Raw genomic sequence first — 61,320 nt, 5'->3', positions numbered from 1 at the left:
TATTGATGCAATATTATAGTACAATCTACTTATTAATATAAATAACTACAATAATTTATTTTGCCTAACGTTCCCAAGTGGGTTGCTTTAAAAATATACCATAAGTACTTTTAAATTACATAGGAAGCATTAATATCGTTCACAAAGTCTTATTAATATCAAAACTAGTATTACGTATTGATACCTCAATACTTTAATTGATATATAACACATATATATACATTTATATTCAAATATAAAAAAAAAATGTGTCTAATGTACTTCTATTAACTATTTGACCAGCCAAAGTTTGTTCTTCCAAAAAATTTTTTTCATAAGTATTTTCTTCGGATTTACCTGAATTAAAGAAAATTTTCTTGTATGTCTGCTATAGATTCAAAATCTACAAAAATTATCAATCTAGAGTATATAAATCTGTAGGGTATATATGGTATATCTAAACTCCTCCTGAGAGAGTCGATGATTTTATAACCTTTTCTACGGTGATAGTAAATCCATTTCCTTTGTAGCTTTTTTCTTTGATGATAGAAATATATAACTATCATTAACAGATTTTTCAACCACTCTCTTATTGGACTAAAGAGGTCTCTTTGGCTTTACTTGTTTTCATCGATGTTTTCATTGATGTTTTCATCTCAACCCAAAATTGTGGCTCTTGTTCTTGATCGCAGCTGATATACTCCAATCATGCCACTATGTTATACGATTGGTTGAAAGTTCGCAATAATACATTGTAAGCTCTCGAATGAGGAATAAACAAATCCTGCTTACATACAAAGTAACAGAAAAAAGTCTTAACTACTTATCATCGCATGTTGACCATTTTAATTTATAAAATTAAATACTTCTTATTAAATGATGAAGTATCAGTTTCTGTCTTAGCAATATCTCATTACGTGCCATACAGAGAGATATTTCAATGTCATTATGATTAGTAGAGTCTTTTTTCTATATTGCATAAATCGATCGCTTTTTCTTTGTATTATGAATACATCGACTACACTTTATAACGAATCACAGTCTAAAGATTTCAACATTTCAATATTATAGATACAAAACGCACGATTGTCCGCACTGATATGAGAAATAGAAAAATATGTATTATTTTTTTTAAATAAAATCAAGATTTTATTTGATATTCTCAACAAATAACTATTTTAAATATTTTCATTAATTAAAGAAAACCAATAAAACAAGAAAATTAATAATAAAAATAAGAATAATAAAGAATACTGAACATTGCAATTATCACAAGAAATGTATTCCCAGGTAGACGAAATGGATATGATAGTGATCCATTGCGTTCGTGCAAGCGCTTATCTAATTTTATCGCCAGATCAGATGGTAGATCTATATACACACGTGATACACCAATGGTACATATTAATTCCCATAATTTTTCAACATCGACGCGGTCATCTGGCGAAGACCAAATTGTAAGCGTAACCTTGTGAGTTACAGACGAAGATATCAACAGTTCAAGCAACTGAGTTTGACTATTTGCAGCAAAAACAGCTCTTACAGGGAATGTCAACTTTTGGCCATAATTATAAATGTCAAATTTCTAAAGTACAAAATTTATTATGTTTTTGTTTTAATGGATACAAATAAATTATCACCTTTATAACATCCAGCATTTGTTGGACTTGGTCTGTAGTATAAAAAGGATTAGTAATTTCTTCACGCCAAAATGTAGTCCATCCAATGGAAATTACGGCATCCTTAAATTTTCTACATCCCATAAAAAAACGCTGTGGATCGACTGGTATCGTTTCATTTTCATCAACTGGACCTTTAAGAATGTCAGCATTCAACCAAATAGGACATTTCATCTATGGATATATACATATTTTTTTTAAAAAATATTTTAATCTAAATTAAATAAAATTAATGTGTCCCAGAGACTGTAATGAGTACTCAACACTCAAATCATACTCGAATCATTAATTGTGCTTCATTTATATGCATTCTGATTCTTTTTTTCGTATATTCGACTCCACCTGATTCACAGACACAGCTGACAGCACTTATAATGATTTATATTCTACTCATATGATACTCATAAACAGCACCATTCGACATAAAAGTGATGCAAATGATTTATGAATCATTCATGAGTCGGTTAAAATTCGCTTGTTATTGTTTACTGTGCATATAACTTCCTACTAAAACAACCCTTAATCTACACATAATATTTAAGAACACATGCATTTACCATCCTAAACAACAACAACAACACATACCAAATGTTGTTTTTGCTTAGCAAACAACAGCGCTCACACAAATTTTTAGGATTGATATAATTCAATCCAGTCATTTATATTCGATAAGGATATTCATACTCACCTGAGTATATGCTATCATTCATGAATCATTTGCCATTTAAGCTACTCTACTTAGAAATATGTACTCATTCTTCTGAAGCTGATTCATTAGCACCAGTATTCGTTAACGAAAACACTTGTGAATCATTTCTGTGGTGAATGTGAATGCATATAAGCAGTATGTGAGAAAAACGCTTATACACATTTATATTTGGTTTTTTATGAGTGTACTTTGAGTGTTAAAGATTCATTGCAATTCTTCCATGTGTACACAAGTTTTAAAAAACTTAGGTCCATTAATAAAATAAAGAAATAGATATATATTTCAATAAAATTTTTACCATTTGTTCATAATAATAGGTTTGTTATAATAAGATAAAAGAAAATATATATAAATGAATCTTACTTTAGGTAGCATAAGATGTAATACGTTTAGAGATGCCTCGAATACCTCAATAGACTTAAAATCCAACTTAACACCTTTTTTATTATTTTCTTTAGCAACATTATTATGTTTCATTATTTGATCTAAAAACATTTTTAATGAAATGTCAGAAATGGTGTTCGGTGGGTGAGCCATTATAGGTATCTTAGTAACCGATCTGGTTTCATACAGTGCACCTAACATTACATCTGCTTCGATCATGTCGATTTTTGTATCTTAAAAAACATAATAATATAACACTTTAAAAAAGGATTATTTATTAATATTTAAGTAACGTGTTCTTAAGATCACATTCTTTTAATTGATGATTCAGAACATATTTGTTCTAGTACTCACCATTCAAAACATGATCGAGGTATTTTTGACTGTTGACTGCATGCGCCCACTTAATGAGATACGAAAGTTTCTTGTTTTTCATTGCGTTCATATTGGAGCTGTTAACTGTGCTACTCTGATTTTCTTGTTTATATGGACAGGAATTGGAGTTTGAAATTAAATCGCTATCAAAAATTTCATCTGATTGAGCTGTCATAAAAAAATATTTATAAAATAATATTTTTTTTTAATTAATTGAAAAAAATTGATATTAGTAGGTTGCTTTGTTTTTTTTTGCATATTAATAACATAAATGTATTTCTATATCAATTATTATTATGTTGAGGCTAGTAGAGTCAGTGCACCTGAGCACTTTTACTCTCTGTTAACTGCGAGGTTTCTTCATAACCAGTCTCTAAGCCTTCACTGGACTATTGTTTATTACTTCATCAGACTAAGTAATAACTGAATTCAGATCTGCATATCTCCCCGAAGAGCCTCTATGTTACATATTTTAACTGTTATGAATAAAATTATATTATTAGCGAATATGTTATTAATAAGGGACAAATATATAACTATCATATTACTCGGTACAAAAACATATATTTAAATAGGTTCAAATTGGGAATATCTAATGTAAAAGCAATAAATCCGTAAATAGCAATAAAGCAATAAATAAAAGAATTCTTAACGAAGAATTCCATCTGTCTTGGTCGCCAGCGAGTGTTCTAAGTTGTAGCCATAATCATTGAGATACATTTGGAATCGTTGTTTGCTATATTAATTTTGAATTTTGTAACAATTCTCCTGCGTCTTCTACGATTTTAATGTTATCGTCTTGAAGCACATGCTCAATCTATAGATGCTTTCCTATTGTCAATTTGTATTTGGCTTAGCTTACTTCGGTAAAATATGCCGCATATACTTGTCAAACAATGGATGACAAAGTCGCGAAGTTTCGTGATAATATATTAGTTCCGAAGTTCCGTCATAATATATTGCGTCCCTAAAACTGCTTTTACACTGGTGTTAAATATTCATAATTTTGTATGGCGAAAAATATACATATGTATTAAGTTTATAGAAAGTTTGCCACGTCTATAATATTTTTTTAAAATAAGTGCATCAGATCCACAATCATTTCATATAATACCATCTGGGCAGCTAACCTGCTAAACGTATTCTCTAAAATTCTGCCTTTATTTTGTATTACTGAAAGTATTTAAGCTTGGTTTTCAAAATGTCCTAGAATCCCATATAAATCAAATTAAATTTATTTTAGAGAGTCCGAATTTTTTTCAGAACTATATCTAGCATAACAAGGACAGTCACAACCTTCTTGGCTTTTTTTGTTAATTATAAAGGCATGATTCTCTGAATACCGACATGAAAAGGGCTTTCATTAGTAAAGCTATATGTGCGATGACTCCAATGCCTATTGATGCGTCCTATATCGCCTTTCAATTTATGATGTCGAAAGCACTTTCAAAGTCTATATTAAAGAGTAAAAGAGATTTTCTGTGATAGAACCAATGCGTATTAATACGCTTTATATCGCCTCTTAATTAATGATGTTAAAACCACGTTAAAAGTCTATATTGAGGAGTAAAGTGATCTTCGATGACCCCAATGCATATTAATACGTTCTATCTCAATTTTTAGTAAGTAATTTTTCAATAGTAAGTTTTCACAACTTAACACGTTCAGTGGTTGTTAAACGATCCATATTGTAAAGTACTGCCAAATCAGGATCACGGCATGGATCATCCTTTAGTATATAATTCGTTTTATACTATCTGTTATCGTACCAGATATTGTATCAAAAATGGCAAAATTTTCAATTCAACACAATATTTGTTAAGTTTTTAAAACTTTTTTTGAAAACTTTTTTTTATATATTATATTTATCTTATAATTAATTTTTTTTACATTATCCAAATTCCATGAATGCAACCGAATTTTAGACGAAATGAAAACGATAACAAAAATCGGTTTAAACGTTGATTTTTCATTATTGAATTTCGGTTTTTGATACAAAATGGTTAGAAACTAACGTGAAAATTAAATAATATTTTGAATAATTAAAAAAAAAATACTACCTAGGGCACCTAAAAAAATAAAAACAATATAAAATATTCCTAAAATTGCCATTTTATAATATTTGTGCATATATATTTAATATTTCACACTGTTCAAAATCAATAAAAGATGAAACAATAACTTTCTAGAACGACACAAAATACATTAAAACAAAACGTAATTTATGAAAAACTAAACAATGACAACAAATTGCAAATAAATAAAATACTCAAATATTTAATTAATTAATTAATTAACTATCTCAACTTCCCGGCCAACTATTCTTGTACTCAAACACTATAAAAATTAATTATTTGAATGTCATCATTTGAAATGCATTCTAATCACGTTAACGTGAACTCACATTAACGTGAACATCTAATTAACATAAATACAAATTGTATTATTATATTCATAATCCACAAACAAACAAAATTTGCATTTAACGGTTTCCACCTCTTTTAATGGTACTCAAATCGAAAACACTACAATAGAAAACTGCAACTACTTTGCTGACTCGAATAATATGATATATACATTTTCAACTTGTTTCCACTGCTCTTTAACACTTATCAATAATAGCTGTTCACACCAATACTTTTCTTTCATTAAGATTTCAAAACAAAAATCATGCAACAAATAACGTCTCTACAAACAGAATAGTATTGATATTTAACATTTAAAAATAAAAAATATGATTAATTAATTCAATTATTCTACAGCTGGTTTATGATTTCGTTCTAATGTAAACACAAGTTAATTTTACAAATTAACAAAATTCCACAAAAATGTGCAAACATAAAAGTCAAGTACGGTTTTAGGACAGTTGGAGCGCTGACTCTGAGCTTCAAATTTTGCAGGATTCTTAGTCTCAAATAATTATTTACGAATAATTAAATAAAAGAATTATTTCCAAGACCACTGATGATGGGTATTTGGCAATACTCGAAACAGCTGTATGGTTAGCCAAAAATTCAATTAATTAAAATAGTATAAAATTAATTTTTGTTGTTATAGTTCTTTACTTTTCAAAAAAAATCTCTTCATAAAACAATGTTTGTATATGTTGGTGGCAATCTACTCTACTCTATCAACCAAAAAAAAAACTATTAAGACTAAACAGGCCTAAAATGCGCTAGGGACAGATTTTGATATAAATTGAAATTGTTAAACAGCATCTGCGTAACATCTGAAAGCACGAAAGCTTTTTATATGGCTGGAGAAGTTTACTTAGTAAGTTAAACTTGCTTAACAAGCGCGTTCGTAAAAATGTAATATCTGCCTTGAAAAAGGTAACATAATTTATATACCGCAGCTTAATGCCTTAGCTTGAAGTTATAAAGTTTGCAAGGATATTGTACAGTTAAATGCAAACAAGTTTGTTAACGAAAACATAGATAAAAAATATTTTCTAGATAGAATTTCAATTGACATATTTTAGAAAAAAAATTTAATAATACGAAAACATTATTAATATATTAAATGGTTCTGAGATAGAACTGTTCGAAGAAACAAATTATATAAAGACCTGTATAATACATCGAAACTATATACTTTTGGAATATAACAACTTATGAAACGTATTATATAGTTATAATCAAAATATCACCATTATAAAAATATATGATATATGATACAATATATATATAAGTCGACAGATAACATCTTCTCACGGTCGCTATTTTATTAGTTTTTTTTAGAATATGGGAATAGAAGACTATAATTCGGTAAAATCGAAAAATTGTTGTTTTTTATACTGAAACCCCATTTTCCATTATAATTCCATAGAAATGTAGTAAAGTCATTAAAGGAATTGTTAATGACATACTACTTGTAGGTGCTTTCACAATGTCATTTTGAATTTTGCCCTAAATAAATTAAGTCATTTTAATGTCCATTAATTCAAGTAACAATTTCAATGAATTAGAAATAGTTCTCTGTTATCAACTTCTATAATTATTTTTAAACTTAATTGATTAAAAATTAATTAAAAATTTGAAAAAAAAAATTATAATTACCTTAATGTACTTAAGTACTTAAGTATTTTTTAAATGCGATGAATGAATTCAGAAATAAAAAAAATGCAATTGCCCTCGTTCACGTTATCGGTTTAGCACTGTAGTCTTAATTCGAACAGTCGTAGTTGAAAATTAGTTTTCTACTTAATTTTTAGATACATTAATTTAACTCGACAGACATATATATGTACCGCTCCCCTCCAAACGTGGACTACAACTGTTGAGAGAAATTATTGCCGGTAAACCACTTCCCTGTTTTCTCACTCAAAATGAAACTCAAAACAAATTCGCAATGCGCAAAAACATTTCAAATAGTTTTATGAACTGAGAGATTTTTAAAAATTCTACTAGCCTGTTTGATGTGAGGGGTTCGGTAATGTTTAATAATTACCCACAGCATAATATAATCTCAGATATACATATACGTATGTACACACATATATACGTGTATGCACTTTAATAGTCACAAGTTTAAGGTCTTCATAGCTATAACTTGATACTATAGTCACTAATTTTAAGTTTAAGTGCTATATTAATAAATAAACATATACGAGTATATTATTATATTAATTATTTATATACACATACATATATGTATTAAGTTTTGTTTTTTTTTTGTTTGTTATCGAATCTCAGATTAGTTACAGGCTCCTCGGGGAGGTATACAAATCTGAGGTTAATTATTGCGTAGTCTGACGAAGTGATATACAATAATCCAGTCAAGGCTTAGAGAGGGATTATGAAGAAACCTCGTGGTAAATAGAATGTAAAAGTGCTCAAGTGCACTGACTCAACTAGTCTTAACATAACAATAATTATTATATATAATAGACATATAACTTTCTTACTATTATTTTTTATAATTAAAAATAGTCATTTTCTATGGTGAAGATACAATTTCAAATAGAAAATGGGATAATAGTGATAAAATTTTCTTAATTAATTTCCAATTAAGTGAATTCTTGAGCTAACCAAACACCTGTTTCGGAATACACGTGGAAATGCTGACAACTGTTAGCACGCGCTTTCTGAACATAAACTAAACAAATTAGAAATGTCAAAAATGAAGGAGTGTCCTTTGTTGAAAGAGAGCATTTTTACAACTATTAGTTTATCTGCATTTAAGACATTCACCAGTTTATTATTATTCACGTTGTCACAAAATGCGAGCAGTCCATCTAACCAAAGATCCACTTGAGCCTCTATTTTTATTTGTAAGAATCCAATATTTTCACTTGTAATTATGTGTGAAAAAAATATTGGAAAAAAAATATTTACAAAATATTATCGCGGGTTATTATAACAATAACCACAACAATATAAAAATCAATTCTGAGTATTGAATTATCTATATAGGTGCTTCAAAAGGTTCGATCATCAAACTGCTACAATAGTTTGCTAGAAGACTGTGTGTTTATTTTTATTTTTAGTAAACCGAAGATATATCAATATAAATGAAAATATAAATACATATATATATAATCACATATGTAATAATCAATGCCCAAATACAAATACAAATTATCTAGAAAAGCAGAGAATTTATTTTTAATAAATTATTTGATTATAAAAATCGTCAATATTTAGTTATTAAATTAAATTATTTATTACAAAATTGTAGTGATATGAATGTCATTATTAGGTTTGCAAATAATGAAATCATATGCGTACTAACTTAGCAATAATGAGCTTAATGGAATATTTATTTTCTTTATTAGAAAATTAAGTAAGTTTCAATTACATAATTTAAAAATATTTGAATTTTTTTTTAAATAATTTTATTTTAACTTTTACACATATTTTTTTTCTTTAAGCTTACATATGAAAAACTATTATTTGTTTATAATTATTTTAAAAGTGATTAATTTATTATTAATTTGATTTGCATAAAACATATTTTTATGTTATGATATATATGCACATATCTACTTAAAAAATAAAATATGAAAGATAATTTTGTTTTTAAATTTTATTTAATAATTTTTTTTTTTGTGTATTCGAATAAATTTTACATAAATTAAATATAAAAATTTTTTACAAAATAGAAAATAACAAAGTAATGCGCTTTTTTAAAATAATTTACGGATCTTAAATATATATTTAAAAAATTGTATATATAATGTTACTACTAAAATCGTATTGAAATGTTTCGATTCAATAACTACAAAATAAAAACTAATTCTTTACAAACAATATTATTAAAATAAATTTAATGCAAAGTAATTATTTGGAAAACATGTGAAAATAGTACTTAAATAATATTATGTTTATATAAATAAATATATATATAATTCAAAATTGAAAAAAAATCTTTAGATAATTATACCCTTTACAATTTGTATTACATAAAATAGTAAAAGTTTTGTTTTGTTTACTTAATTTTGTATATTTGTAAAAAAAAGTACTTAGATGGGCTAATGACAGAGTTTTAATAAAATATATTTGCGTTACAGCTAATTAATTAAAAAACAATAACAATATTAATAATAACATAAAATATATCAAAAAAAAATGTAGTAAATATAAATATAAATTAACAAATTGTTTAAAATATGATTGGTAGTGATTGTGGAGAAAATGATTAATCTAATAACAAATTTAGAGATAAGATATAGAATTGTTGGTATGGACAGAAATAGCATCAAAAATATAATTTTTATTTACAGTTTTAAATCAATCAGTTAGAAAAAAAATCTAAACAGAAAAAGCGCAAAACTTAATTTTTAAAAATGTTCATAAAAAAAAATTATTTAACAATACTAAATATATAATATAAACTGAGTTCAATCAACTTTCCATTACATACTAAAATAAAATAATATAAAATATATAATATATGATAGCAATTAAATTAATAATATAATATAATTTGAAATAAATTTGCGTTTTTTTAACTGGTCTTATTATTAAGCTGTAAGTTTTGATCCTGTTGCCTCTTGGTGCGCTGCTCTTTGCGCCATTCCTCTATACGCTGCTTCAATTCAACGTTTGGCACGAGCATATCTTCAGTAAGTAGTTGCCGATTAAATGGATCAGTACTGCTATTAAGCAAATGTCGTGTTATAATGGAACGATCCATAATAGTACCAGAGGGTAGAATAACTGGATCAGTCATTAAAGTATCCATTAAAGGATCCCTAAATTCATCGGGCGCTTCAGCACATTCATCTTCTGCCTTTTGATTTGCTACTACAAAACAAAATTTTTTATTTAATTTATTTTTTAAATATATATTAAAAATTTTTTGCGAATTACCATAGATATCATGTGCCTTATTAATAAGTGTTCGAAATTTCTCAACTTCAACAGCTGAACGTATTCGTAAACGTTCGATACGATTGGCGGCATCATCAAATAAGTGTTTTTGAAAGGATCGTTCGTCTGCGGCTAATGATTCAGCAAATCTATCACAATGTAGATGTATATATATATCGAATATTTGTCCAAGCAAACGTCGAGGCTCCCACCCATATTTTATGGGATTTCTAACCTTTAAATCATTACACTTCGGGCCGCACAACTGTTGCAGATTGAAATTCAGCATAGAACTTAAACGGTCAACAAGTTCATTACGCATAAATGGCTCCTTTATATCATGCTAGAAGAGATAATACGGAAACATGAACACATGGCGAATACATATACAGTACTTTCCGCTTAAACTGACTTCAAAGCGTTGGAAAAAATGATTCCTTATTAGTGAAGTTCGTTTTAAGTGAATCCTATATATGTAAATCAATTATAGGCCCTATGCTCAATAAGGAAAAGGGGACTAGAGTAAATTAATAATGCTGTTACATTTTAATTATTTTTAGTAACTACATATATGTTATTGACGAAGAGAACGGCAAGTTCATACATGGCGCAGGCAACTTGGTCTTGAACTTGGTTACATTCAACAGAACGGAATGGAAGAATCTAATTCTGGCATTCTGCTTCTCATAGGATCTATGTGAACTAATATATATGTATATATATATAGCCGAAGGTTCGTTATAAACAGTATAATTTTAAGCGAAAAGTATTTTATTTTTCTACGTAGTTTAGAGAGAACACATGTATTGATTTTACCACAAAATTTGTAATCAGTGTATACATTTTGTTTTGACTTTCATTTTAGTGTATCCATTTTTGTTAAGTATAAAGGTAAACTTCTTTCAATAGAAAAGACATGATATATAATATCTTTACCGTTCTATAATTTATTATATATTTTTGTTATAATAATCAAATTCATAATTTTGACTACATTTCGGGGCATCACTGTTATACCAGTTTTGCAGATATATAAAGCAGAAAAATGAATTTGGTACGCGATTGCGCCAGTAAGAATAATTTCATGCCAGGGAAACAGAAAAATGCTGAATTCTTTTTTACCAACCTAATATGCATATACAGTGTTGTGCATAACAAAAGCAACCAAAATTGGCCCATCAAATAAATAAGTTTTTTGTCTACTTTTTACTTTTCATTCAAAAATCTAAATACACAGTTTTATTTGTTATTGTATTAGCTATTATAAAAAAACAACAAAATCTACAATTCTTTATAACGGGTTAATTAATTCACACAAATAATAAAATATTGCGAAATGCGGCTGTGCAAAACAATAGCAACTGAGACAAGATCAATGATAGATCTATGACCAAAGTACATTCTAGCAAGATATTTTTTTGATTTTTTACATTTTTATGCTGTGATTTATGTTTTTAAGCAAATTAGAACATAAACACAGAATAGTTCAATATTAAATCAGGTAATGGAAGTACGTTTTTATCATGGCTCGTGACACGTATACTTTGAAGTTTAAAGATGCAAGAATTGAAAAATATTTAAATGGCAGTGCTCAAATGAAATAGCCAAAATATTTAAAATTAATTAGTTTATTGTTTCGCAGCTTATAAAAAAATATAATTTGACAAAATACCGTTAAAACTGTTTATTTGGGTGAAGCCTCTCTTAAGATTACTTGTAGAATTGATCGAAACATCATAAGAATTACAAAAAAACAACCATTCGTGTCGTTGAAAAAGGTTGTAGCCGAGCTTAAACAAGGTGTTGACTCTAGTACTGTACGCAGGCTTACTCTCGAAGCCGGTTTCAAAAGTTACAGACCAGTCAAAAAACCAATGTTGACTAAAAAGCATTAGCAAAAGAGGTAGATTTTTGTTTTTCTTTTTAATTAATATTAATATACTTCAGTTAGATCAAATTTCGCGTGGAATCGCTTAAATTAGACTCTTACTAAATGGAAAATAATTTTTTTCAGCAATAAATCAAAATTTAACATCTTTAATTCTGATGGGATGTGCACAGTGCGTCGCGAAAAAGAAAAACGTTTGTATTCGCGTAACTGCCAAGCGACTGTGAAGCATGGGCGTGGGTCAGTAATAATTTGAGTGTTCTTTTCAGGATTTAGACTAAGATCTTTTCATGAAATTCATCAAATAATAGCCCAACATGTGTACAAAAAAATTTTAGAAAGCCATATGGTACCCCATGGCGGATGAGAAATGTCACTCCGACGGGTATATCAGTACGATAACGACCCAAAACACACCTTAAAGCTGATAAGAGAATGGATTTTGAAAAATGGAATTCCAATTTTAGATTAGCCAGCCCAAACACCTGATTTTAATTCAATTGAGAACATTTTGGTATTCTCAAACGTCGCTTTGGGGGTCGAAAAGTTTCCAAATGTTTGAGGTCATGAAAGATGAATGGTGTAAAATTCCAAATAGTTTTATTAACAATTTAATATCACCTATGACCCGTAGAAGTGCCCAAGTAATAAAAAGCAAAGGACTTTATACAAAATTTAGAAAAATAACACAAAAATTTAATATAATAAATAAAGTTGCTATTGTTCTGCACAGCCGCATTTCGCAATATCTCATTATTTTTGTGAATTATTTAACCCGTTATGAAGAATTGTAGATTTTGTTGTTTTTTTATAATAGCTAATACAATAACAAATAAAACTGTGTATTTAGATTTTTGAATGAAAAGTAAAAAGTAGACAAAAAACTTATTTATTTGATGGGCAAATTTTGGTTGCTTTTGTTATGCACAACACTGTATATGAATTAGTTCATTGTTTACAAATATTCAACTCATCAGTATAAGGAGCGGTACACCACTCAAACTGAGAAAGGATACATCTTTTTCTAAACATATAAATTATAATGAAATTACCGTCAAATAATGAAACATTTCAACTGTTTCACGTCCAAGAGTTAAATAAGATCGACATTGACGTTCATCAGTTGCCAATTGTGAGAGACGATTTTGTTGTCGTTCTGGTTCTAATTTTGCCCAAACTTCTTCATTTTGCATTAAAACCTATTAGTAGAAACATAAATTTTTAAACATAAATAAAATATTTGATAAACACTAATATAAATATATACTTGAGTTTGATGTATTCGCTTAAGATTTTCGAGACACTCATCCAAAAGGAATGTTGTGTCATTCATAAGCATATTGATGAATTTTACAAATTGATTGCCAGATTTTGATTCAGTTATCATAACTTGACGATGTATCGGATTATCCCACATTGCTTTAAATAAGTGACTGATATGATATCTATAAATTTAAATAATATAATTTTTTAATAAGAAATCAAATAATTATTTAAATTTTGAATTAATAATAATGGTGCATTACCTTATAGTAAATTTATCGTAGAATTCAGTGCTCTGTCCAGTGGTTTCAATGTCAACATAAAACTTCATAAGTGAACTACATAAAACAGTTTGGGACAGCTCATGGTACCACATCTACAAGTAATAATATCCTTATATTAATATCGCTACGTAACTAACATTCTAAAAGTATTATTTATGCTTACCGATGTGTACAGTACGTTTGGCGAACCTAATGAAAATACGAATAGTACCTCAATTAGTTTGGCAGTGACATATGGATTTTTGATAAGATGCTGCGCACAAACAGTTGTAAGCAGCCATGTTAAAATTGAATGGTCAATATAATGACGCATTTCAGTCGAGACATGCTGCATAGCAAATAATATAAACTCAGCAATATCATCAGCATACCATTCAGGCAGTGCACAAAATTCATCGTTTGGCTTCAATAGTTGCGGGTTCGTTTCCGATACAAAAGAACCTGTAATCTTTCTTCCTTCCATTTGGTGCAGCAAATATTCACAAACAGTCGAATAAAATGTCATGCACGTACCCAAGAGTTTTGAATCCAATAAACATACTTCACTACACAGTTTTGAACTAAAATAAAAATATTTAATATATTATATATTTTCTTAAAATACATTTAGAAAATAAAAATTTATTTTGTATCTGCTGAAGTTTTACATCCCACAGTTAATTAATTACGATTAATTAATCTGATTATAAATATAGTTAATTATTCTCAATATGTATTTTATAATAAAAGGAAGACTGCACGTTAATTCATACACGGCTTCGCTGGTTGGATACTATCATGAAAATGAACGACGATATTCCAGTGAAAAAGAAATTTGAAGTGATAGTTGGAGGAAGACCGTGTCTACTTTTGGAGCGGAGTGATCAAGTTTAGAGAGCCCTAACCGCAATTGATGTACGAGACTGGAGATGGAGGAGTATTGCGTCATTTCAAAACCCGGTAACTGAGGCTTATTGTCATTTAATTAAGTAAGTAAGTAAATATGAAAAGTATAAAAACTAAATACAAACACATTGCCGATTAGGAAAGAATTAAATAAAGAAATAACAAAATTTTACAACAAATAACTATGCAAGTGACTTGAAGATTACGATTTAAAAAATAATTCAATATCAAAGATTTATTATGAATACAACTAACCAACTTGCTCAATGATATACTAGAGCATAAACCCTATATAATTAATACAATGAATAGTCTACACCTCTCAACTCTTCTTCCATGTGACTTAATTTATATTTAACAATATTACGATTCGACATTCTGTAAGTGCACCCTATTTAGCTCTATTTACATCTCCGTATTCATTACGTAGCCATAATTAAGCTTCTACATGCCAAGTACAGATCAGTACTTGATTTTGTCCAGGTCCATGAGATCAAGAGAATTCGACGTAGATATTGGTTTATGAGTCTTAATTTCCCTTTCGATGGTGGTTTTTCTATGTTTGTGTGGAATACAGTAATACTCTATAGATTGGAGCAACTATGGCATAGTACACATCGTCGTTATATATGTTATTTAATCTTCTAGTCGGGTATATGTTTCCGGTAATTGGCTTTTAATAATTCCATTACTTCATGTAGTCTAACGATACATAGTAAAAGTCATTACATATATTTTTGCCATAAACTCAACTTCACAGCAACGTTTCGAAAAGTTGTCCAAAAACCTCAATAAATCATTTAATATATTTTGCAAAGATAGTAAAATATATAGATAAGAAATAGAGATACACAAACAGACAGACATGAAGTCAGACAGCAAATGCTGTTGTTATAGCCCGTGGAAATGTGCTTGAAAAACCCATTTGCGGGGTGCCGAAGGGCATTTAGGACGTAGACTCGACCATTCTTGGTACAACAGGAAATCGATTCATTCTGCTGTTTAAAAATGCATATTGTTTATGGTATCTAATATCTTTTGCACCAGTTTATAAACATTTTGACATACTTAATATACTATTTTCACATTATTCATATGAAGGACATAAAAAAAAAATATACAAAATATATTAAAAAAAACCTGTATATATATGTGTACTATATGTGTACGTCAAGAATTGCTAAATCTTACCGTGCTAGTTTTTTAAGTTGTTTAAGCCAACGATCACGAAATTGCTTATTTCTTTTGGCATATGAAGTGTTTTCCCAGTGTGATTTTGTGCGATCAAGTTCATCAATTAGTTTCTGCAGTTCTTTTATTGCACGCACCTTTTGACGATAGCGTTGAATAGCAGGCATAAAGCCCAAGTGATGCGCTTGCAACGTTAAAAACCAACATTGCGTTTGAAAGTTGTCGGTGTGCTCAGAGTTGGCATATTTTTTTTCAACAAATTCCTTATACTCCTGCTCTGTGAAGCGTAGCTTTGTATCGTTATCAATAGAAACCATTGAATCTTTATAAAACGGAAATACTGGATCGATACGATCTAATTTTATTTTGACTGAAAGTTGTTGCAAGATGTTCATTAAATTGATAATATATCCATCACGTGCCAACATTTTTTCTTCGCAAGCAAACTGTGCACGACGCTCATTAAAACGTAATATTCTAGCTATATAGTCCATGGTTATAGAACGACTACTTGTATTAACCAATAATGAATGGAACACAGAATACATTAGAAAACGCATGTGTTGCAGTTGCTGAATAAAGAAAATAATGACATTTAATCCTCTTAATAGTAACATCTTCATAAAATATAATTATGGATAACCCAAGAACATAAAGAAGTAAACTTACCCAACGAAATTTTGTCGAGTTAATGGCTAAAATACTACTTTTACCATGCGTATCTGCAAATTTAACATTTTCTTCCGCAAATATTGAAACTGATAGGAAAGGACCCAAATAACTGCACTTTACAATCTCTCGGCCAGGTATTTCAGAGCAAGTAGTAGGTAAGAAATTTGGTTGTGCTACCATTAAATCGCATAAAGGCCGCGATGAACCAACTTTGATTGTAGCCAACTTCGTTAAAACTTCAATTTGTTGAGTACAAATGTTGGTTGTACATATATTTCGTTGCATTCCAATAAATAATCCTCGCAATACTTTGCTAAAAATTTTCTGAAAAAGTGCATTTTGTTTGAGATAGCACTCTGTTACTACCAATCGTAGTAATTCTTCAGGGAAGCGTTCTTGATATAAAAATTCTAAGAAACATGATTGATCGATTATATCAGACGATGTTGTAAATAAACAACCTGATAGCACCAATATTGTAGAGTGTGTTATATTGTCCATAATCAATGAAAATATTTCTTCAGTTAGTTTATCATATGGAGATATTGGTTCTCCATGATTTGCAGAATATAAATCTTTAGAATCGCTATAATGTTTAAACGCTTTGGTTAGATACAATAATGCTTTTATTTGTGAAGTTGAAAGGTTTGGATACGGTGTAGGGCATAAGCCAATTCCATTTCCAGCGCTGGAACCAGTAGCAAAGCTTCCAACTACAAAAGTAAAACAATAACATAAACGAGATTGCAATAATGGATTCAGAATATTTTATTACTTACCACTAGTAAAGCCACGTGAAGTAGTGGGGAAATTAGCATCAGTGTCAAATGTATTACTATTGACCGATGCTGCAGCCTTTGAAAGTATTTCTTGTATTTCAGAATCATCACTTTTAATTTTTTTCGGTGTGGAGCCGTTAATGTCACTACCATTAGCGCGATCATCACTCATATGAGATCTGTTTTCATCGCCGTAATCATCGCTTTTAATTACCTTTTGCAAGCTTTCCATTAAAATTGTTGAAATAATAAAATCGAAATTGTAACGTAAATATGGATAATCTTCAAGAAGGGCGGCAGTTTGGGGACATATTATAACACCAACGCAATTTTCATTCCAAGTAGCATTAAGAATTTTAGAGATCATCATCTCTAAACGTGCATTTGCACTTTCTCTTGTTTCTGTTTTAACTTCAAGTGGAGGTTCTTCATTTACTTGCATACATTCAATATATGCATTCTTATCTGTCTTTGCGTCTGGCGACGTTTGTAATAAAAGAGACGGCACAGAGCTCACTGAATCTGATTTAAGATTTGGTGTCAACACATCTAAGTTTTTTGGTATTGTGATATCAGTGTCAACATCCATCTTCTGTGGAAGCTCATTGGTGTCTGTAGTTTTAACAATTTGCTGTGAATTGTTTTTTGGCTCTACTGGACAACGTAGTAAACGTGATGTATGTGAAACATTTGTTGGACGAACAGCTTTAATTGTTGAAAATGTAACGTTTAAAACAGTTTAAACAAAAAGTATTGGCACTAATTTAATAAGAAATTAAAAAAAAAAATCTTACCAAAAATTTAATTAAAACTACGCTTGGCTTTGTTGTACTTTAATAAGAATGTATAAATCAAAGAAAACGTAAAAAATAAACTTCGGCCGCACTAATAGTACAATGCGTGCTAATAGCAGGTATATCACACAGGATCTGGGTTCTAATCCTATTTAGTTCTGGTATGAAAACAAGTTTTATCTTAGAGCTTAGTGGCTCTGTCCCGGCATAGAGCTCAAATATTTTTTAAATTTGCAAAAATGTCAAATATGAACTTCATCTGGTATCGCTAAAAGCCCAAACAATGTATGCATGGCTTTCCTTCACAGTTTTCATACGAACGCTTTAAAATAAACCAGCAGATGTACAAACCATTTTTTTAAAGACTAAGTTTTCTTATCAACAAAAGGTGTCATCATACCCCTACCCAATGAAATTGGTACAATAGAACTCATCTGACCGTTGTACCGCAGTAGTAATAAAAAAGAATAAGATTAGGCTTGGTTATATTAGCGACTCTAAGGATTCACTTAGGTCTATTGCTGCATTGTGTTAACATATAAGGAGATTTAAAACCACCTTAAATTTTTGGCAAAGCCTAACATGCTGATTAGAAACAGAGCATGGCCTGAAGCTGTCCAAGTTTTTCAAAAAAGGAAGTTCTTAAAATAGTGAATCGGCGAATGAAATAAAGCAAATGTAAGACAACTTCTTCGTCCACTGCATAACTGCAACAGGAAGACTGGTATCTTTACGAGATATCTCAAGGAGAGTGCTAAATTTTTTCTTAACAGAACGTTAGTTCTATTGCAAGTTGGTCTTGCATACAGATGTTTGGATATCGTTAAGTCTTCCCATTTTGCATTAAATTGCTCAACACAGAAAGACTTTAACAACTGTTTGCATGATATCAGCAGCTTCATTAGGTGTTCTGAATGTTTGCCTAAAACACCCCATATGACTATCCCTATGACCTGGAAGCTACAATAGAGGGATATTAATATCTCACTTGGAAATCTCATTTACAGCAGCATAAGGAATTAATTGGTTTGATTGATATGTGGTATGATATGTAGTAGTGCGTATATTTATTACACACAAGTTCATGAACACAAGGTGGATCGTATAATCAAACATTTTGGAACATACATTGAACAAGTTTTTCAATTAAAAAAGATTGCAATACGAGTAGCAAGTCTTAGTAAGATTTAATCGTGATTAAAGAGAGATACTACACCGAATTGGAAATCTGCGTCAAAACGTTGGTTAGCACTAATTACATAAATAAGTCAGTGAATACAATAAAAGGAATATTTACTCTCTACTACAGCTGCTTCTCGTTTTGGCTCGGTAGTCGAATTAGTTTTAGCTAAACTTGTTGCCGCTAAGGTCCGTAATCTTCGTGCGCGTATCTGATAATAAAGCAAACATTTAATGCACATAAAAGCTAACATTTATTGTTTTATTCTCACCTCTTCCGGCGTCAGTTCAGTCTGATAACTTGATTTTTCTTCCATAATACTAAAATTATTTGTTTTTCTGAAAAAAAAGAAAAAGAAGATATATAATTAAATGAAAGCGATTTAGTCATTGATACTGAAAACTGAAAACATATGGAAATGCAATTTTTTTTGAATAACAATTATTTAATTTGGCACATAATTCATTGATGGCAAGGTGATTGTCTTATTATAAACTGTATTAAATCTTTAAATGCGCGCAATTTTTTTTGTGTTTATATACTTAATAATTTGCTATGTATTTTTAAAAAAATTTATATATAAATATTCACTGTTTGTTGGCTACAGTTTGCATTGTTATTTTTGTTTTTTATTGTTTTTTTTTCTTTGTTTTTATCTATGTCGATGTAAAATGTGTGCTCTGCAATGATTCCACAATTTTATATTACGAATAAATATCTAGCACGGGTGAAAGAACTAATAATATGCGGAATACATAATGCGCAATCATTTTAAGACAATTCTTTATACGAATATCAGCCGTGTAAAGAACGCAAATGACAAGTTCATGGCTACACGACGGATGCTAATATGACATTGTTTATATTAGAGAATAGGTAAAAATTAAAATTGAAAATTAATGATTTACAACAAAGAGCATATTACTTCCTACTGCAAAACGCATCGCCACATCGATTGTTCTTTATATTTGGAGCCAATCAGTTCTCCAATCCGTCATTATTAGGTGAAAGATACACAAATAATATAGGGCGAAAATAAAGAACTGAATCGACTTACTGATGATATCCTGATAAAACCATATCGCCACACCGATTTTCCTTTTTATTTAGAGTCAATCAGGTCTCCAATCCGTCATTATTAAGTGAAAGATACACAAATAAAATAGGGCGAAAATAAAGGACTGAATCGACTTACTGATGATATCCTGATAAAACCATATCGCCACATCGATTATCCTCTTTATTTAGAGTGAATCAGTTCTCCAATCCGTCATTATTAAGTGAAAGATACACAAATAATATAAGGCGAAAATTAAGAACTGAATCGACTTTCTGATGATATCCTGATAAAACCATATCGCCACATCGATTTTCCTTTTTATTTGGAGTCAATCAGTTCTTCAATCCGTCATTATTAAGTAAGAGATACACAAATAATAATATAGGGCAAAAATAAAGGACTGAATCGACTTACTGATGATATTCTGACCATAGAAATATTATGGAGAATACAAAAAAATCAAATTATTTTGTTTGCTTTAGTACTTCACTGGGTGTATCTCTAGAGGTAATGGTTTATATTCGTCTGGAGATAAGTCCGATAGCAACTTCTTTTCACTTTCTTCAGCTTGTTAACAATAGATGAGGTCACAACATTTACAATTTGTCAGTTAACTTAAAAAGGTATCCTTTGCTACTCTGCCGGTTTGCTGACCGAAACATTCGCAAATTTTCTCTGTTATTGCTTAACTTTAGCTATTAGATAAAAGAGGTATTTAGAAATGTGCTTCTTTGACAGACTGTCAGATCACTCATGGGTAGAAACAAAACATATATTAAATTATTTAAACAAAATATATTTAAATATATCATTGGGGTTTTTTGCGAGGAATATGGTTTTAAGATAACGAACAATTACGAATTATAAATAGAATAAATATCTTCTAATCAGTCACTGCAACCAATTAATCATCTCTAATTGATTGGAACACATTATAACAAAGTTGAACACGTAGCAAATTGACACAAGTTTTTTAATCTTTTTTATAGATCTAAAACTATGAAACTAAATTTATTATATTAGTACAATTTGCTCAACTGAAAAAATGGAAAAGATGTTCAACTTTTATAATAAAGTTGAACTAAAAATAGATAAGGGATGATTACAGTAAGAAATCTTCCATATATCAAGTAGGTTTAGTTTCCACGACCACAAGATGAATACCATATACATTGTGACCGAAAAGTTTTCGGAAATTCTCATTTAAAATTCGCGCGCTGTATATTTTTCGATATTTTAAGTTTATGTAGTTTGGCAGCACTGTCCTTAATTACTATGCCAAAAATGAGCGCGATCTGTCAGACAGTTCGTTTACGGCAGCTGTTGAAACCAGTTCACCTCAGTAGTGCGTTGCGAAAAAAACAATGGAAAAAAATATTGATCAAAGAGTTTGCATCAAATTTTGTGTTTCGAACGAATTTTCGTGTGCAGAATCGTTGCGAATGCTACAAAAGGCTTATGGGGAATCAGTTTTATCGAAAACTCAAGTTTATGAGTGGTACAAAGCCTTTCAGGACTGTCGTACGACCGTCGAAGACATGCCGCGTTCTGGACGACCTTCGACCTCTACCACCGACGAAAACATTGAAAAGGCAAAGGAAATCGTGTTCAAAAATCCTCATGTGAGTGTTAGAGAGATAGCACGAGAGCTAGGCATCGGTCGTGAGATGGCTCGTTTGATTTTGGTGGACAATTTGTGTATGCGACGTGTCAACGCTCGGCTTTTTCCGATTCACCTCAATTTGTTCCAAAAACACCATCGTGGACAGGTCTCGTTAGACATGCTTGATCGTGCCAATTCCGATCCAACTTTCATGGAACGCATCATAACGGGTGACGAGACATGGGTCTACGAGTACGACATGCAAACAAGCCAACAATCATCGGAATGGAGAGGAAAAGACGAGCCGAAACCGAAAAAACCACGCCAAAGTCGCTCGAAAATCAAGGCAATGCTGATTGTTTTCTTCGATATTCGTGGTGTGGTGCATCATGAATTCGTCCCTGAAGGACAAACAGTCAATAAAGCCTATTATTTGACTGTTTTAAGACGTTTGCGTGAAAATATCCGCCGTAAACGGCCTCAATTGTGGAAGGATAATTCATGGATTTTTCATGACGATAATGCTCCCTCGCACCGAGCCAACATTATCAACGATTTTAAGGCCAAACATTCAATAAATACCATCGAACAGCCCCCGTATTCACCTGATCTTGCACCGTGTGACTTTTTCCTGTTTCCCAAACTCAAATTACCACTCAGAGGAACGCGTTTTGAATCCATAGAAGACGTAAAACAGAATTCGCAGAGGAAACTCAAAGCCATACCGGAAAGCGCCTATAAAAAATGTTTTGATGATTGGAAGAAACGTTGGCATTTGTGTATCGCTTCTAATGGAGCATATTTTGAAGGAGATAAAATAAATATTGATGAAGATTAAGAATTTTGCGTTTTATTTAAAATTTCCGGAAACTTTTCGGTCACAATGTATGTATGTATAGAGCATGGTTCGGTGTAAGAAGAGCTATGCAGTAATCTATTTTGATAGTTATTCTAATACATTTTAGAAATGACAACTATATTCAAATATTAGCTATGATGTACTGCAACCAATATTTCATAATATAATCCCACTCATTCCCCCACTCAAATAATAATTCTAGAACTGATTATGAATTGTTCAAAAAGTGACACTTAATATAATTACTAGGAGTTGATATTTAAAAGCTTGTCGTCATCATTTTATTTAAAAATGTATCACAATAATCATAATATATGTGCCAAAACTACATATATTGGATTAGATAACTCTTATAACTGCGATATAAATAATTGAAATTTTTTATATATATATAATTTTTTTTTAACATCACGATATAAATATCCATTTCGTCGAATACTGCTTGTGCCATGGAGATTTAAAGGATAAAAATTTTGGATATGAATCTTTAAAATCCTGTAAGTTGGGTTCATTACAAAGAAAGAAATAGCCGATTGAATCAGAACAGGCAATTCCTTACTACGATTACAAGTCATCTCCGTCGTGTTTCAAGAAATCAAAACTATCAATTGTTCCAGTTCTCTGTAGAATACGAAATTGAATATATAACCTATATTATATATATATCACATGTATTATATATAAACTATATTATATATATATATCACATGTATTATATATAAACTATATTATATATATATCACATGTATTATATATAAACTATATTATTAATAAATACTCTCTTTTATGGTTACTAACATTCGAAACTGAATAGGCAAATAAAAATTAAGAAGAATCTCTGTATAACTAACACTTAAAAAACTATGGTTATGTTCGTACAAGGTTGCCACTCAAACCTAATGGTTTGGTAACCTATGGTTATATTCATTTTAAATTATTAGAAAGCTTATATAAAATGTTTGAAGACAGCAGATTTAAAACTTAATGTTGTACATGTATTTCAACAAATAAAAACAATCCAATAATGAAAAATATTGTAACAAACTTAAATCCAAGAGAAAAAAAGTTTCCCTTTTCTCTTTTTTTAGTTTACAGTCTACACTTCAGCGCTTGAATACCAGACCTATTTTTAGAAATCAATAATGACGAGAAAAGACAAGAATTGTACGTAATATGCTAGTCAAAAATTTCAGCTGATAATACGACAAATCGAATAGAGCTCTTTGCATATAATGCGAATTTTAAAATAAAATGAATTGAACTTATATTTATTAAAGAATCATATTGATTATATAGACTATATATAGAACTATTGCGAAATTTTTGATGACATACACTAATTTGAAAAATTTGATCTAAATACAATTATTGAAACAAATTTATATATACAGATATGAAACAAATATAAAATCGAAAGAATATATATACAATATTTAAGGACGGTATATAATATACTTAAGGACGGACAGACGGTGTTTCATAACAAAAAATTCTAGGATAAAATCTATAAGTCCCTGTAGAAAAATTATGTCAACATTTCTTAATATAGTAAAATACATATACTCGTCTAGTAATATCTGCTATGCATGTAAATAAACACCAGCATTTATAGGTGGATTGGAGTAATACAATGAAATGCCTAGCTTTGATATTTGTCAAAAAATTAATTTGGCAACACCACATCCAGACAAAGAAGGCATATGTATAGAAACTCTGAATTAGTTTCAATCACTCTTCAAAAGCAAAAAGTTGAAAAGAAAGACAGCAGACCGTCTTAGTCTTTCAAATTATGTCGCCTTTAGTTAAACTGCTTAATCTACACTTCAGGATCGACAAGACTTTTAATATATCACCTGAGTATCTGCGACGAACTCTTAGGATGATTGGACGATTATTTTGGGAGGATTCGATTACGATTGGACGATTGAAAATGGACAATTTGGATTAGACGATTAGCAGACAGTTGCTGTGGTTTGGACACATATAAGGAATTGATGTACTTATGCGTGAAAAGTAACTTTTTACTACATGACTATATCCTGATCAGACAACTGCAATAAATAATAATCAGACTGCACTCATAAAAGATCAAATATAAATGCGTATAAATGTTTTTCTCATACACTACTTATATGCATTCATATTCGTCACAGAAAAGATTCATAAGTGTTCATAAGTCAGAATGCATATTAATGAAATACAATCAATGATTCCAGAATGATTTGAGTATTGAGCAGTCATTGCAGTTCTCTGAACCTGATCGCAATTGAGCTAGGACAATTCTTATTGCAGATGGAAGCCGTCGTTATCTTTGAAAAATATTTAGTTAGGCAAAGTTAACGTAAGACTATTAAGACCTTAATTGTAGGACAACTGTGGTCATAGAGAGGATACCGTATCTGTATGGTAAGCTTTAAGTCCAGGTGTACTTTATGTATTCGGTTATCACTGTGTTAACTTAAACTTGAGTAATCCTGTTGAAAATATTTTATTCAACACTTTCTTAAAATTATTATCATGTATTCGATTTAGAAGTCATATTTATTGTTTGCAGATGATATAATGGTAAATTTATGTAGCAATTATTATGAATCAAATATACCATATCGACAAGAGACAAACCTACTCATCAGTAGATTCCATCTCATTGAGATGGTAGGATTACTGTGCTTAGTTTTTAATTGTACTCTTTCCACCATATTCACTCCAATTCAAACTCACTATATTCCACAATTTTGTTTTTTATGGATAGTCTGTGCATGTACTGCGACCTGAAAGATTTTTTGTGCAGTCATTCGGCCAACTAGTCTAATTCCAAACTTTTGAAGAATTTTGTCACAATTGTGAGTGGTATTTTAGCTAGGTGTTTAGAACTCGAAATTCCACTACCTATATAGTTAAGTCTGCGTTTTACCACGGCTGAGTAGACGCTGTTTTCTGTTGCTCTTGACAGAGTCGGTAGGAATCGTTTTCTGCTAGGCCAATCTTTTTAATCCACAAATTTTACTCATTACTCATCTTATCCATCATTCATCCAATCTTCCAGTTTTTGCGATGTCGCGTAAAAACTTTTTGTTTTTTTCTTGTCGGATTTACCCAACAATAGTGTAATGATGGTACTAGGTACCGCAATAAAAAAGAAAAAGACTTGATTTGTGTAAATATTTTCACAGTTTTGGGAAATGTCCCGTGTCAAGAAAAAAAAGAAGAAACAATACATATTTAAAATAATATATTGTTTTAATGATTTAAATATGAATAAAAATAATATAATAAGCGGTTTCAATAAAAATATTAATTCATTCATAAACAAAAGTTATTTGACGTCATGCAGAGTGACAAACTAAGTTTTAAACTTTACAGAAGTTTACTTCTACAGATAATGCTATATATTTCAAAGCCCAAGCTACACAGACATATTTTGTTTTCATTATTTCTGATTACTGATTACTGACACGGCAGGTGGAGCTATATATTTCGTCAAATGATTGAATCTAATCTGAACTACTAGTTAAAAAAAATGTAAAAACACAAGCTAAAATTGTTCACGAAGATATATGCTTTGTTTCATTATGAAAACCTTAGGACTTACATATTATTTATAAATTGGATAAAATTTACAGACCTTAGATGGCATATTTTAATGTATATTCAGCATACAGCCCAAACATAACGCTATCATGTTATCAAAGCAACAACAAATTCTAAGAATTATAGAAAAAACCCATAATGATTCTCAATATTGAGATCAGTAAAATGAAAATAAAAAAATTATAGATTTATTTATCGTCAATTCAATATACATATAATCGAATATTGCAGTCATACTCTAATAAAATTTCTTTTAACTTTAAAAATAAATTTATAAATTTTTCTTCATTTTGCATCAATATATAGATTTCTTTATTGAATGCTTTAATTTGTATATTAATTACTTTCTGTAGACGATTTATCCTTAATTTGTTTGGACAATATATAAATTGCCATAGTAATCCTTTAAATTGTAAACAAAAAATTCCTCAATCTCATAACTAACTAGGTTATACATTGAAAATTCAATACTATATATGAATTGGACTAATAAATATATTCTTTATTAATTTCCAAGTGAACTCATTTATTCTATTGATGCAAATAGGTAGTACTTTACTTGTATTAAATTTATATGCAAAAATAAGTAACAGTCAAGGTACCAGCTTACGCCACTAAAACATTGAAAAAAAATAAAAAAAAGTTTTAGCCAACAGCATCAAAAAGTGAAGAAGTAATATATATATATGCAGTCAAACTTCCATAGCTCGAAGTTCAATTTTGTAAAGAAACGGTTTGACTTATGGAGACTTGGAATAAGTTTTTTTTTATTTTTTTTTTATTTTTGAAAGAAACTAGAATCACATTTTAAGATATTTATTTATTTGAAATCAAATAAAGCACAGAAGTTACAGCGAAGTGAAACATTCAGAAGTTAGGGTTTGGGATTTTAATTTTTTTTTCTTATTTCCAGTAAAAAAAATTCCAATTTATTCCAAGCCTTATAGTGATCATCAGATAGAGTATCATTCGTTTGTAAATAAAAATTCAGAATTTTGAATGAGTCTGCTATTTCATTCTTGGAAACCTTATGAACAATTTCATCCGCCATTCATGACCGTGTACGAGTTCAAGTAAATTGAGGTGAAGTAAATTGAAATTTCCTAGAGATTTTTTGTACTGCACTTGTGAAAATAATTATTTATTTATTTATTGCACTTATTTATTATTTTTGGTTAAAAGTTTTCAATTCATTTATTAGATTTTTGATATAATTTTCACAATGGTAACACCTAATTTACCTACTTTTTATCTAATTGATTCTACTCGAAATTCTAGTAAATACCAACATTCGCTGCCATACCGACATAATTTACTGTTTCCTTCAATTTACCATCAATTTACTCGAACACGACCTAAATACAAAAATTCGACTTATAGAATGCACTGTCCCACATTCCTATTGGCACATGTTAATATTTTTATTCGAGTTATAAAGAAATTCGAGTTATAGAAGTTCGAGTTCTAAAAGCAGAATTGTATGTAATTTGCTCTCTAAAACCCTGTTGCACTCTTTTTAGTTCGAGTTATAGAAGTTCAAGTTATAAAAATTTAACTGTATATATATTGTGTAAATGAGTACCTCATTTCATTATGCATTGAATGCTCTGAAATAAAACTCGCGGTTCTAATTTCGAAAAGTTCTATTTTTATACCTTCACATAAAAAAGTGTAAAAAAGGTATATTGGGTTTGTCAAGACTTTTGTAACACATTGAAATATCGTAGACCCAAAGTATTTATGATCTTGATCAGTTCGACGAGTTAAGTCGTAAAGTTAAGCCCTGTGTATCTGTCAGTTTCATACCAAACTACTCGCTTAGTTTTTAAGCTATTCGAATGAAACTTTTTGCACAAATTGTTCGGGTTCCGTCTATAAATATTTGTCGGATTGGCCAAAATCGGGTGACTATATTCTAAAACTGATTTATAAAGTGAACAAACGGAAATTGGTTTTAAGAAAGGTATTCAAATGAAATTTGTTACAGAATGCTGGCAATACACTGATGGCATAAGGTGCTGACGGAGCTCTAGTTGAAAGACTGGAGGTCTGGACACCTAATTAAGTTTGATTATATGAGAGAATATATACAAAACTTAAATTTATATCAGTTTAGTTTTAGATAAAGCTGCCATGTAAAGGTACAGATTTTTGATAGAAAACAATTTTTTTTTAGTATGTACTTCAAATATAAAATGTTTGATTTTGGAACATATATTTCTTAGAACTTTTTTATTTTTCAATGTTTATAATAGATTAAATATATATGCATTATCATATAAATGAGAACACAATGTATATCCAAAGTTGTGTATAACGGGTATTTAAGCTCCGATAAAACCAAAGCTTACGTCTTCACTTTTATTATATTTTTTGCACTTTCATATCACTTCAATTTTCGAAAATTGACCCACTCGAAAAACAAAGTGGTGTTAATTTGTGGGTGTATACTGAATTGTGAATTAAAAATTTAATTTCTATTTAATTTTGTACAAACTAAAGTTCAAACCTTCAAACCTAATATTGATTATGGAATCATAAAATGTGGAGTCATACTTTATTATTATTATTGTTAGGAGAAGTGGCGCTGCGATCGTCGGGTCTATTGTGCCCAATCAATACTTTAGTATTACATGAATTTCTAATTTCTGAAGTATAGTTAAAACGTCATCACTACTTTTTTTTAGATTATAAGCGAGTATCAATAATTTTTGAGTATTTGTGATTACCGGGATGTCAAGCACCGTGTATTTTCTCTCATTGTTTGTGTGAAATCTAAGTGAGTTAAAGCTTAAATCTATAAAGAAATCTTATACTTACAAAAAGAGGCAGAAGCAGTTATACTGCTGTGGTGACTACGAATGAATTTCGAATAAATAAGGTTGCGGTTACATTGCATGCGAAATTTGTCTTGTGTATTCGTACATATGTTTTTGTATGAACACGTCACATGTTGCGAATACATTGATTGCGAATTGACAGTTCTGCTTGATTTGGTTTGAAAACAAAATGGATAGTTAAGATGAAATGTATTTAGCGGTTATTAAATTATTAATTTATTTCAAATAATAAAATATTTTGGGTGCATGATTTGTAATTATCAAGCTATAAAAAGGGAGAGTTTGTTTGTTCTTCAACCAAAAAAATTAGCAAATCGCAATCCATTTCCTAAAAGTAACATATGTTTTCAAATATATTTCCATTCATAAAATTAGAATTATATGAAAACAACATAAATCTCTCAATTTCACAGTTTCCACCTTCGATTTCGCACGCACGAATGAATTTCAAACAAAATATTTTGTTAAAAAAAATGTTCGCACGAGAGAAATAACACGTCGCGCGAATAGTTCTTAGCAACTGTGTAACCTCTCATAATCTATATAAAAAAAATTTAAGTAAGGTGTTTGATTATCAGCTGAGTAGGTCATATAAAAATCTGACATATACTAAACAATCAATAGTATTAAAAACAAGATTCGTATGTGTAATCATTTTGGGGAAATAGTTGTAATTCAATTGGAAATATATGGTATAGTAAACAAGACAAGTGAGAAATATATTCACCCAGTTGTTCCAGATAACAGTTACATTGTTTTCAAGTTTTTATGAGAACAATGTTCACATTACTAGACAATTTCACAAGTCACAATGCATTGTAGAGAGAAACTCAGAATAAACAACTAAAGAGCAACTGGGTAACGAGAGGACAAAGAGGAGAGGTCACGAAATCTGTACAAAACATGGAAACATTTTATCTATAAGACACTTAACTTTATTTGAAAGTGTGATCAGTGATTGACATATATTCAGATGGGTCATGTGTATGTCTACATGTCTTAAAGATGCGTTAATTGGCATATCGATCCATTTTCAACTGGGTAGATTTAGACAATACACATACTCTTACAGTTTTTAAAAAGATTATATGTACTAAAATCTGATGCAAACAATCATAGAGCAGCTGTAAAGCTATAAGCATTATACAAAAAACTTATCTACTTATTTACTTTGTGCCTCTCGTATACACTGTCTTTGCCCAGCTCATATATGGCGGCTACTTAACACTTTAGGAGCTACATTTCTTGAGAATCTTGATCCATTACAAGACCTCTCACTAAACAGAATAAGCTTCGTCATAGGTTTTAGGTGGTTTTAAACCCTGAGTCTCCTCTCTATGCGGTATCATAATGGCCCAATAAATCTAAGTGGTTCACCTAAAAATCGCCGGTATAACCTAACCTATCTATTTATCGTAAATAAAAGTCAATTATAATAATATTTATTAAAATTTTTTTTTAAAATCACTAGAAAAAGTACAGAAATAAATTTTATATCAAGTTCTGTAACTATAAAGCAATCATATTTTTAATATTTAATTTTTTTTGGAAGAGAATAACTTTAAATTTATCTAAATTGGAAAAAACATAAAGTTATGTAGAGCAGAAACCTACATTGCTTAATACATAATTTAATATATAAGTGACTAATGCAAAAGACAAAAGATTCATTATTTTTTTATTTTTTGAAATTACATAAACATTGTAAAATTACGATAACAAGAATTTTTATAAAATTAAATGTTAGACCATGGCATAATATATTTTACCTTAGCATAAAGCTTTTTAATATGTTTTAATGAAAAGAATTAGTTTTGGAATGCGTTTTAATTTAATGCCATTGCTGTTGAAATGAAATATGTAAAAAGAATTCCAAACTCAGAGATAAGTTTAAAAATCTGGGGTTTTTAGTTGGAAATTATTATTTTGTAGTTGCATAAGTCGAAAACTTATTTAGAACAACTACAGCAACATTTTTCAACATACTCTGTAAATAATAAGCGTTCCAAATCATTTTTTCTGATCTGGCTAGGCCCAGAAACTTATGACATATTACGCAGCAATTTTAGTACTAGTGAGATGGAAAGTAGAACATTTAAAGACTTGACGCAAAGTCTAGCCGAATTTTTTCAGTCTAAAATATAAGTGGTAGCTGCCAGGCATAAGTTCTACAAAGCAACCATAAGCACAAGCCAAACCGAGAGAGAGTGAACTCAAAATTTTTAATTTGGAAGGAATAGAATCTGAAACCACAAGATCTATTTTACTTACTTCATGGATTTGGACAGTATGTTTGCGTTACATTGTTTAAATAGATTTCTTTCTCTCGTTTTACATCAGTACCGGAAAGAACTTTTCTTTACAAAACCCAAATAGTACATTGATCTATGTAAGAACTGCATAAACTCTTTTAGTAATATCCGTAATTTTTTCTTACAGAGTAGCAAAAAATTTCTCGCAACTTACGAAAGAAAACATGTAAAGCAACAACAATGCTCTTAAAATCCTCAGAGTTATATTTTACTCGCAAATAATTTTATGTCTTAAGTTTCAGTGTAGCCAAATTCAAAAATCAATCTATTGTGAATGTGCACTGGAAATATGTTGCAAATTCCACTTATCCGTTAAAATCGTATGAGCATTTCAGTTACTAATAAATTCAAATACATAAATAAATGAATTTAAATATTCAAGATAGAAATCCTAACCAATGCCCTTCAAATATTTGTTTTCTTTTATTTAAATTAATTAATTTTTAGTGTTAACAATTTTCACATCAAACAAAGCATTTAACATATTTTAGTTTTAAAATATTAATTTGTTTCAACCAGACTTAATGGTGTTTTTTTACAACTCTGAAAGAAAAAATTAAGGCTTACTACTTATTATTATTATTATTGTTAGGGGAAGTGGCGCTGCAACCGTCGGGTCTATTGTGTCCTTTCTGGGTTTAAAGTAGGTTTCTAAGCCCTTCTGCGTCTATAAAAAGCAGTACACAATTTTGTGAGGTGGTATTTTAATTTACAGTGCCCTGTTAGGATTCCTGTGATAATTCTAGATTTTTCTTTTGATAGGTTCTTACAATCCTGGTATCTCTTATTGTTATAGGTACCAATAAGTGATTTGGATTGTGTTAATCCTGGTATATTAGCCTAGTAATACTTTTTATTCTGGTTCTCCTTTATTTTTATGAGAGAAAGGAGGGTTTTAGCGTTTTATTCATGTAAAACAGCTTGTTTTTTTACATTTTACATATAAAACATATGGCAAATATTTAGAATTTTGGTAAGTTTCCTTGTGGGAATTTATTTTTAAGTATTACATTCGACATTTTTCGCTTTAAATTAGGTAATTTATTTATAACGAGCTCATTTATATAACAGCACTTTGTATGGTAAATTATTCTCATTAGCGGCGTTAATGAGACAAATGGAAACATGGTACAGCTAATTTTTAAACTTTAATTGAACTCCACTTTTCTGTAATATGTTAATATATTGCACATAGGCACAGCATGTGGCAAAGTAAAATGCTTAGAAATAAAATCGAAATTTTGAATAAATATTGTGATAAAATATGAGTTGTATTTGAGGGAGGTAGAAAGTATGACAATTATACCTAAGATGTGTATAAGGAGTATGAGGGCACGTCTGAGCAAAGATATAAACATAATAATTCAACTTTATTGAAACAGCGTTTAGGTACCAAAAAAAAAAAACCTTTAACTGATACTTGCGAAATGGAATGGGCTAAGAATGGAATGGTGAGGATTTACAACCCTTTAAACAGACTTGTCTGTCTACTTGTCTGTCGATACCTTAGATACACACATGTGTATTAAACAAGTTAAACGTAATATATTTTTTATGAATTATTCGCACTAGATTTGGTGCTATAAAATTAACAATTCTAATAGAATTATTTAGATATATAAGTACATATAAATAGGTAGAATTATTCGCACGCAGGCTATAGCTGCGCATCAGTTATCTTTTTGCACGGTCATGCTAGCAACAAAACGATTTAACAGCATCTCCTCAAAACAAGAATATCCGACCGAATTGAGTTGTTTTTGTTTGCTCTTTGTTTGCTTTCGATACCAGAACTGCAGCAACACATATGGGAAGAATAAACAAAGAACTGAACAGTTTCTGTGACTGAACTGGGTTTATGTTTTAGCTTACATTGCATCCATTTCAGTCACGCCATTTAATTATAATTAATAATAATAGTAACTATTTTTTAGAAATTTAAAATAAAACAAAACTAATTATTAGTTAAAGTAAAATAAAATTAAGACAGAAATTTTCTAGCAACGCAAATGTTAATTTTAGGAAATTTATAAATATTATGTCAACTACGCGTCAATTTCTGAAACTTTCCAAATTTATCAGCACTACACTCACCTTTATAAAATTTATTGAATAAAAATTTTTTAACTTGATGTTATTGCTTAATATTTTAACATTGATACACTTGAGTTTTTTGGGTTTGCATAAATATTTTCGTTTTAACAGTTACTTGCTGCAGACACGAATATAGAAAATTTTCTTTGAACTAATTAAATATCCCGTTTTTATTAAACGATAATCTCTGAACACCGCAACGGTTGGATTTTCTTGATCAGACTTTTTTATTTACGTATTAATGCGATTTACATTTGCCCTGAGTAATTTTCTAGATATTTCACATATCAGCCAAACACAACATTCACTAGCATTCATTCAATTAATTGACTCCGATACCAATTGCTAAATAAAACCCAACAAGGGATAGTGAGTGTTGATAAAGTCAAATGACTTAGTACAATTTTCATAATGTTTAAATGTCAAATAACAGTGTTGCTTCTCATACTTTTTTGTGTAGATCTATTTATCATAAAATTATAAAATAAATTATTTTATATATATATTAAATTATAATATATTTTGTATAAAATTATAAAATAAAATTATATAGATAAATAATATTTACATATCGTCTTACATAAACAGATAAAATATAAGTAGAATTATTTTTTTATAATATTTTGTTATATATTTTATATTTATATTTTATATATATTATTATAATTTATATTTTTAGTATACGTTAATAGGTGTATTCTTTCGTCATTAATGCTCCAATAGAACAAGTATCGTTTAAAAATTAACATGCATAACAAAAACAAAATTTGCAAAAATAAGTCTAATATCCTAAAACTGCTTACTAAATCAGCCACTCGCATTACAATAGATCTTTACCTTTGTAAGCATGTTGCAAAAGAACAATTAAAATAAGCACTGATTTCAATGACAACTCTGGATAAAACGGAAATTTTGTTAGGCTTACATATCCAAAACACGTAACAAAATTTAAACTTTAAGTTTCGAGTATAATAATACACGAATGTATAATAATTCTTTGCAATTATTGGTAAGTATATTATTTTTTACATAATTGTGAATTAAATATGAAATTGCATGCCTTTTAACAGCGTAATAATAAATAGAAAAAATAACGTGTTTATTACGTTACAATGACGACATGAAATACAAATAATTAACGAAATCATTCGGCTACAGTTCACTGGATCTTTTGTACGTACTTCCAAAAATAGTTCACAATAGACGAATTTTTATTCTTGGCAACATACGATTTGAACTTATTAGTTACGTTATTTCAAAATGGTTGGACTAAATACGTTATTTTTTTTCATACGTTATTTTTAAAATAATCCATTGTTCCTTTTGTGATATGCTACAAAAATAAAAATAGTGTCAAATGTTAAAACTGATCTATTGTGAATGATTTTTGAAAGAAAATGAAAATTTACTGTTAGATGACAAAGGAATTTGTTTATTATTAATGCACACTGTTGCGATTGTTAATAAATAAATTTAAATATTTAAAAAAAGAGATTCTTTTAATAAAATTTGTGAAGATGACTAACAGTTTACTAATTGTGAATAAGTCATTCGTTAATTATTTATTAATAGATTTATAATTTCTGTAAATGTTCATCAAAAAATGTAATATATGAATAAATAGAAAATTTAATCGTCATAATAAAAGGAAAATGTTATAAGACAATTGCAATAAAACTAAAACAGTGTTAAATACTGCTCATTTAGCATTAACTACTAATATTAGAAGTTTGAAAATTATATAAACAAATTTACTAAATTCAGACAAAAACAAACAACAGCTGAGTTGTAAACAAAGGTATTGAGGATTTAATAAAATTTTTGTTCTTTAATATAATGTATAATTTAATATTATTAAATGAAGTTTATAAAAGTTCTATCAGCTGCATAAATGAGATTGTTATAATAGAGCGTAAATGTTCTATTAATGTTGTGAACAATTTCACAAATTTGCTAACAATGTAAATAAAGTTTTCTTCTCTTAAAACTTTGAAAAAACTTTCTGACATATAAAAACTCTTTTACATATAATAACTAACTTATGCGAATGGAAACGATTTTAAATTTATCTTAAGTAACTTAATAAGATTGGAAACATAGTATAAGCAGGTTATCATTTGGAGAAATATATATATATCAGATATATATCAGAAAAATCGTAATTATTAAATAGTAAACTAGAAATTTTTACAGTTATATTAAATAAATAACAAAAAATTAGTTTACTCAAATTTTTTTATCAGTGTTTCGCATCAGAAATTCATCATATATTAGGTTTTTATCTGGAGACTACTTATCCGTTTGTTTGCAATCCACATTCTCAACTAACTAACGATAGATGTAACACTTTTTGATAACACGTATCAACAAATTGTTGTAATCAGACCAAAATAATAAATTTAAATGTTATCTTTATATAATATAAATATCTGTGAAAAGTTTATTGATTCATTACATTTTTTTTTTCAATAAAAAATAATAACTCTCCAAACTAAAAGCCTGGAATTTGTCGAAATTAAACTTTTGCTGGACAAAATAAAAATGAAAATTCTAAATTAAATAATTTTATAACTAAATCAATACCAAACGACGGCAAACAAAAGATAATGCTCTCATAATTATTTATTTTCTTTCGAATTTTATAAGTATAATAATAACATTCATAACGATATAGCAAAATTAAAAGATATTCTTAAAAAGGCATTAAAACACAATGTTTATATACAAAAGTCTGTTTTATTTACCTGCTTTAAATTGAAAAAATTGTTGTTGTGTAAAACAAAACACATTAAAACTAATTAATGTGCACAATACACGTAAATCTAATAATTGTTTAAACATCAAACCCACTTACCATTTTCATGTCATGTCATTGGCTACGGTATATGTGAGTCTTTTCTCTGGTCATGCGTAACATTTTGTAGAAATATTTATGCAAAATTTGAGTATTTTTAAATATTTTTTATTTATTATAACTGAACTAAATGGAGGTATTCAGATTTTGCCCGGTATTCGGTTAAGAGATGAAACGACAAACGTTTAAACATAGGGCATTCTTTCTCAGTAAAATTTTAAAATTATGTTGCTATAGCAGGTTATCCAGTATTTGCTTAATTAACATAACAGAAGAAAATAGCAATAAAGACATTTAAAATTAAAGTTAAATTTCTTCACAAATTTAATAGAGAAATTCAATTTAATATCAATTTAGACGAGAATTTTGTCAGTAATTTTAGCTATCAATTTTTGTTGCTTTCAATGCAAAATGAGAACTAAATTGCAATTTTTGAGAATTAAAATTACATTCAAAATTCTTGTGTGAATCCACAATAAGTCAAATTTCTTCATTAATATTTTAAGTTAATAGTTTTGTGATATCAATTCATGCGAAATGTATTTATCATAAGATAACAATTTTTCAATACCAACTTATTCGTGAATTGGTAGCATTAATCTATTATAAATCCAAACTGATCATATAATTACATGTTGCATATTTATAACATACACAAATAAATAAATAAATATTGAGTTAACATTAAAATAAATTTTAAAATTAACTAAGAATAAGGAACTAGACTACTAGATATTTCGTCCGCGCTCATGAAATATATAAAATACATACATTTGGGACATGCTGGTTGTGCTTTTCTTTAAATAAATTTAGAGGCGTTCAAAATGTTTCGTTAAAACTCGTTTTTGTATTTTATTCAAGATAGACTGAGATATAAGACAATATAAATTATACAGAGAGGTGTATCTATATTCTATATATTGCCTTTCTTGACGGATTTAGCAACGGTCTTAGGGGTTTTAAATCGCCAACCACAAATCTTCGAATTAAAAGCTCTGTCATTAGCCTTACTAATAGGCTAAAATAGTAAGGAGTTGTTTTCATTCCTAAGCATGATTTCATTTCGCACGTTAGTGACGTCATAAGAATGCCACTTTTTGATGCCTTGATCATAAAAATTCTTTGCGTGCAAACTAAACTGTTTTCTTATAAGCAACTAATACGGTTATTCTTTGCATGCTTATTTTGCATTCGGTCCGAAATATCATCTGCTTAAATATAACTCGTTCGAGAGTTTGAAAAGAGATTGCTTCAAGACTGCATTAACTACCAACATGTTCAGTCCTGATGGCAGACATTTTCATAATTCCGCATCTGCAAGTCTTTTAACAACAATTTTCCCTAACGCGAAGATGCTTTACCAGGCGGCATTATCATTTCCTTGATATTTTTTATCCGGCTTGATTTTTTAGTTTTCTACCTTGTAATTTAAGGTATAGGTAGGTGTATATACCTTTTCAATTTCTGGCCCTTCATCTGAATGACATCGTCTGCATTTTCTCTGTTAGCTCGCTCTGCAATCGTCGTTACAACTTCAATGTTAGTAAATAATCTCTTAGTCCCATTCCAATCATTGGACTCTAGTTTCAGTTTTTGACCTTTACGTTGCAATGGCTGAAACTTGATCATTTTACATTCGTAAGATGTGGTTTTAGTGGGTTCAAATCTTACGCTATGGTTTTTGATTGCTTTTTTTATCTATAACACAAAGTAAATTATAACTAATGATTGATGGTGAGATGTCCCTAACCCATAAAATTTAGGTGTTCAACTTAAAGTTTTGCAAGTTAATGACTTGAATATCTTGAATTTAACACAATTAATCAATATTAAACAATATTTTTGGTTGGTGTGAGCAATAAACTTAATAACTTGAAGTTGTAATAAAAGTGTCTGAATAAATTATATTGATGCTTAAAACTTATTAAATGGTCAACTTAAGTAAAATGAGTATGTTGATTATCGTAGAATTTTTGTTTCAATTGCAAAAAATGAATTTATTTGTACGTTCTTCGGTTTTTATTTCAATATTTCGTATGGTTACTGTTTGAAGCTTTTGTTTTTAATCTCAATTTAGGAAGCGTAAGTTTGCTTATAAGCAAATCAGTGTTTATTTCTTTATTGAGGACAAATTTAATAAATATTGTGGCTTTACTACTATACATATTTACTTTATAAATGGGATAAATTGAATAAATAAATATAACTAGTAACTATTAAAAACCATGACAATTAACATTATTTTAACATTTTTTATAATACTCAATTTATTTATATACATCTTAAGTTAAAATATAGTTATATGCATTAATGTTGAAAAATTGTTAAATAAAATGTGAAATAAATATTGTATACTAAAAATAGTAAGCCAATAAAACACATACTGCTATAACAATTAAGGTAGGAAGCCAGCTTTTCACAAATCCCATAAAGCCAACATAACGGCCACAGAAGAACATCCAAAAAGCGAGTATAATCATATTCCAATTAGTGCTCTGCTTGTAACGCATGCCGCAAAGTGCGGTTGCCACATGCGAATGGCAGTTGTCGCAAAACAAATTGTGCATACGTGTACCATATAAAACGGATGCTTTTGAAACTGCTTCATCCCATTCCATTCGACCACCTAAAACGTTTTTAGGATGTAAACGTATATAACGTGTTGGTCTACCGAAACCCATATCGTCTTCAGAAACATAGTATGGTCCAGCAAAATCTCTTATTACACCATTGGACATACAAATACCCATATGTCCGACCATTGGAAAAAGCCATGTTAGTACTGGAATTGGGGTCCACACAATGCAATAAGGAAAGCGATCTTCTGCAAAGTTAATAGATGGAATATTGTCATTCATTTCGTTTGAATCAACTGTTACAGCAGTCTCTGGCGAATTGTTGGAAACAGTTGTTATTTCAGGCATTCTAAAATAAATGTTAGTTAAATTATTTTACACAATTTTTCTAGAATGTACAATTACAAAATTCTAAAGTTCACTTTGCATTGTTTACAAATAAGTAATCTTTTTATTTTTATTGATTGTTTATTTTGTAACCTTGCAAACTGTCAAAAAAAATTGCAGCGAATTCGGTAAAGCAAAACATCGTCTGTCCATTTGTTTTCGACATTTGTGTCGGTATAGTGAATTTTAGTAAAAATGTCTAGACGCAACATAATATATATTAAATTAAAGGTATACATGCAACTCCCAAAAACCGTCACAAAATAATTTCAATGAAATGAGAACAAACAATTTGTTTGCAAATATAAACATACGTTTTAGACGTATGTGTATTTAATTTCATGTTCGAAGTGCTTAATTTACAAATTTTACTGTGTTATCAACTACATATATGTAATTTTAAATTTCGCGAACAAAATGTAATAGAGTTCAACAAGTTTTCTCAAATTTCTATGAGCTCTCTATTAACTGAGTTTATATTTCATGACCATTTTATATGGTTTATATAGTTCATATTTAGTTTTGTATATATATTCACGTACCCATACATGTTCATATGTGTTCAGTTTCAACAATTTCTAATCGTTCTCTTCTCTTTTAAATATAGCACTGTTCATATTTACTATAAATTATATATCGGTCAAAAGTTATAAGGCAGAGGTCTATTTTTCTATACGCCTAATATATAGCACAGTGTATTTTGCGTACAGAAATATCACAAGCAAAAACTGTGTTTTTTCGCAATAAAATTATTTGCAATTATGTATTTGGCTTTTAATACAATTTACTATTTATATTGTGTGTTGTAACAATAATTAATAACCAAACATTTTAAAAAACCAAATTTACATAACGAGTGTATTAACTTTTTTTACTGTAGATATAATACAAAGAAAATATATATAAAATATTATTTTGACATTGTTGAAATAATATCTGTTGTCGTTGTGTGCTTTGATACAGAAACAATACAAACACAAAAATATTTATTTGTATATATTTTTGCCGCCGTCTGACATAAAGTAATTCTAGGACGGACAGACAAAAAAGAAAATTTTTTAATTAAAATAATTAAATATTGTATTGCATTAAAAATACATACTTTATGACTTCGATTAATTTACTATTATTGATATATGTCGCTTGCTAACAATTGCTTAAGTTTATATAATTATTATAGTAGATCGCTATTCAAACTAACTTTTGAAAATTAATTAATATCAAATTATATTAATTCATTGAAAATGCATATGTACTTGCAATTTGGTTGTTTAATTTATTACTAAAATCAATCGTGCTGTCTTAAAATATAGTTATTCAGACTTAACTCCGTAACATTGTAACTCGGTAATCTGCTTTTAATATGTAATTTTGTTTTTAATTTTTGAGTTGTTACTTCGAAATTATTTTAAATCGGTTTTGTTTTCTTAAATTAATGAAAGCAAAGACGAATTTGACGAAATACGTATAGAAATACACTAAAAATTAACTATCGAAATAAAAGTTAATATTTTAAAAAAAACAAAACTGACCCTTTTAATAATTTTTCAAAAAAGTTGATTTTTTTGAAAAATTATTTGAAATTATTTGAAATTGAAACAGCTGATTTTTTTGATTGTATTAAAATGGTAGGAAAATAATAATAAAAGCGGTGAATTTAAAAACTTGTTCTTTTACTGAGCTTTGTATTTCTATCAATACTTCATTTATAATTTTTTAAAAACATCAAATTATTAACAATTTTTAATGTTTAAATTTTATGCAATAGGCATTTTGACAAATATCTAAAAAATAGAGGTAAAATAATGTACATTTGTATGATTTACGGCACTAAGAAATTAAACAATTGCCAAGGTATCAGGTTAAGAAATTTATATTATATTTATGTATCTACATTAAATATATTGTTTTTTGAATTTTGGAATAAACAAAAAGTATCAAAATAAGCCTAGTTCTGATATAAATTTTGCGCAAAAAATTGATATAAAACTGCATATAAAAAAATTTATCTATAATGTCCAAATTATGTGTAACATTTTTTTTATATAGAGTTTTATGTCAATTTTTTTTTGTGCAAAACAGAACGAACTTAATGTCGTTTTCGATTGGTAAATCTGGATTCAATCTAGATTTACTCTCGATCTGTAAATCTGTGAATTAATATAACATTTACGTATTACAAATACATATATCATATCGTGATTTGATTTGACTTTATTTTTCAAGTCATATAAAACAGCTGTTAATTTCATGGTAATCTTGCTACTCTGGCGAAATATCTAGAGTGCTATAAATAAATCTTGAGAGTTGTACATTTTGCCAGAGCTTTATCAATTAAAAATGAAAATTGCTGTAAAAGTGAATCTTGATTCAAAAAGTTGCCCTAGATTTACCAATCGAAAATGGCATTAGTCTTAACAAATTATAAGAAGCGTAAAACTGACATGACTGTTATTCTGTCTGAATAACATAGTCGTTAAAAATACTTGGAATAGTCCTTAAAATATTAATTACAGTAGCTTCCAAATTCTCTAAACGCAAATGATTGGTATTAATGTAGGTATAAAACATTTGCAGTATTCCGCGGATAAATCTTTTTGAAAGTCAAATTTTAAATTTGTTCTAACAGCTGATGCTGCGGCGAATTATAAATTATTTTCTTATACATAAATAAGTCATAATTCATCAATTAAGGTCTTTATATTAATAAATATGTTAAAAATTATAGTTACGTTAACATAATTTGATATGGCGGGATTCTTTGTAAACGGGAAGGATGATGAAGATTATGTGAAATTGTACGATAACTTGGGTAAGTAATATATAACACAAATTATATTTCATGAAATAAATGTTTTAATCTATCGGTAAATAATCAAAAAATTGGAATTTATGCAATTAAACAAATTTGATAATCAAAAGCAATAAAACATTCTCTGAAGCACGGTAGCAGCGGCAATAAAGTGATATAAAAAACAAGATGACTGCTAAAGATTTGTATTCAAAGCGGTTTTTCAAAATATATAATATACATATAAGTATATCGAAACATGTAATCATACATGATATGCAAGAAATCAAAATCCAAGACTATATCTGCTAGCTACTACTCATACATAATTTATAAGTGAAGTATGCTGTACAACTTTTCCAATAAACAAGTGGCACAATAGCCATAATGCTGCGTAATTTCTGCAAATAATTACAATTTAATTATTTTGTATGTAGATTCAACAATTTAAATATAATGCCGTTTTAAAGAACAATAATAACAATTGTGTTTTTTATAATTCCTTTCAGATGTGAACGTTCAGAAGTTAATTAATGCTGCAATAGAAGTACGTAGAAACGCTTACTGCCCATATAGTTCTTTTGCTGTTGGTGCTGCCATTCGTACCACTGATGGTTCAATATATACAGGATGTAATATTGAAAATGGCGCCTTTGTTGCTGGTATATGTGCGGAGCGTGTTGCTGCAGCAAAAGCTATTACCGAGGGTAAACGCGAATTCGTTGATTGTGCTGTTGTAGCATCAGTAGATGCAAAACATCAGTTTACTACACCTTGTGGTGTATGTCGTCAATTTCTTTCTGAGTTTGTTGTGAACAAAGATATATCTATATATGCTACAGTACCAATTAATCCACCGCTACGAGTGCTATGCACCAGTGTAATGGGGCTTTTGCCAAAAAGTTTTTCATGCCCTATTAATCGTAATGCACTTTGATATCTATAGACTATTAATCGAATATTGCTATTAAATTATGTTAGACATCTGTATTTTATTTTACGACTTTCATTAAACATTCTAGCAATTATTTTGTTTTAAGTTGTTAAAATATTTAGACTTAATTATAGACTTATTATGTCAAACATATGAATTATATTTTGGTTTTTAATAATTTTGTTAATAGAACATATTAATGATAAATAAAAAGCTGTATAGAGGTTATTCGTTTATTGTATTATTAATTTCCAAGAATCTTAGTTTCTGATTTTTTAATAAACAAGTGTTCCGGAAAGTATTCTCACCTAGTGCACAAAATTGTTTCTGTTGGTTTTATAGCATATTAAAATCGTACTTGCATATATTTTCATACTTCTGCACTACTCTAATTCTGTTGTTTTCTATATGTTGATCGGTAGAGAATGTGTTATGATTAATCAATTTTTTATTAACTGGGTTATTATACCTTATATGCCAGAGTTTCATTTGATTGTTATTTGATTGTGTTATGATTATATTTGATAACAATTAAATTATCATCATGGAACTTTCGGATGTCGTTGAAAATGTGATGATGTGATTACTAGCCTTAGTAAAATACTAAGGATTAGTAAAATACTAAGATTAGTTGCACTACTTCACTTATGAAGGTACTTGATAAACACAAGTCCCAATATTTGTATGGAACGTTTGCATAGCTTCGTTGGCCAATGCTTATTACTGTTTAAAAGAATATCTTATTAATGTTTCAGTGAAGGGTGCTGAAGATCGACAAGTCAAAAATAACCAATTAGTAAGAGAATTCGTAATGCTTTTACTAGTATGAAAATGGCTATAATGGTTATTTTATTTATAAATAAATTATCTTATATAGTTCTCTGGCTTCAATTTGTTTACATAGATTTAGTAAAGGAATTATTATAGTATTTTTCCAAACATCAGATTTTATTTATGAAAATTCTTCATTGCCCTTTAATTTCGTTTAAGTTAATTTATCGGTGTCAGTAGTAGATTACAGTAATTCGCAATTATTGTACCAAAATCAAAATCGCGCCATCTGCTGGCATTTCTTATTGTCTGCGAAACATAGTTTTCTCAATCAATGGTTCGAAATGTTTTACAATATAGTTACGTAAATATTCTATTTTCAATAATATGCCTGCTATTCTCAATAACAGACATATTTAACTTAATACACTGCATAAATAATCAGATGATATTTCCAATATATAGACATAGAAGGCACGTCCCAGAAATGGAGATATTCAACCTAAAAAGTAAGTGATAGTAACGCATCCCTTTGCAAAGAAGACAATGGCAACTACTAATATATAATATACGCATAGTATAATAAGGAAAATTATATACTAACTGATTTTAATATTTTAAGCATAAACACAGATATTTCCTCTGAATTAGTTAATTTTGATGGTATAATTTTTTTTAATCTGTTGTGGAATTTAGTGATTATAAAGGATTCTTCCATCGTAACATTGTTGAGGTGCTTGAGTTCTCATTATACAATACTTTAAATGTCTTTCTTCTATTTGATAAGTTGTGATAGAACACCGACGACAAAGTTTGGCCCCACGTTATAATTTGTCGAGCACAAAATAAAAATCAAAAACCAAAAATCTTTTATAAAGACACACTACTGTCTATAACGTATTGAAGTTTCTGCAAGATGATTAACTTGAATAGACAGTACAAAATCCAGCAGTGATAGCAACCATGAAAGTTATTAGATTAGTTATCATTCCGTTTAGTTATCATATTTGACAATATGTAATTAAACTTTCTTTTTATATTGATATTTTATTTAAGAAATAGAACTAACGTAGAACTTCTTGAAGCCACAAATGTTTTCAGCACAAAGTTATTGTATGATAGTTAACTATGTCATAATTTTTAATAGAAATTCAGTTTCGTCTACTTCGCATATTCGTCTTCACTTCAACTGGATTCTTCTTCTTCTTATTATTTGGCAGTGTGAACTTTGGCCTCCCTAAAGGTTGCGTAGAGGTAAAATTTTTACGATGCAAGGTTCCTGGACTTGCGATCAACCCACAAATTGGAGCGTCAGATCTCCTTATTTGCTAACCTAGAAAAAGGATTGGTGTTTAGTAGTTAGAGAATTTCCGCTCAACTATATTTTTTCAGGTTATACCACCTGTACTTGGTCGGCAGAACCTCGTATGTGAAAAAACAGGATGCGCCTCGGTTAGGTGAGGTTGACAGTTGAGAAGGCTAAGCTATATATTCGTATCAACCCTCTATTGACGCACACGCTTTTACCCTTACAGCCCCAACTGAATTCTAAGATTCAAGTAATTCAAGCAATCTTAAGTAAGTTTACTGGTCTAACGAACCCAGTGAAAACATATTATTAAGGATTTTTTTTTTTTAAAAACCCTACTTTGCAGTCGAATTTTTTTACTTTATGTAAGTAGTTTCCAGTGAGTATAACTAGTTTCCCTTCCAGTGAAATATAATATATTTGAACATACATATTAAGTCTTATAAAAATTCTATTACTACCCCCGCATTTATACTCTTCCACTTAAAATGTGTAGTTTGGCACTCACTTAACCTTGCCATTTTATCATATATATACACATATATTCACATATTTTTTTCTTATCAACATATTATATACCACTAAATACCCTACAATTCTAGTCTTGGCATTTATATCATGAAGAAAAAGAAGCACTTCGAGTTATGAGGGTGCATATCGTAACATAGGGATGAAATTTTATTTCTATTTCCATCACATCTCGATTCCGGTACTAGTCAAAAGTCATAGTCATATCACGCTAAACAAAGCTGTATAAATTAGGGGTGTACGGGTAATAAAATTTTGTTAGAACTTTTATTGCTCAAAGAAGTACGTACTGGACATAGTGTGTTTGAATGCGTTTCTGTTGTGAAGTGTTTTGTCATGACAAAGTTATTTATGGGAACAACTGAAAGACTTGGTAAGAGAGAGAACTACTGCCTTCTATACATTGTGGTATAAACGTTTTAAATACTGAATATTGTCCATTTGCTCTTAGGCAGTCGTCGCAATTATACATGAGTACACGCACTATTGTAATAAATTTGTTTAAATTTACGAAATATTTATTTTAAAATAATTTTTAAAAATAAGTGAAATATTTTATCTATTATATTAGATAAATAATTAATTAAATCATTTAAAAAAATTTTTCAAACTAAAAGAAGTATTAAATAATGGATGTACATGCAATAAGTGGTTCAAGAAAGCCTAAGTATGAGGAAAAAGTAAGGAATTACGGTGATTTAGGTCAGTTTAGTTTTTTTTTTGGATGAAATAAATTAAATTATATAAACATATGTATTTTTCGTGTATATACCAATTAGTAGATTGCAAAAATTGTTATTTATTACCCTGTATTATCTATCTTAGAAACTGATACCATCGAACTGATACAGGCTGCAATAACAGTTAAGAAATTCGCCTATAGCCCATATAGTAATTTTAAAGTTGGAGCGGCTTTTCGATCAAAATGTGGACGTATTTTTACTGGTTGTAACGTTGAGAGCTGTTCCTATACACCCACCTGCTGCGCAGAACGTACTGCAATTTCCAAAGCAGTTAGTGAAGGTTGTACAGAATTTACATCTGGTGCTGTAGTGGCTTATGAAGAAACTGCCCTAACAACTCCGTGCGGTGTTTGTCGTCAGCTTATTATGGAATTTGCAAATGAGGATATATCGCTTTACATAACAAAGGATCAAGAAGGAGTTCCGAAAGAAAGTAGTGATGCTGTACTATGTACATCAATCTATAATTTACTGCCTCATGGATTCAAGAAGAGAGATTAACGCTAGATTATAGTTAATATATTTCATAAATTATTAAAAGCCAAATAAATATATTTTTTTAAAGAAGTGTGGTTGTCGTTTAAATGCATTTAACTTAAATTATTAGAAAAATTTAATATTATTTTTTTTTATATTATTTTATAAGAAAATACTATTAATTTAATTAGCTCAAAATATTGTCAAGTTCGCGGTGCTCCGACTCTTTAGGATCCAATATCCCGTTTATTTTTAATCTAAACGAATTATTAATATAACATAATCGAATTATTTAATTAATTTAATTAATTTGAGGAAAAATGTGTATTAGTAGTTTAAATGCATAAACTTAGTATATTAAGTAGTAGTATGCAGTGTCTATAGTGTATGTACCAAGCAGAAATCTTTGAAATGGAATTAAAAAAAAGTATTACTATTTTTTTAAGCCTTTAACAATATTGTCAATACATATTGGGGTTGTGAGAATAAAACATATACCATATATAAAATACAATAAATAGAAATCAGGCCCGCAGTGGCTAAAATTGATAAAATAATATTTTAAATTTAAGAATACATAGAATGATATTTATAAACCTCTTTATTTATAAACCTCGCTATCATTGATTAACAGTGTGTAAATATTTGTATTGCAGTTAAGAAATGTAGAAGAACATGAGCACTTCTTATCGTTTTAGTATAATCTTGCAAACTACCTACTCTTGTAAGAGGTATACTAATAGTTTAATACTAGAAGTGTCTATAAGTGTCTATAAATAAAAAAAAATCGGTGAGATTTTCAGCAGACATTTAAATTGACATATCCACAATAGGCACCTGGATAAAGGAAACCTCACCAACCGAAAAAGCATTTAATAGACAAAAAATTTTCAAAAATATAATAAGCGACATTTACTTTTAGAACCTTAAAGTATTCACATCTTCCAATCTCCCTTATCTTCCAATCATTTCTTGTAGTACTTTTCTGGCAAAAACTATTCGCATTCTCTAGAAATTTATGATTGTTTGAAACGAGAATAAATTTTCTAACAGAAATTTATTCTTTTTATAGTGCAATTAAATTTAATTCAGTCAAATTTACACTTATGTCATCGCTGAATTGTTGAATAATATGTCGACACAGTACAATACTTCTCTTCTTTGAGTCCTCAGATTAAAAACAATATTGGAAACTGAATAAGTTAGACAGATAGGGCATCGTCGTTTTTGTTGTTGTGACCTGCGGTGAACTGCACGTGAAAGCCCTTTGGAAGATAGTGAACGGCACATGGTCGTCGTGGTTGATGAGTGGCTCCTAGACGTAGACCCGGCAGTTCGTAGAACCATAGGGTACATCTGATGCTTTCTAATTATTCGACTATTCGACATTAGAACGTCGAAGAATTAGAACCTGATTTTCTAATGGATTTCTTTTTAGACTTTTGTATGTCTGTAATCAGCGAAATAAAACTAAAAACGGGAAATCACCAAACTCGTTATTTCTTTTCCTATCTCTTAACAATATTAATAACTTAATAAAATAGTGCAGATGTATTGAGTTGTTTTCAATTGACCATACGATTAATAATAATAATACAGGGTGATAATAATTATGAACTATTTGAATTAATTTTCTTTTTATGTTCAGAAGACAATTCAAAGTGCAAGTGACTGATTCACAATACGAAAAATTTGCAATATTGCTTAACACTTATGTATCTTGGCAGCATTAAAATTTTGCTGAATTTCGTAAATAGTAGAACCACAGCATATTTATACTCTATTGCAGCACTTTCGGTACAACAATTTTTTGGTATATAATGGCATTCAAAAAAATGTACAAGTTGTAATGCATTGCCTGTTTAATTTAGTCAAAATGCTGTTAAATATGTGTTAATATAAAATCGCTTTTACTGTAGATTTATAAACCAATTACTTGATATATCAAAGTAGTAAAAAAATATAAACATATTTTAAGAAAATATATTTATATAACTAATATAGTTATAAAATATTAGAAGGCATTGGTTTTAACTTAAAATAAAAAGAAGTATATTGCAAAATTATATTTGCAAAAGGACATATTCATAGCCCGTTATTGGCAAATAATTCTAAAACCCATTAGTTTTAACATATAACGTGAATGCTACTGAACCATACTTATACGTGTAGATATATCTACACTTATCACATTATAAACTATAAGTTTTTGGAAACTTTCTTTCTTATATTTTTATTACTATAACGAATAACGGATCTATTCTGTGCACTTTATAAACTTGTCAAACATTGACTACTGTAAAGGTTTTGGTATTCTGTGACAGTAAATAAAAAGCTCTGTTCCTTGTTAGTTGTTAATACTACAAATGCTGTTGACAACTATAAAAATATGCTCTTTTTAAGCATTTTTTATTTTTTGCATGCATGACAAATATTCTTAACTAAAATATACGCTCTTTACAAGCATATTTTTTATTGTTATTTGAATGCATGGAAAGTTACCTTTGGTAACTTAAAATATGTGCTCTTTACAAGCATTTTTTACGAACAGTTACGAACAATTACGAACTGTTTTCTATACAAAACACTTTACACCATAGTTTTCTATGAAAGCTTTCTACTTTATAAAAATCAAAAATTTTATTAAAGAATTTAACAAATCTGTCAAGTGCACAGAATAGGTCCGTAAGTATGGATAGTATTTCTTTTTGAATTAAAACTTCGCTGTTACGAATATTCAGAAAAGTCTTAAAAGACTTGGAAATACAGAGACGTGAATATATTAGATGTGGAATTAAAGGAAATTCAATGGACTAAAAATGGGTTTATGACTTCAAATAATTGAATATAAATGATTCACTTTTAAGAAATCCATTTAGAATTGTTAATAACTCTTAATGGTTGATCCTAGAGAGTTGTTACTTAAGTCTCTAAACTGACTTAAATATAAATTAAATCAGCAAAGTTGATGCCTTTTTTTTAGACATTGAGAGTTAAGTTATTACTGTGAAATCGGTCTTAAGTGCTTTTTAACTGAGGATTTATTTGGGTATAATTTTTATTAATAGCTTTTATCTGGGTATATAATAAGATATATATGAAAATCCATATTTTTCATACGATTTCTTCTGTTTTTTGGACAGAAAAAATCATCTTCTGTATTTAAGCCACAGAAGATGATTAGTGAGTGATGATGTTGCATTTGAAAAGTTTTACGACAATTGTCGTATTGGTACAGATATTTTTATTTTAGATAGGTTTCAAAAAGTAGTGAACTACAACAAAAATTCTTTTTTAAATTATTTTAAATAATTGAATTTTTGGTTGTGAGTATTGCTAAATACCCATCATCAGTGATCTTGGAATTATTTCTTATATTTAATTATTCATAAATAAGTTTTTTGAGACTGCAAATACCAAAGGTTGAACTCGTGCCCTGCCAAATTTCAAGTTCAGAGCCAGTGTTCATTAGCCAACTGATCCAAAGCCGTACTTGACTGGTATGGCTTTAACGGATTCAAATAAAATAGTTTATATTAAGTAAAATAGTCGCTATCGTCATTTCTGAAGTTAAAATCAAATTTAATACTACTCTATGCTAAGAAAATTTGAATACACTGTCATACTTATTCGAACTCTTCTTCGGATTATAGTTGGATACAAAAATTCAATTAAATAAAAATAATAAAAATTTTGTTGTTACAATTCATTACTGATTGCCGTTAGTGTACAATGAGCTGAAAACAGGTGCACCGCTTGTGATAATTTTTTTTTTGTTTTTATAGTCTATGAATTAGTATTATAACTCAATCAACAGCATCAATTTTTATTTTTATATATTTTCCTCTATTGTTTAAAGGGTGCACTAATTACCGATGCGCCTGACATATAACAACTGACATGCTTACTTCCAATTTGAGCTTTCATAATTAATTAAAAATAGATACATTATGAAATATATATTAAATATCCAAAATAGGCTATCTTCAGTAGGATTATTTTTTTTTAACATAATCGTCCATTTTTCCTAAATCATGTGATGATCTCTTCATTGAGTATGCGATCTACCAATGATATCTTTAAAATTTTGTTCTTAAGGTAACATATTGCTATCAGCCGTAATATCTTTTTAAGTTTGGATCATAAGCTCCTTTTTAGACTTTAAAAGCTTGGATTGGCTGCTCGCATGCTATTCTCCTCTATGGTCGATTCAAAAGAGTTCGTAAATAGCTCTATAAGGTATTTGAAACGTTTATATTCTTCAACTGATGTATTTTGATCCGTTTTGGGTCATTCCAATTGTTTAATTATAAATAAAATTCATATTATTTGCGTATAACATAAATTTATTAATATTCAAAATATTTAATATAAAAATTAATACATTACAATTTATTTATAGATATAAGAAATATTTATATATGTATCGTGTATATATACTTTTCGTTTTTGAATGTTCAATTTTTTTCTCTAAATGAGGAATGTAGAAAAGGAAACGAAATTAACAAATTTAATAAATTCATAAGCAAATTTTACACACATATATATTTAAAATATAAATTAATGTGAATTTTATGTTGAATTCTGTTATATGCAATTTTTTCACAATATTATTTTTTCGTTTACATTAATTCAATATTAATCTAAAGAAATAAAGCATAAAAGCTTGATAAGATAAGCACACGGGATAAAAATATATATATTTTTAATTTTAAATATAAAAAACAATTTCAACAAATTTCCTTTCAGGTATAATAATTTCATTCAAGTTTTTAAAAAACCAATTTTAGCATTTAATTATAACACATAAATTATTTAAAACAATTTATTCTAGGGAAGCCTTAAATAAGTCTTTGGAATTTATAAATTGAAATGATTTTATGCTTTATTTCCCCTGATAGTAAAATAAATACTTTGAAAATACATTTGATCAAAAGTATTTCGTAATACAATTGACATATATATATATATATATATATATTCAATTAAATTTTATTATTAAATAAATAATTCCAAGTTTAAAATTAGTTAAATGCGTTTAAAAAATTAACTAATCCAAAAAGTAAATGTGTAATATATTGTTTATAATTGTTTAAAAGTGTTTATGAATTTTTGCTTTTTTATATATACAATTTAAATTATAATGTAAGATAACGAGATTTTTGAACGCATTTAACTATTTTTTTTGCTTTTGATCAGTTGATTCAAGATCTATATCAGATATTTAAACAAAATTTTTAACATTAATGATTGATTTAAAAAAAAAAAAATAACGTTAAAAACATTTTATGCGATTTCCTTGAGAGCTAGCAATGATTGACGCATATACTCATATTGAGTTTTGGCATGTTTTATTTCAAGATCAGCTAATTCAATTAACCTGTAAAAAGATTTATTGTTATTGTTAAAATGAAATTATACATTATAATAAAAGAATTTACCCCTTTTTAAATGCTTGTACACGACGATTACGAAAACTAACTAATTCCTCCTTACCGCAAGCTGACATTGATTCGAATTTCTCGCAAGCTTCGGCTTGTGCAGCTTCAGCCTTTGATTAGTTCGTTGATTGGAAAAAAAAAAAATAAAAAATATAAAATTTTAATATTCAATTAAATAATATGTTTGTTTTTTCAAAAATTAAATACATTTTGCAAGACTTTAACAAAATAAAAAAAGGAAAGTTGAAAACGGATGCAATGTTTTTTACAGTTGCGATATTAATGTACTACAGTTATTTAATATATAATTAGTATTACGATAAACAAAAGCACAAAAATTTATAGGTTATTTTTAGTAAGGCTTATGTGAATCTATAAAATAAAGGCTTATAAATTGGTTTCTATTTCTATTTTTATTCAGTCATCTATATAAATATCGGTGAGGTTTCGAAGTTAATTTCAAAACTTCTCTGAAGTTGAAGTTAAATTTGAAACGTTTCCACAGACGATGTTTGACTTCGAAACGTCTACGAAGTAGAATTTGACTTCGAAACATTAATGATATTGAAGTTCAATTTGAAACATCTCCAAAGGCGATGTTTGACTTCGAAACGTCTACGAAGTAGAATTTGACTTCGAAACATTTTTGAAGCCGAAGTTAACTTTGAAATATCCCCAAACTGGAAACGTCGGCGATATTTATATAAATAACTATAAAGAGGTTTTTCGAAGAGTAATGAACTACAACAATAAAAATTCAATTTATATTATTTTAATTAATTGAATTTTTGGCTGACGATGCAGCTGTTTCGAGTAAATAACTATATAAAAATAGAAATAAAAATCAATTTATAAGCCTTTTTTTAAAGCACAAATATATAAAAAATATGAACTCATAATTACTCTAAATATTTTTAATAAAATTTAAAATATGAATATATACATATACAGTAGACTCTCGATTTAATGATTACCAAAAATAAAGAATACTTTAAATAAGTAGAATATATAATATTTGTAAATAATAAAAATTCCAAAAAAGTCCTCTCTATATTATAAATGTAATATATAAAATACATTCGAAATAACGAAAGGTCTTGACATTATATCTTTTGTTATAACAAGAATCTACCATATTGCAGTAATTATTATTGTTTAGCATTTATATATAGAGTTGTGTGTATATGTATCAAGACGGTTGCTTTCTCACTTGTCAATAAAGTTTCTTTTGATTCGCTATGAAATTTTAGTACAGCATAGGATCTTCACTATGCTATATATAACCTTAGGTAAAATATGTTTGAACAACAATTATACATTTCTACATATACTTTTTTGTGTGGTGTAGTATTTTATTTAAGTCTATTTATTTACTCAAATTTTTTTTCACTTGGTTTAATTAAGTAAATAAATTAAATAATTAATAACATGTTTCCACTGCTGCTTAAATTACTTATGTTAATGAAATTAAACTTAGGTTGTTTACATTGGCATTAGCTTATTTATGCATTTAGTTTGTTTATTTACATTTTGCATATAAAACATATAACAAATATTTCAAATTTTAAAAATAATGCTTGTGGGAAATTTATTTTAAAGGGTTTTATTCGACATTTTTCGGTCTAAATTAGTTGATATATTTATAATGAGCAAAACTATCTAAATGGGATCATTTGAAAAATGGTATAAGTAAGTAAATTTTATGTAAGATGTTAACTTAAATTAACGTGTTCTATTAAGTCCATTAAATATGTCTTTATTTACTACTGATTACTTAAAAATTGTCTTAATCGGACGGTAATACAACTTGAAATTGACACTATTTCATTGGTGATTATAAGTAAAAATGTCGCATTGCGAGTGAAGAAAACTGATAATTCTGGCAATTAAAATACGAGTACCCAAAATAATTATTTTCTAAGAACATATTATACATATGTCTGAAGATTCGCAGTGCAAATTAATTATATTATTCAAAAAATGTACGATAACACGGAAGTTCGAAGTTGATTGCAAATTAAGCAAAAAAACGATTTGGTATCTTTTTAATTAATTTTTACGACTTCATTTGATTTATTCTGGTAGAATGATAATTTTAGGCTCTAAAATTGGCTCATATATGAATAAAGTGATAAAAAAAGAAAGGAATTATCTCTATAATAAAGTCTTTTGCGATGCTTTGGTTTGATAGGAATGTTAATTCTGATACTTAATTTATTAATATTATATATAATATTAAAAATTAATACTTTGTTGTGGTTTATATGCTGAAAATATTATTAAAAGATGCAACTAATATGTGAGTAATGAGTTTTTGTGACATAAATTAATTGATTTTGCCTTGGTCTATATGTGTCTTCAACAAGATGGTGCAACATCCAATACATTTCGTGACACAATGTAGAATCAATAGAACTTATTTAATAACCCTAGCGAATATGAAGTGTTATTATATATCAGTTATAATTAATACAATAAAAATAATAATAAGTATATATTTATATATATTTGCAAACAGGATGTTTCCTAAAAATATACTGTAAGTTCGAATAAATTTTACAAGTTTAAGACATTCTGTGTTTTTCTTCTTTATTACTTAAAGATATAAGATTCTTAAAAAATAATAAGCAATTGATATATGAGAAGTGAATCAAAAAATATATTTGCAGAAATTTTAAGAGTTTTAAATTAAAAAAAAGTTTTTTTAAATTATTGTTGAAAATTATTCAAACCTATCAATTTTAAACTATTGTATTATAATTTATATTATAATTTATCATTTAATTAAATATAAATATCATATCTCAAATATCGTATGAGAATTAAGATCTATGAATGCACTGCTTGTAGGTCATTAACGCTTACAAAACAAGATTTTTTTAAATATCTGGTAAAATTCACGTCTCCAATCTATTATAATTGTTTCCGTTTTTTCGACCAAGGAATCAACTCTTACATTTATTGTACATTGTCAGGAAACAACCCGTATATACGTAAACAAACTGAGCTGAATGCCATTTTAATAAATTATTTAAATATATAGAAAATAAAGATAAGTATATACAAAAATATACAGCATATTATATTTAAATAAATGTATATAAATTGGTTCAGTACATAGTGGTATATAGTATATAATCGGTATATAGTGCTTTAAAATTTGAGATTTTTACATAAAATCATCAGCGAATAAGTCCGTCATTTGTGTGATTATGTGTTAAATTGTGTAATTTAAAATTGCACATATTTATTGGCGCTAGATGGCGTGTGTAATGATGTCTCAAGAATTAAGCTATACGAATAACATTGTGGGGAAAAGTTGCTCAAAATAGCCAATTTAGAATCGGAACGATATTATTCATTAGCAGTACCTAAATTGAAATTATACAAGTCTAAGTATATAATTCTAATTGGCATAGTTTCGTAAGATTGAGTTTAAACACAAACATTAAATTATGTATTCATAGCAATTCTGGCAACTATCTTTTAGCTCACCATAGTCTTACGAAGCATAAAAATCTTTCGAAAAATGATTCATATTCTGGCAAATGTTTTAAAAGCGATTTTCTGGCTTTCAAAAGACGAAATAAAATATATAGCATATCTTTCAGATAATGATAATAAACTATTGCACATTAATAAAGAATTACAAATGATAAAACTTTTGAAAACTCTAAAAGACTTTTGTGCCAAAATATCGATAACCTTTCAAATTGTCTTTCGGTCTTTCTTTCAAACATTTTCGAAGAACTTTTAACTATCTTTGCCAGAATAGTCCTGATAATTGAAGAATTTAATCAAGAACATGTATGTATGTAATACCAAATACATAGTGTGGTGTGACATAAATGAAAATATTATATTTAATATTATTTTACTAAATATTATTATTTAGCAATATCTAAATTAAAGTTATACAAATTAAGGTATATAATTTTGATTGGCATTGTTGGGTTTGGTTGAGTTTAAACACAAATATAAAATTACATATAATTTAAAAATTTAATTAAGAACATATATGCAACACTAAATATATCTTTTGAAACAAATAAAGTACAAAATGCACATGATAACACACAAATGCAACATATACATAGTTGTAAAACATTGTACTATACAGACTTATAGCATTAAATATAAAACAACAATTATACATATATAAATAATAACAAATAAATAATAAATAACATTAAAATAATTTGAACAGGATACGAAAACGAGTAAAAAAAAAGTACCTCTTGCACTTCCAAAGGCTGCACATAGTTCGTTGTAAGCGGATTGAAAAACATTAATTGTTTGCGTTTTAGAGAAGTGATGTTTAACAGTTTTTGAAATTGAAATTAAAAAGTTTATATATAATAATTTTGCTAAACATTTAAATTATTGAAAATAAAAGAAAAGTTCGTAAATATAAAAATGAGAATACTTTATAGAATTATAGAACTAAGAAGAGAAACAAAAGTGACTGAAAAAAAGAAATATTACTATGAAATATAAGAAGCAAATTTTGATTTAAAAAGAAAAGCACCAAAACCTAATAGGTAAATTATTAAAAAATCCCAATTATTTTTGAAAAGTGATTCTTACCGCATGCACATCTTTGTTCTTAGCGCGTACTTTTTCTAAATTACGATTTGCAGTCTCATAAGATGACAAACAACGCAAGCGACGTATAAGTAACGCTTTAGCTGCATCGCTGTCGCGTTGGTAATAACGTAACGTATCACCAAGTTTCAAATCCTGATCACTTGCCACACGTGCCTCCAAATTCTATGCAATAAAAATATATATTATTATCTATATATACTATATAATTATATAAATATTATCAGGACTGTTCTAAAAAATTTGGCAACTATGAGCAGTTAAAGACGGCACACCCTTAACAAAAATGAAAACTTCTCTAATTTTAAGCTTTTAGCATTTACAATATAACTATTTACTTAAACGACATAGCACTTTAATAATTGCAGTTTTCAAATGATGTGGGGACATGATTCCTATTTTTCGAGCTCTCCAACAACGAATTTAGGTTAGGTTAGGTTAAGTGGAGGGAGGAACGTGTTCTCCTCAATTAGCTAAAAAGCCGTTCTGAATCCAGAATTCCTTACAATGGTGGGTAGAAGAATGGTTATGCTAGAATCAAACGGAAGCATTAATAAATGTGAGCATCTGTCTAACGCTGATGCTGGAAATATCATCGAGTGTGTTAAAGAATGGGGCACTCAATAGCTTAGGCCTGGTTTTGAACAGCCCTGAACATAGAACAACAGGTATTCTGATGTCTTGTCTACGAGCGGTGAAAAGACATCATTGTGCACATGTCTATCCTATAGTCCAGTGTCCTGTTAGAACAGATATTAACCTGGATACATCTGAATTGCTTCTGTTTACCAAGTCAAAGGTTCTACATTTTGAGTAATATAGCCAAGTAGCCTTTGATTTGACTGCTGGACGGATTTAAGTAAAGTTGTATATTGTAAGCAACTTCCACTACGCTCTTTGATGATAAACCGTAATGCTCCAGGCATCGAAGCTTAAGGTAAGAAATTTTCACCTAAAAACCACAAACAAGTTTTCGTATCTATCAGTTGTTTATGTTATCAATATAACAATTGTATATATTTTTTGTTACTGTTACTGTAACTTTAAATCCTAATATTTCAAAAACTAACTTATACCGGCACAGAGCGTAGTGCAGAACTTTGCTCAGAATAGGCAACTTCACACAAATCGGCGCACGTCAGAAATAATAAGCTTTCTAACGTGCATAATAGAACAAAGCCCATTTTGCTCACAGACCAAAACGGCCCTAAATAATACAATATATTTAAACAAATTAATGTACCTTGATTTTTTCAAAAATTTCTGCACTTTTAGCACAAAATGTTTCCATACTACCCTTTTCCGCTGTTGATAATTGCATCAATGCATTTGAAATTTTTTGATGACATTCACCCACATCCTTGTGACGTTGTGTCATCTTTTCTGTACGTAACGCTGCTTCACGTAAATGTCCATGATACTCGGTGAGAAATTGTAATTCATTTTCAAAGAAGTCATTGACATCACGTACAATAGCGCCAAACAATATTTCATCGGTGGTCTTGCCTAAAGATTTTACAAAACCGCCAAATATAGCCATTTTCTTTCGTGGTTTTGCGCACAAGTCCTGATTGTACTCAAGAAATACTTTTAAATGCTGATCAACTCGAAAAACAGGATGATTTGCTAAGCGCCGTAAAAATACTTCATGCATAGCTACTGTTTTCTTAAAGGTGGCTAAGTATTCACTGAAGTAAACAATGTTATTGTTTTCATTTAAATATTTAATGTTAGTTAAACAATTAAAACTTACGCTTCCAACTCGGATTTCATTTTCTTGAATTCTTCCTTCGTCATATTACCCTCACCTTCGCCGAGGCGTTGTAGTTTTTCGCGAGATGCATCAAAGTTTGGCCTTGGAGGGCAAGGTGGAATCTAGAGCAAAACATTTTCATTTTGTATTTAAAATTTACAAATAGGTGACAGTTTGACAGTTTGCTATATAAATAAAGTTTTTGATGTCAGCTCAAAAATTAGAAGAAAAAGATATAGTTAAAAATTCTGTCATTTGTGGAGGGATCAACTTGAGTAAATCATTTAATTAAATATGTTATTTAAAGCAGTCAGAGGAAGTCGTAGTAAAAGACCTTGTTGTGTCTACAGTGAGCAAATTGTGGAAGTGACATGACGCTTTTCAGGCCAAGCCAGGGCAAAGAATTGTTAGAACTAGTTAAGTACATAAATACAATATTAGTCGTTTTCATAATTATTTCACCATAACGAAATTAAATGAATAATAATAAATGAAATGACTAATAATAAATGTAATAAATAATAATAAATGTAATAAATAATAATAAATGAAATGAATAATAATAAATGAAATGATTAATAAAAAATGAAATGAGTAAAAATAAATAAAATTAATAATAATGAATGAAATGAATAATAATATATGAAATGAATAATAATAAATGAAATCATTCATAATAAATAAACAATAAGAAATGAAATGAATAATAATATATAAAAAGATAATTAATAAATAAAATAAACAATGATAAATGAAATGAAAAATAATAAATGAAATGATTAATAATAAATAATATAAAGAATAATAAATGAAATAAATAATAATAAATGAATTGAATAATAATGAATAAAATGAATAATAATAAATGAAATTTCATATGTTAAATATATGTTTAAATTTCATATGTTTAAACTTACTATGTAACCAGCATAATCTTCATTCTCTTCAAAGCGATCATGTAACCAAACGAATTCCTCATGCTGTCGCACAACATTGTTGTCTTGCTTCGCGAAACCAGGCAAAGTGGTACGTGTGTGTACTGTAAATTTGACTTTGTCCTTCTCGCTCAAAGCGTCTGAGATCTCCACATGTAAAGTATTATCAGTCATTGCAGCAGGTGTGATTACTGATGATGATGATTCCGATGTGGCTGTGCCGCTACCGTTATTAGTTAAGCCTGCTGCTGTGGAGGGTGAAGCAATATCGGCAATATTCGGACTCAGACCAACACCGATATCGCTACCAGGCAAAGATGGTTCATTTTTAGTTGTTTCAATAACATTCGATTCATCTGTGCCATCCTACAGTTATAAAGTTTTTTTTATTATTTGCAACATTTTAAAAACAAAATGATAAAAACTTTTAAATAAAGTCAACAAATACTAAATCAGACATAATATATAAATTGCATACATAGAAACTTGTATAAATGAATAAATGGACACAAGTATTTTTTCATAACATTAATGAGTTTAATTGAAAAATTGATATTTTGTCGAAAATTTTGCAAGAAAAGAAAAGTTAACAAAATTTTGAACTCCACCCCCGTCAGGCAAAAAATCGACTGCTGTTGCTGTTATTGAAACCGCACAATGACGCCTTTTATTTATTTGTGTACCCAAAAAAGCCGCTACATCAGCATTAAACTGATAAGCATTCAACGGACCAAGTGCATACAGCTACAGCAACAAAGAAAATATTTTTTATGATTTTTCCGTAGTCCACGCCTAACGAACAAAGCAAATTTTGCATTATTTCGTGCTATAGTATTACTTTTAAAATTCAAAAATTAATTTATTGTTAATTTATGTTATATTGCAGCGTTTATTAAATGCAAAATTTTAGTGTAAATTTAAAGTAATAAATTGTTTAGCTGGATAAATTTTTTTACTCACCATAATTTAAATTTTTGTTAGTTTTGTCTTACTTAAATAAGTCGTAAATCTACAAATTTCTTATTCCGCCTAACAATTGGTAGGCAGAGCGTTTAGTTATTTGTAAAAAATACACACTTTTTAATTAAATTTACTTAAAGGAACATAAATATATAGAAAAACTATTAGCACGATCCTTTCTTGTTTAGGAATTTTTAGTAATTTACTTTTAAATAAAGAAAATCAGGTTAATCGGTGATTGCTTATTCTACCGACATTCGCTGAATATAGCTAAAGACTCTCAGCTGATGTCGTCAAAAGAGCACTTTAGTGTTGTAAAAGGTTATACATGTTATACTATTTTAATTTTATACAGCAACTGTAAGTTATTAAGGCCGTGTCTGAGTTCGAGCAAATTGATGGAAATAATAAATTATGTCGATATGGCAGCGAAAATTAATATTGACCAGAATTTCGAGTCGGGTAAATTACATAAAAATTAGGTACATTAGGTAATGAATAAATTTGAAAACTTTTAACCAA

General features: G+C 28.6%; 6 protein-coding genes across 10 annotated transcripts in view; 2 read left to right on the top strand and 4 right to left on the bottom strand.

Moving 5' to 3' along the window:
• Positions 1 to 1,192: 1,192 nt before the first annotated feature.
• On the bottom strand, positions 1,193 to 7,387 carry LOC119690029 (protein FAM151B). 2 transcript variants are annotated; one of them, XM_038105012.1, is made up of 5 exons: positions 7,185 to 7,387; positions 3,106 to 3,294; positions 2,731 to 2,984; positions 1,620 to 1,832; positions 1,193 to 1,564 (listed from the first exon to the last, which is right to left on the bottom strand). In XM_038105012.1, exons 2-5 carry the CDS (start codon positions 3,194 to 3,196, stop codon positions 1,202 to 1,204), a joined length of 921 nt encoding a protein of 306 aa, XP_037960940.1. In that variant the 5' UTR covers positions 3,197 to 3,294; positions 7,185 to 7,387; the 3' UTR covers positions 1,193 to 1,201. The 2 variants fall into 2 exon arrangements, with proteins under 2 accessions (XP_037960940.1, XP_037960939.1); XM_038105011.1 differs by lacking the exon at positions 7,185 to 7,387 and having other exon boundaries at positions 3,106 to 3,353.
• Positions 7,388 to 10,030: 2,643 nt separating this feature from the next.
• Positions 10,031 to 34,106, bottom strand: LOC119687234 (ubiquitin conjugation factor E4 B). Its single transcript, XM_038101491.1, has 12 exons — positions 33,735 to 34,106; positions 19,647 to 19,713; positions 19,493 to 19,586; positions 17,402 to 18,106; positions 16,620 to 17,335; positions 15,951 to 16,522; positions 14,038 to 14,434; positions 13,854 to 13,966; positions 13,595 to 13,772; positions 13,380 to 13,526; positions 10,440 to 10,782; positions 10,031 to 10,373 (listed from the first exon to the last, which is right to left on the bottom strand). The coding sequence occupies exons 2-12, from the start codon at positions 19,689 to 19,691 to the stop codon at positions 10,075 to 10,077; spliced, it is 3,609 nt and encodes a 1,202-aa protein (XP_037957419.1). The 5' UTR covers positions 19,692 to 19,713; positions 33,735 to 34,106; the 3' UTR covers positions 10,031 to 10,074.
• A 4,791-nt stretch (positions 34,107 to 38,897) lies between these two features.
• On the bottom strand, positions 38,898 to 40,320 carry LOC119688992 (transmembrane protein 222). Of its 2 annotated transcripts, none has more exons than XM_038103708.1 (2): positions 40,094 to 40,320; positions 38,898 to 39,513 (listed from the first exon to the last, which is right to left on the bottom strand). In XM_038103708.1, exons 1-2 carry the CDS (start codon positions 40,105 to 40,107, stop codon positions 38,943 to 38,945), a joined length of 585 nt encoding a protein of 194 aa, XP_037959636.1. In that variant the 5' UTR covers positions 40,108 to 40,320; the 3' UTR covers positions 38,898 to 38,942. The 2 variants fall into 2 exon arrangements, with proteins under 2 accessions (XP_037959636.1, XP_037959637.1); XM_038103709.1 differs by lacking the exon at positions 40,094 to 40,320 and adding an exon at positions 39,570 to 39,655.
• Positions 40,321 to 42,042: 1,722 nt separating this feature from the next.
• Positions 42,043 to 43,501, top strand: LOC119688918 (cytidine deaminase). The gene is made up of 3 exons (XM_038103591.1): positions 42,043 to 42,107; positions 42,280 to 42,363; positions 42,852 to 43,501. The coding sequence occupies exons 2-3, from the start codon at positions 42,300 to 42,302 to the stop codon at positions 43,277 to 43,279; spliced, it is 492 nt and encodes a 163-aa protein (XP_037959519.1). The 5' UTR covers positions 42,043 to 42,107; positions 42,280 to 42,299; the 3' UTR covers positions 43,280 to 43,501.
• A 2,948-nt stretch (positions 43,502 to 46,449) lies between these two features.
• On the top strand, positions 46,450 to 47,187 carry LOC119661801 (cytidine deaminase-like). The gene is made up of 2 exons (XM_038071289.1): positions 46,450 to 46,586; positions 46,710 to 47,187. The coding sequence occupies exons 1-2, from the start codon at positions 46,514 to 46,516 to the stop codon at positions 47,126 to 47,128; spliced, it is 492 nt and encodes a 163-aa protein (XP_037927217.1). The 5' UTR covers positions 46,450 to 46,513; the 3' UTR covers positions 47,129 to 47,187.
• Positions 47,188 to 52,211: 5,024 nt separating this feature from the next.
• LOC119688919 (sorting nexin-32) overlaps positions 52,212 to 61,320 on the bottom strand; it is an 11,059-nt gene continuing 1,950 nt past the window's right edge. Inside the window, exons 1-8 of one of the 3 annotated variants that reach the window (XM_038103594.1) lie at positions 60,799 to 61,061; positions 59,821 to 60,204; positions 58,904 to 59,025; positions 58,394 to 58,838; positions 57,133 to 57,315; positions 56,781 to 56,798; positions 52,546 to 52,655; positions 52,215 to 52,484 (exon numbers count right to left, since the gene is read on the bottom strand). In XM_038103594.1, coding sequence (XP_037959522.1) covers positions 52,391 to 52,484; positions 52,546 to 52,655; positions 56,781 to 56,798; positions 57,133 to 57,315; positions 58,394 to 58,838; positions 58,904 to 59,025; positions 59,821 to 60,204; positions 60,799 to 60,801 — 1,359 coding nt within the window. In that variant the 5' untranslated portion in view covers positions 60,802 to 61,061 and the 3' untranslated portion in view covers positions 52,215 to 52,390. Of the gene's footprint in view, positions 52,485 to 52,545; positions 52,656 to 56,780; positions 56,799 to 57,132; positions 57,316 to 58,393; positions 58,839 to 58,903; positions 59,026 to 59,820; positions 60,205 to 60,798; positions 61,062 to 61,320 lie in introns of those variants that run through there. The other 2 variants (XM_038103592.1, XM_038103593.1) reach the window with 2 other exon arrangements.

This window comes from Teleopsis dalmanni, chromosome X (assembly GCF_002237135.1).
Source record: "Teleopsis dalmanni isolate 2A chromosome X, ASM223713v2, whole genome shotgun sequence".
In the NCBI taxonomy this organism is placed as follows: Eukaryota; Metazoa; Arthropoda; class Insecta; order Diptera; family Diopsidae; genus Teleopsis; species Teleopsis dalmanni.
The sequence above is the reverse complement of the archived record's forward strand: the minus strand, read 5'-3'. Positions and strand labels throughout refer to the sequence as shown.

Coding starts and splice junctions, on each gene's coding strand:
- LOC119688918 (XM_038103591.1), top strand. CDS start 42,300: ATGGCGGGATTCTTTGTAAACGGGAAGGATGATGAAGATTATGTGAAA. Junction 42,364..42,851: donor GAAATTGTACGATAACTTGG/GTAAGTAATATA, acceptor AATTCCTTTCAG/ATGTGAACGTTCAGAAGTTA.
- LOC119690029 (XM_038105011.1), bottom strand. CDS start 3,301: ATGACAGCTCAATCAGATGAAATTTTTGATAGCGATTTAATTTCAAAC. Junction 2,985..3,105: donor CCTCGATCATGTTTTGAATG/GTGAGTACTAGA, acceptor ATGTTTTTTAAG/ATACAAAAATCGACATGATC. Junction 1,565..1,619: donor AAATGCTGGATGTTATAAAG/GTGATAATTTAT, acceptor TTTGTACTTTAG/AAATTTGACATTTATAATTA.
- LOC119687234 (XM_038101491.1), bottom strand. CDS start 19,691: ATGGAAGAAAAATCAAGTTATCAGACTGAACTGACGCCGGAAGAG. Junction 13,527..13,594: donor AGCGAATACATCAAACTCAA/GTATATATTTAT, acceptor TTCTACTAATAG/GTTTTAATGCAAAATGAAGA. Junction 10,374..10,439: donor TAAGGCACATGATATCTATG/GTAATTCGCAAA, acceptor TTTGTTTTGTAG/TAGCAAATCAAAAGGCAGAA.
- LOC119661801 (XM_038071289.1), top strand. CDS start 46,514: ATGGATGTACATGCAATAAGTGGTTCAAGAAAGCCTAAGTATGAGGAA. Junction 46,587..46,709: donor AAGGAATTACGGTGATTTAG/GTCAGTTTAGTT, acceptor TATCTATCTTAG/AAACTGATACCATCGAACTG.